The 72,089-nt window shown below is 36.8% G+C and overlaps 3 protein-coding genes across 4 annotated transcripts in view; all 3 read left to right on the top strand.

The window, feature by feature from the left end:
- LOC108342297 (abscisic acid 8'-hydroxylase 4) overlaps positions 1 to 1,068 on the top strand; it is a 3,105-nt gene extending 2,037 nt beyond the window's left edge. Inside the window, exons 5-9 of the mRNA XM_017580057.2 lie at positions 1 to 9; positions 98 to 176; positions 293 to 399; positions 487 to 605; positions 698 to 1,068. The exon at positions 1 to 9 is cut by the window's left edge and continues 78 nt beyond it. Of these exons, the coding sequence (XP_017435546.1) occupies positions 1 to 9; positions 98 to 176; positions 293 to 399; positions 487 to 605; positions 698 to 803 (420 nt within the window). The 3' untranslated portion in view covers positions 804 to 1,068. The remainder of the gene's footprint in view (positions 10 to 97; positions 177 to 292; positions 400 to 486; positions 606 to 697) is intronic.
- A 21,266-nt stretch (positions 1,069 to 22,334) lies between these two features.
- LOC108343571 (ceramide synthase LOH2) lies at positions 22,335 to 30,221 on the top strand. 2 transcript variants are annotated; one of them, XM_017581930.2, is made up of 7 exons: positions 22,335 to 22,543; positions 22,678 to 22,809; positions 24,055 to 24,263; positions 27,096 to 27,251; positions 28,292 to 28,477; positions 28,566 to 28,744; positions 29,898 to 30,221. In XM_017581930.2, exons 2-7 carry the CDS (start codon positions 22,693 to 22,695, stop codon positions 29,912 to 29,914), a joined length of 864 nt encoding a protein of 287 aa, XP_017437419.1. In that variant the 5' UTR covers positions 22,335 to 22,543; positions 22,678 to 22,692; the 3' UTR covers positions 29,915 to 30,221. The 2 variants fall into 2 exon arrangements, with proteins under 2 accessions (XP_017437419.1, XP_052734194.1); XM_052878234.1 differs by lacking the exon at positions 24,055 to 24,263 and having other exon boundaries at positions 22,341 to 22,543.
- A 20,152-nt stretch (positions 30,222 to 50,373) lies between these two features.
- On the top strand, positions 50,374 to 51,368 carry LOC108342538 (ethylene-responsive transcription factor ERF109). The gene has a single exon (XM_017580326.2). It carries the CDS (start codon positions 50,450 to 50,452, stop codon positions 51,131 to 51,133), a length of 684 nt encoding a protein of 227 aa, XP_017435815.1. The 5' UTR covers positions 50,374 to 50,449; the 3' UTR covers positions 51,134 to 51,368.
- The last annotated feature ends 20,721 nt before the right edge of the window (positions 51,369 to 72,089 follow it).

Raw genomic sequence — 72,089 nt, 5'->3', positions numbered from 1 at the left:
ACTCAGAGGGTATGTATGGTATATAAAACATGATGCAAAATAATTTCTTGTCGTGATTTGATCTGAAAGCAAACTTGGATCTTGTGTAACTTGGCAGGTAATTTTGGAAAGCCTTAGGATGGCAAGTATCATTTCATTTACTTTTAGGGAAGCTGTGGTTGATGTGGTGTACAAAGGTAAGAACTTGAGACAGAATATTCTTTTACCTGTACATTTATGGGGATTTTAATTCTCAAAACCTTTTACTATTTCCTACGTGATTGCTAAAATGTTGTTTCTTGCAATTGTCAAGGATATCTTATACCCAAGGGTTGGAAAGTCATGCCACTGTTCAGGAACATCCATCATAATCCAGAATTCCACCCTTCTCCTCACAATTTTGACCCATCAAGGTTTGAGGTACATGCTGCAAACAAATTTCTCTACAACCACTCAAACAAATATATTCTCTCAAGATATATTAATTTCAATTGTATATGGGTGCAGGTTGCTCCAAAGCCCAATACTTTCATGCCATTTGGCAATGGAGTGCATTCTTGTCCAGGAAATGAGCTTGCCAAATTGAACATGTTCATTTTGATTCATCATCTAGTAACAAAATATAGGTAAAAGGTGTTTACATTGTTACTTAAATCTCTGGACTATGATGATGATGAGAGTGCTTAGTAGTGACAGTGTTGAATTATTTGGATGACAGGTGGGAGGTTGTGGGATATCAGAACGGAATCCAATATAGTCCATTCCCAGTCCCTGTGTATGGTCTACCAACAAGATTTTGGAGAAACCAATGGAATCAAAGATGATCATATCATAAAAGCTTCCTTTGTTCATCATATATATTCAACTTTTTGGAATTCCTTGCCACCCATTGATTCCTCCTCCTTAACCCAAACAACCTCACCTCCTATTTTAAAGCGAGGACCTAAACATTGGTCTCTTTTCTTCCAAGTAACATCATGTTTATCCTATTTGTAAATGGTGGCATAGCTTAGTAAGTACAATTAATTAGTCTGAGTGTGTAAGTTGTTTCAATAATAAATGTTATCAACTAATGGTAATTTTAGTTCATCATCACCTCTATTCAATGGTCCTATAGTATAATATCATATATATAAACTTTTCAAAATAAAAAACAAAGTCTTGGATTCCAGATTATTGATTTCAAGGTGTATGGTCCCCGTTTTCAAGATTACTCATGGATCTATGGTACGAAGTTTAGCTTCATTATGACCTTCCGTCTCACTTCTCAAACAACCATTGACAATTTAAACTCAAAAACATAATACTAAAATGGATTCACAACTTGCATATATAGTGCTCAGAGTGAAGAAACAAATCTACCACCGGTCTCGTGCAAAATTTTACATTACCATAATGAACTCCAAAAGGCAATAACGTGGCTTCCTTAGTTGATCTTTCGTATTGCTTCTCGTAGTAGTCACAAGGTGTGACTGTGGAAAAGCCATGTGTTGGTGGTTTATTAGCCAGTTGAAAAAGGAGATGCCCTTGGCTAGAGGGATTGTAAGGCCACTCTAGGGCATGAAGGTTGTTCATGTTTGATGGTGATCATGCGGGGACCAAAATAGTACATCGACATTATTGGACATTGTGGATTGGTTTGGTTGGAGATTTTCAAGAGATTATACTGTGCCTTTTGAATTTGCACGGTGGACCAAAAATAATTTTCTCAAGGGCACCCTCCATTCCTGTTGTACCAATAGCACTAAAAGTTTCATACACTTCTTTTATATGCTTCATTCTCACATGATATTTTCTCTCCCTTCCCTTCTCAATTGTTCAGTGCTATATATCTAACAAAAAGGTAGTTAATAACAACAACAATAATATTAATAATAATAATAATAATAATAATAATAATGCTAATGTGTTGGATAGGCTTAAATTTTCATAAAGCAAAGCTGGACTATCCTCTCACGCCAACAACACAAACAAGCTAAGAAAAGAACTGCATTAACTACTACCATGTAATGCTGAACATTCTTTTCTGAAAATGAAAACAAAACGAACTCATCGTTAGCCTTCAACATAATAATATTATATGAATTCTCATGGAAATAACAAAGGTTTAGGTACATCCTTTCATTTTTGCACTAAAAGACAAAAATTTAAAGAAGTCTAGAATTTGTTATCAATTTTGGCAATATTGACATAATGCTTAACAATACCCCTGTTATTCCAACATATAGAGCCTTCGCGCAGCTAGCAGAATCAGCTTCCCTTGGTTGGGTTTTCAAATAACATCCTTTAAAACCTAATTATATTTAAGGTTGCTTGATGCACAAGCCCCTCCTAGTGCTAATGAGGTTTAGGAAGGTTAAATATATACAATCTTACGCTTACAAAGGATGAAAGATTTTCAAAGGTTTCATCCTCAACAAATCCAACATATATAAGCTTTCATTCTAAATCTGCACCCGCAAGACAACACACATTGTCAAAACCAAACATGATAAATCGTGGACCACATAAGCACGGAGATATGGGAGTGAGATTATAGTGACTTTGTTCCCAGAAAATCACTTACAAAAATATTTCAACTCATTGAAATATTAGCTAAAATGTACATTACTTGTTAGCATTTTAAAAGCTGTCAGAAAAAAAAAACAAAATTGAACAATTTTTACAACAGAATAATCATCTTGAACAACTCAAAAATAGGAGGACTACCTTCAAAAAAACTAACTAATAAAAGAATCAAAATAGATATTAAACCTATTCTTATTCTAATTAACTATAAGTCTCTAAATAATAGATTTTATTTTTTTATTATTATCTAATTAATTCTAATAATATCTTAAGATATTTTTTAATTTGTAATAATATCCAATATATCTTTTAATTTGTAAATGTATCTATTATATAACAATATCCATTAATATCTTTTAAAATGTATAACAATATCAAATAATGATTTTTCTAATTTAATAACTTTTTCCCAAACTTATTTTTTTAGAAAATAAAATAAACCTTTAAATAAAAGTAACAAACTATTTTATCTTTTATTTAAAATAATTAATCACATTTATATATTTTCTTAATTATTAAAACTTTTAAAATCTCACATTTCTCATATCCAAAACAATTTTCATCCCAGAACATATACTTTTTCTTATGATATGACCTATAAAATACTTAAAATTATAGTTAACAAACACAACAACATATTCATACATAATTATTATAAATACCGCAGTTGCACGTAAAAACTTGCATATAAAACAAAAAAAAAACAAAAATATATTATACATACAGTAAAATTCAAACATATGACTATCAATACATAATTAGAACTCTACCAAGTGTACTATCTTTCATTTTTATAATAATTATTTTTTTTAATTTTAAATTAGAATTTTATAACTATTAAATTTGTTTAGATATCTAATTCTTTTGGTTGTTACTATCAGTGGTGACGTAAAGGAGAAATTAAACCTGCAAAATTTGAAAAACTTATAATTTCATAACGAAAATAGTTGGTTTCAAACCAACAAAACTCAAATATTAACATCATGTTTACAAACGAGGTAAACATAACTACTAATACTGTCAAAATAGATTGTAACTCGCGAGTCAACCCGGTTTATCATGGATTTGAGCCGAATTGAGTTTGAAAAAAATATAATTTTTTTATGTGGGTTAGTTTTCAACATGACTCACTTAGAACCCGACTCACCGGGTTAATTTAATTTAATTATTTATTATTTTGTGTTTCAATATTATTAGTTAGCATTTTTTTTATTATATTGTAGATGATGACAAAGAAGAAGATGTTTCAAAAAAAATATTATAAATTTATCTATTCAAGACTCTAATATTATAAATGAAAAAATAATCAAAAATTATCAATATTAAAAATTTATTTGTTCGCTTTTTGTACATGTTTTTGGATTACGCTGGGATTATATGATACTTTTTTATTTATTTTGAATTGTTTTTGGAGTTTAACATCATTTTAGTATAACATTTATATAGATTTGAATTAAAAAAATTATAATTTTTTTATTTTTAAAAAAAACTTATAATTAAATGAGTCAATGAGCTAACATGTTTAACTCACCAACCGTAGTGGGTTAGGACACATTCAAATTTTTTCACCAGATTGCTAATAAGGGAGTCGAGTTGGGTTAACTCACTAAATGACCGAGCCGAGCCGGAATGGGTTGAGTCGGGTTACCCATTTTTTAACAACCAATGCAAATTTCGAATGACAAATACTACGGGGCTGGGTAGAAATTGTGAGATTCTTTTAGGGACCGCGATATTCCAACAACGTATTTTTAACACTTTTTTTACAACGCCACGTGTCGTTGTTTGATTGGTTTGTTTTAAAAATAATATTTTTTTAAAACCTACGAAACGGAAGTCCGTAACCTTTATTTTTAGTGAAAATCCGAAAATAGCCCTTTCTCTGTTCCATTGGAAACGAAGGTCCGTTCTCTTGAAAGGTCGAAGGTCACGTTTCGTGCCGCTTCACTTTGTTCTCTGTGCGTGGTGTTGTCTCCGTCCAGTTTCGTCTCCTGTTATCGTGCGGAATGGGAAGTTTCGTTGACCATTGTCCGACGACGAAGGTAAGTGGTTTTCCATTCCATGTCGTAGCTTGGTTATTCGGTTTGGGCATGTCGTAGCATGCTTATTTGGTTTGGGTTAAGGTTTGGGGTTGGTATCCTTGTGTTGTGGTTCTTGGGTTATTGAGTTTCGTTGTTTTGATGATTTTATTTTGGTTTATGCAGTTGAGTGTTCGTCACTCTTTTTCGACAAAGTATATATGTACTTTGAACGAACGCTTGACAGACGAGCATCGGTCATTGATTGCGTGCCTTAGAGGAACAAGAATTTCTAATTGAAGAACTTAAAAGGAGGGTTGGAAGTTTGGAGGCACAATTGGCTGAAGAGAAGGCAAGAAGGTAAAATAAAGATGACGTTCGACAAAGTGTGCCTCGTACAGAACCATCCGTGAACACTGGTTTTGTATCCCCTACTGACATTGACGGAAATGAACAACCTTTGAAGACGTATGTTAGGGTTGGATCACGAAGGCGTTACAAGGGAAGAGCACTTAGGACTCCATACACCGGAACCGTAATGCTTAGAATAAAAAAATGAGTGATCTGTGTATTTAGTTGATGGAAAATGTTATTTGGAAAGTAATGATAATTGTAATCATTGTAAATAGATTAAGAAAACAATGTTTAATGTATCCGATTTAGTTCAATGAAATAAAATTTGAGTTTTCGTTTTGAATTGGTCTCATATTTTATTTATTCAATACCATTGTTATTATGAGTTGTGGGTTTGTGGATTTCAGAATGTGGTCATTTTTTGTGTCTCCTAAGTTGCAGGGTTGTTTGTAACATGTTCGTGTTTGAGTGGTCTTTCTGGGTAACATGGGTGACGAATGTCAAAACCAGTTCATTTGAAGGACAATTTGAGTGGGGGGTGATGTGATGTGAGGCCAAGGAGTGTGGGGTGACCCCTCATCAGTTGGAGGAGCAAGGTGTGCAAGGGATGAGTGAGGGTGTTGAAAAAAGGGTCTGGTAATCGTTTACAGCATCCCTGTAAACGATTACCCGAGAGGAAATTGGATTTTGTACAGAAAGTCCAACACAGATACTCAATCAGGTGAACAGGGGTCACCATTAAAAAAAAAGGTGACTTTTATGCAATTCTGCACCTGTCTGAGGCTAGTCCAGGTGTTTCAGTGGTGGGAGAGGGTGGTTGGTGATGTGATGTGAGGCCAAGGAGTGTGGGGTGACCCCTCATCAGTTGGAGGAGCAAGGTGTGCAAGGGATGAATGAGGGTGTTCAAAAAAGGGTCTGGTAATCGTTTACAGCATCCCTGTAAACGATTACCCGAGAGGAAATTGGATTTTGTACAGAAAGTCCAACACAGGTACTCAGTCAGGTGAACAGGGGTCACCATTGGAAAAAAGGTGACTTTTAGGCACTTCTGCACCTGTCTGAGGCTGGTCCAGGTGTTTGAGTGCTGGGATAGGGTGGTTGGTGATGTGATGTGAGGCCAAGGAGTGTGGGGTGACCCCTCATCAGTTGGAGGAGCAAGGTGTGCAAAGGATGAGTGAGAGTGTTGAAAAAAGGGTCTGGTAATCGTTTACACCAACCCTGTAAACGATTACCCGAGAGAAAATTGGAATTTGTACAGAAAGTCCAACACAGGTACTCAGTCAGGTGAACAGGGGTCACCATTGGAAAAAGAAGTGGCTTTTAGGCACTTTTGCACTTGCCTTAGGCTGTTCCTTGTGTTTCAGTGGTGGGAAGTGATGTTTTGGCACCCCATGATGGAGGAAAAAAACAATGTTTATGAGGTGAGCAACTTGGGTGAGATAACATGCTGTCAACTTTGACCTTTGCTGGCTATTTTACTGATAACTTTTCCCACCGACCTCCAAATGATGTGATTCTTTTTTTATTAGAAACTAGACTCAAAAATCTTTCCAATGACTACTAATTTGTAATTTTTGGACATCTGAGTTGGTACAGTTTATTGTTTCAAGTTAGCGTTTCATATATTTTTGCCAACTCTCACCTTTGCTTGTTCTTTTGTTCATATCTTTCTCCACCGAACTCCAAATGAGTTGATTCTTGTTTTGTTGGAATCTAGACTCAAAGACCTTTCAAATTATGCCTTGGAAATCAAGTTTACACCTTTTTTGACACTGTAATCGATTACAAGGACACTGTAAACGATTACCCGAGAGAAAATTTAAATTTGTACAGAAAGTCCAACACAGGTACTCAGTCAGGTGAACAGGGGTCACCATTGGAAAAAGAAGTGACTTTTAGGCAGTTTCGCACTTGTCTTAGGCTGTTCCTTGTGTTTCAGTGGTGGGAAGTGATGTTTTGGCACCCCATGATGGAGGAAAAAGCAATGTTTATGAGGTGAGCAACTTGGGTGAGATAACATGCTGTCAACTTTGACCTTTGCTGGCTATTTTACTGATAACTTTTCCCACCGACGTCCAAATGATGTGATTCTTTTTTTATTAGAAACTAGACTCAAAAATCATTCCAATGACTACTAATTTCTAATTTTTGGACATCTGAGTTGGTACAGTTTATTGTTTCAAGTTAGCGTTTCATATATTTTTGCCAACTCTCACCTTTGCTTGTTCTTTTGTTCATATCTTTCTCCACCGAATTCCAAATGAGTTGATTCTTGTTTTGTTGGAATCTAGACTCAAAGACCTTTCAAATTATGCCTTGGAAATCAAGTTTACACCTTTTTTGACACTGTAATCGATTACAAGGACACTGTAAACGATTACCCGAGAGAAAATTGGAATTTGTCCAGGAAGTCCAACACAGGTACTCAGTCAGGTGAACATGGGTCACCATTGGAAAAAGAAGTGACTTTTAGGCACTTTTGCACTTGTCTTAGGCTGTTCCTTGTGTTTCAGTGGTGGGAAGTGATGTTTTGGCACCCCATGATGGAGGAAAAAAACAATGTTTATGAGGTGAGCAACTTGGGTGAGATAACATGCTGTCAACTTTGACCTTTGCTGGCTATTTTACTGATAACTTTTGCCACCGACCTCCAAATGATGTGATTCTTTTTTTATTAGAAACTAGACTCAAAAATCATTCCAATGACTACTAATTTCTAATTTTTGGACATCTGAGTTGGTACAGTTTATTGTTTCAAGTTAGCGTTTCATATATTTTTGCCAACTCTCACCTTTGCTTGTTCTTTTGTTCATATCTTTCTCCACCGAATTCCAAATGAGTTGATTCTTGTTTTGTTGGAATCTAGACTCAAAGACCTTTCAAATTATGCCTTGGAAATCAAGTTTACACCTTTTTTGACACTGTAATCGATTACAAGGACACTGTAAACGATTACCCGAGAGAAAATTGGAATTTGTCCAGGAAGTCCAACACAGGTACTCAGTCAGGTGAACATGGGTCACCATTGGAAAAAGAAGTGACTTTTAGGCACTTTTGCACTTGTCTTAGGCTGTTCCTTGTGTTTCAGTGGTGGGAAGTGATGTTTTGGCACCCCATGATGGAGGAAAAAAACAATGTTTATGAGGTGAGCAACTTGGGTGAGATAACATGCTGTCAACTTTGACCTTTGCTGGCTATTTTACTGATAACTTTTGCCACCGACCTCCAAATGATGTGATTCTTTTTTTATTAGAAACTAGACTCAAAAATCATTCCAATGACTACTAATTTCTAATTTTTGGACATCTGAGTTGGTACAGTTTATTGTTTCAAGTTAGCGTTTCATATATTTTTGCCAACTCTTACCTTTGCTTGTTCTTTTGTTCATATCTTTCTCCACCGAACTCCAAATGAGTTGATTCTTGTTTTGTTGGAATCTAGACTCAAAGACCTTTCAAATTATGCCTTGGAAATCAAGTTTACACCTTTTTTGACACTGTAATCGATTACAAGGACACTGTAAACGATTACCCGAGAGAAAATTGGAATTTGTACAGAAAGTCCAACACAGGTACTCAGTCAGGTGAACAGGGGTCACCATTGGAAAAAGAAGTGACTTTTAGGCACTTTTGCACTTGTCTTAGGCTGTTCCTTGTGTTTGAGTGGTGGGAAGTGATGTTTTGGCACCCCATGATGGAGGAAAAAAACAATGTTTATGAGGTAAGCAACTTGAGTGAGATAACATGCTATCAACTTTGACCTTTGCTGGCTATTTTAGTGATAACTTTTCCCACCGACCTCCAAATGATGTGATTCTTTTTTTATTAGAAACTAGACTCAAAAATCTTTCCAATGACTACTAATTTGTAATTTTTGGACATCTGAGTTGGTACAGTTTATTGTTTCAAGTTAGCGTTTCATATATTTTTGCCAACTCTCACCTTTGCTTGTTCTTTTGTTCATATCTTTCTCCACCGAACTCCAAATGAGTTGATTCTTGTTTTGTTGGAATCTAGACTCAAAGACCTTTCAAATTATGCCTTGGAAATCAAGTTTACACCTTTTTTGACACTGTAATCGATTACAAGGACACTGTAAACGATTACCCGAGAGAAAATTTAAATTTGTACAGAAAGTCCAACACAGGTACTCAGTCAGGTGAACAGGGGTCACCATTGGAAAAAGAAGTGACTTTTAGGCACTTTCGCACTTGTCTTAGGCTGTTCCTTGTGTTTCAGTGGTGGGAAGTGATGTTTTGGCACCCCATGATGGAGGAAAAAGCAATGTTTATGAGGTGAGCAACTTGGGTGAGATAACATGCTGTCAACTTTGACCTTTGCTGGCTATTTTACTGATAACTTTTCCCACCGACGTCCAAATGATGTGATTCTTTTTTTATTAGAAACTAGACTCAAAAATCATTCCAATGACTACTAATTTCTAATTTTTGGACATCTGAGTTGGTACAGTTTATTGTTTCAAGTTAGCGTTTCATATATTTTTGCCAACTCTCACCTTTGCTTGTTCTTTTGTTCATATCTTTCTCCACCGAATTCCAAATGAGTTGATTCTTGTTTTGTTGGAATCTAGACTCAAAGACCTTTCAAATTATTCCTTGGAAATCAAGTTTACACCTTTTTTGACACTGTAATCGATTACAAGGACACTGTAAACGATTACCCGAGAGAAAATTGGAATTTGTCCAGGAAGTCCAACACAGGTACTCAGTCAGGTGAACATGGGTCACCATTGGAAAAAGAAGTGACTTTTAGGCACTTTTGCACTTGTCTTAGGCTGTTCCTTGTGTTTCAGTGGTGGGAAGTGATGTTTTGGCACCCCATGATGGAGGAAAAAAACAATGTTTATGAGGTGAGCAACTTGGGTGAGATAACATGCTGTCAACTTTGACCTTTGCTGGCTATTTTACTGATAACTTTTGCCACCGACCTCCAAATGATGTGATTCTTTTTTTATTAGAAACTAGACTCAAAAATCATTCCAATGACTACTAATTTCTAATTTTTGGACATCTGAGTTGGTACAGTTTATTGTTTCAAGTTAGCGTTTCATATATTTTTGCCAACTCTCACCTTTGCTTGTTCTTTTGTTCATATCTTTCTCCACCGAATTCCAAATGAGTTGATTCTTGTTTTGTTGGAATCTAGACTCAAAGACCTTTCAAATTATGCCTTGGAAATCAAGTTTACACCTTTTTTGACACTGTAATCGATTACAAGGACACTGTAAACGATTACCCGAGAGAAAATTGGAATTTGTCCAGGAAGTCCAACACAGGTACTCAGTCAGGTGAACATGGGTCACCATTGGAAAAAGAAGTGACTTTTAGGCACTTTTGCACTTGTCTTAGGCTGTTCCTTGTGTTTCAGTGGTGGGAAGTGATGTTTTGGCACCCCATGATGGAGGAAAAAAACAATGTTTATGAGGTGAGCAACTTGGGTGAGATAACATGCTGTCAACTTTGACCTTTGCTGGCTATTTTAGTGATAACTTTTGCCACCGACCTCCAAATGATGTGATTCTTTTTTTATTAGAAACAAGACTCAAAAATCATTCCAATGACTACTAATTTCTAATTTTTGGACATCTGAGTTGGTACAGTTTATTGTTTCAAGTTAGCGTTTCATATATTTTTGCCAACTCTTACCTTTGCTTGTTCTTTTGTTCATATCTTTCTCCACCGAACTCCAAATGAGTTGATTCTTGTTTTGTTGGAATCTAGACTCAAAGACCTTTCAAATTATGACTTGGAAATCAAGTTTACACCTTTTTTGACACTGTAATCGATTACAAGGACACTGTAAACGATTACCCGAGAGAAAATTGGAATTTGTACAGAAAGTCCAACACAGGTACTCAGTCAGGTGAACAGGGGTCACCATTGGAAAAAGAAGTGACTTTTAGGCACTTTTGCACTTGTCTTAGGCTGTTCCTTGTGTTTCAGTGGTGGGAAGTTATGTTTTGGCACCCCATGATGGAGGAAAAAAACAATGTTTATGAGGTGAGCAACTTGGGTGAGATAACATGCTGTCAACTTTGACCTTTGCTGGCTATTTTACTGATAACTTTTCCCACCGACCTCCAAATGATGTGATTCTTTTTTTATTAGACTCAAAAATCTTTCCAATGACTACTAATTTGTAATTTTCTGACATCTGAGTTGGTACAGTTTATGGTTTCAAGTTAGCGTTTCATATATTTTTGCCAACTCTCACCTTTGCTTGTTCTTTTGTTCATATCTTTCTCCACCGAATTCCAAATGAGTTGATTCTTGTTTTGTTGGAATCTAGACTCAAAGACCTTTCAAATTATGCCTTGGAAATCAAGTTTACATCTTTTTTGACACTTGAATCGATTACAAGGACACTGTAAACGATTACCCGAGAGAAAATTGGAATTTGTACAGAAAGTCCAACACAGGTACTCAGTCAAGTGAACATGGGTCACCATTGGAAAAAGAAGTGACTTTTAGGCACTTTTGCACTTGTCTTAGGCTGTTCCTTGTGTTTGAGTGGTGGGAAGTGATGTTTTGGCACCCCATGATGGAGGAAAAAAACAATGTTTATGAGGTGAGCAACTTGGGTGAGATAACATGCTGTCAACTTTGACCTTTGCTGGCTATTTTACTGATAACTTTTCCCACCGACCTCCAAATGATGTGATTCTTTTTTTATTAGACTCAAAAATCTTTCCAATGACTACTAATTTGTAATTTTTTGACATCTGAGTTGGTACAGTTTATTGTTTCAAGTTAGCGTTTCATATATTTTTGCCAACTCTCACCTTTGCTTGTTCTTTTGTTCATATCTTTCTCCACCGAACTCCAAATGAGTTGATTCTTGTTTTGTTGGAATCTAGACTCAAAGACCTTTCAAATTATGCCTTGGAAATCAAGTTTACACCTTTTTTGACACTGTAATCGATTACAAGGACACTGTAAACGATTACCCGAGAGAAAATTTGAATTTGTACAAAAAGTCCAACACAGGTACTCAGTCAGGTGAACATGGGTCACCATTGGAAAAAGAAGTGACTTTTAGGCACTTTTGCACTTGTCTTAGGCTGTTCCTTGTGTTTGAGTGGTGGGAAGTGATGTTTTGGCACCCCATGATGGAGGAAAAAAACAATGTTTATGAGGTAAGCAACTTGAGTGAGATAACATGCTATCAACTTTGACCTTTGCTGGCTATTTTAGTGATAACTTTTCCCACCGACCTCCAAATGATGTGATTCTTTTTTTATTAGAAACTAGACTCAAAAATCTTTCCAATGACTACTAATTTGTAATTTTCTGACATCTAAGTTAGTACAGTTTATTGTTTCAAGTTAGCGTTTCATATATTTTTGCCAACTCTCACCTTTGCTTGTTCTTTTGTTCATACCTTTCTCCACCGAACTCCAAATGAGTTGATTCTTGTTTTGTTGGAATCTAGACTCAAAGACCTTTCAAATTATGCCTTGGAAATCAAGTTTACACCTTTTTGACACTATAATCGATTACAAGGACACTGTAAATGATTACCCGAGAGAAAATTGGAATTTGTACAGAAAGTCCAACATAGGTACTCAGTCAGGTGAACAGGGGTCACCATTGGAAAAAGAAGTGACTTTTAGGCACTTTTGCACTTGTCTTAGGCTGTTCCTTGTGTTTCAGTGGTGGGAAGTGATGTTTTGGCACCCCATGATGGAGGAAAAAAACAATGTTTATGAGGTGAGCAACTTGGGTGAGATAACATGCTGTCAACTTTGACCTTTGCTGGCTATTTTACTGATAACTTTTCCCACCGACCTCCAAATGATGTGATTCTTTTTTTATTAGAAACTAGACTCAAAAATCTTTCCAATGACTACTAATTTGTAATTTTTGGACATCTGAGTTGGTACAGTTTATTGTTTCAAGTTAGCGTTTCATATATTTTTGCCAACTCTCACCTTTGCTTGTTCTTTTGTTCATATCTTTCTCCACCGAACTCCAAATGAGTTGATTCTTGTTTTGTTGGAATCTAGACTCAAAGACCTTTCAAATTATGCCTTGGAAATCAAGTTTACACCTTTTTTGACACTGTAATCGATTACAAGGACACTGTAAACGATTACCCGAGAGAAAATTTAAATTTGTACAGAAAGTCCAACACAGGTACTCAGTCAGGTGAACAGGGGTCACCATTGGAAAAAGAAGTGACTTTTAGGCAGTTTCGCACTTGTCTTAGGCTGTTCCTTGTGTTTCAGTGGTGGGAAGTGATGTTTTGGCACCCCATGATGGAGGAAAAAGCAATGTTTATGAGGTGAGCAACTTGGGTGAGATAACATGCTGTCAACTTTGACCTTTGCTGGCTATTTTACTGATAACTTTTCCCACCGACGTCCAAATGATGTGATTCTTTTTTTATTAGAAACTAGACTCAAAAATCATTCCAATGACTACTAATTTCTAATTTTTGGACATCTGAGTTGGTACAGTTTATTGTTTCAAGTTAGCGTTTCATATATTTTTGCCAACTCTCACCTTTGCTTGTTCTTTTGTTCATATCTTTCTCCACCGAATTCCAAATGAGTTGATTCTTGTTTTGTTGGAATCTAGACTCAAAGACCTTTCAAATTATGCCTTGGAAATCAAGTTTACACCTTTTTTGACACTGTAATCGATTACAAGGACACTGTAAACGATTACCCGAGAGAAAATTGGAATTTGTCCAGGAAGTCCAACACAGGTACTCAGTCAGGTGAACATGGGTCACCATTGGAAAAAGAAGTGACTTTTAGGCACTTTTGCACTTGTCTTAGGCTGTTCCTTGTGTTTCAGTGGTGGGAAGTGATGTTTTGGCACCCCATGATGGAGGAAAAAAACAATGTTTATGAGGTGAGCAACTTGGGTGAGATAACATGCTGTCAACTTTGACCTTTGCTGGCTATTTTACTGATAACTTTTGCCACCGACCTCCAAATGATGTGATTCTTTTTTTATTAGAAACTAGACTCAAAAATCATTCCAATGACTACTAATTTCTAATTTTTGGACATCTGAGTTGGTACAGTTTATTGTTTCAAGTTAGCGTTTCATATATTTTTGCCAACTCTCACCTTTGCTTGTTCTTTTGTTCATATCTTTCTCCACCGAATTCCAAATGAGTTGATTCTTGTTTTGTTGGAATCTAGACTCAAAGACCTTTCAAATTATGCCTTGGAAATCAAGTTTACACCTTTTTTGACACTGTAATCGATTACAAGGACACTGTAAACGATTACCCGAGAGAAAATTGGAATTTGTCCAGGAAGTCCAACACAGGTACTCAGTCAGGTGAACATGGGTCACCATTGGAAAAAGAAGTGACTTTTAGGCACTTTTGCACTTGTCTTAGGCTGTTCCTTGTGTTTCAGTGGTGGGAAGTGATGTTTTGGCACCCCATGATGGAGGAAAAAAACAATGTTTATGAGGTGAGCAACTTGGGTGAGATAACATGCTGTCAACTTTGACCTTTGCTGGCTATTTTACTGATAACTTTTGCCACCGACCTCCAAATGATGTGATTCTTTTTTTATTAGAAACTAGACTCAAAAATCATTCCAATGACTACTAATTTCTAATTTTTGGACATCTGAGTTGGTACAGTTTATTGTTTCAAGTTAGCGTTTCATATATTTTTGCCAACTCTTACCTTTGCTTGTTCTTTTGTTCATATCTTTCTCCACCGAACTCCAAATGAGTTGATTCTTGTTTTGTTGGAATCTAGACTCAAAGACCTTTCAAATTATGCCTTGGAAATCAAGTTTACACCTTTTTTGACACTGTAATCGATTACAAGGACACTGTAAACGATTACCCGAGAGAAAATTGGAATTTGTACAGAAAGTCCAACACAGGTACTCAGTCAGGTGAACAGGGGTCACCATTGGAAAAAGAAGTGACTTTTAGGCACTTTTGCACTTGTCTTAGGCTGTTCCTTGTGTTTGAGTGGTGGGAAGTGATGTTTTGGCACCCCATGATGGAGGAAAAAAACAATGTTTATGAGGTAAGCAACTTGAGTGAGATAACATGCTATCAACTTTGACCTTTGCTGGCTATTTTAGTGATAACTTTTCCCACCGACCTCCAAATGATGTGATTCTTTTTTTATTAGAAACTAGACTCAAAAATCTTTCCAATGACTACTAATTTGTAATTTTTGGACATCTGAGTTGGTACAGTTTATTGTTTCAAGTTAGCGTTTCATATATTTTTGCCAACTCTCACCTTTGCTTGTTCTTTTGTTCATATCTTTCTCCACCGAACTCCAAATGAGTTGATTCTTGTTTTGTTGGAATCTAGACTCAAAGACCTTTCAAATTATGCCTTGGAAATCAAGTTTACACCTTTTTTGACACTGTAATCGATTACAAGGACACTGTAAACGATTACCCGAGAGAAAATTTAAATTTGTACAGAAAGTCCAACACAGGTACTCAGTCAGGTGAACAGGGGTCACCATTGGAAAAAGAAGTGACTTTTAGGCACTTTCGCACTTGTCTTAGGCTGTTCCTTGTGTTTCAGTGGTGGGAAGTGATGTTTTGGCACCCCATGATGGAGGAAAAAGCAATGTTTATGAGGTGAGCAACTTGGGTGAGATAACATGCTGTCAACTTTGACCTTTGCTGGCTATTTTACTGATAACTTTTCCCACCGACGTCCAAATGATGTGATTCTTTTTTTATTAGAAACTAGACTCAAAAATCATTCCAATGACTACTAATTTCTAATTTTTGGACATCTGAGTTGGTACAGTTTATTGTTTCAAGTTAGCGTTTCATATATTTTTGCCAACTCTCACCTTTGCTTGTTCTTTTGTTCATATCTTTCTCCACCGAATTCCAAATGAGTTGATTCTTGTTTTGTTGGAATCTAGACTCAAAGACCTTTCAAATTATTCCTTGGAAATCAAGTTTACACCTTTTTTGACACTGTAATCGATTACAAGGACACTGTAAACGATTACCCGAGAGAAAATTGGAATTTGTCCAGGAAGTCCAACACAGGTACTCAGTCAGGTGAACATGGGTCACCATTGGAAAAAGAAGTGACTTTTAGGCACTTTTGCACTTGTCTTAGGCTGTTCCTTGTGTTTCAGTGGTGGGAAGTGATGTTTTGGCACCCCATGATGGAGGAAAAAAACAATGTTTATGAGGTGAGCAACTTGGGTGAGATAACATGCTGTCAACTTTGACCTTTGCTGGCTATTTTACTGATAACTTTTGCCACCGACCTCCAAATGATGTGATTCTTTTTTTATTAGAAACTAGACTCAAAAATCATTCCAATGACTACTAATTTCTAATTTTTGGACATCTGAGTTGGTACAGTTTATTGTTTCAAGTTAGCGTTTCATATATTTTTGCCAACTCTCACCTTTGCTTGTTCTTTTGTTCATATCTTTCTCCACCGAATTCCAAATGAGTTGATTCTTGTTTTGTTGGAATCTAGACTCAAAGACCTTTCAAATTATGCCTTGGAAATCAAGTTTACACCTTTTTTGACACTGTAATCGATTACAAGGACACTGTAAACGATTACCCGAGAGAAAATTGGAATTTGTCCAGGAAGTCCAACACAGGTACTCAGTCAGGTGAACATGGGTCACCATTGGAAAAAGAAGTGACTTTTAGGCACTTTTGCACTTGTCTTAGGCTGTTCCTTGTGTTTCAGTGGTGGGAAGTGATGTTTTGGCACCCCATGATGGAGGAAAAAAACAATGTTTATGAGGTGAGCAACTTGGGTGAGATAACATGCTGTCAACTTTGACCTTTGCTGGCTATTTTAGTGATAACTTTTGCCACCGACCTCCAAATGATGTGATTCTTTTTTTATTAGAAACAAGACTCAAAAATCATTCCAATGACTACTAATTTCTAATTTTTGGACATCTGAGTTGGTACAGTTTATTGTTTCAAGTTAGCGTTTCATATATTTTTGCCAACTCTTACCTTTGCTTGTTCTTTTGTTCATATCTTTCTCCACCGAACTCCAAATGAGTTGATTCTTGTTTTGTTGGAATCTAGACTCAAAGACCTTTCAAATTATGACTTGGAAATCAAGTTTACACCTTTTTTGACACTGTAATCGATTACAAGGACACTGTAAACGATTACCCGAGAGAAAATTGGAATTTGTACAGAAAGTCCAACACAGGTACTCAGTCAGGTGAACAGGGGTCACCATTGGAAAAAGAAGTGACTTTTAGGCACTTTTGCACTTGTCTTAGGCTGTTCCTTGTGTTTCAGTGGTGGGAAGTTATGTTTTGGCACCCCATGATGGAGGAAAAAAACAATGTTTATGAGGTGAGCAACTTGGGTGAGATAACATGCTGTCAACTTTGACCTTTGCTGGCTATTTTACTGATAACTTTTCCCACCGACCTCCAAATGATGTGATTCTTTTTTTATTAGACTCAAAAATCTTTCCAATGACTACTAATTTGTAATTTTCTGACATCTGAGTTGGTACAGTTTATGGTTTCAAGTTAGCGTTTCATATATTTTTGCCAACTCTCACCTTTGCTTGTTCTTTTGTTCATATCTTTCTCCACCGAATTCCAAATGAGTTGATTCTTGTTTTGTTGGAATCTAGACTCAAAGACCTTTCAAATTATGCCTTGGAAATCAAGTTTACATCTTTTTTGACACTTGAATCGATTACAAGGACACTGTAAACGATTACCCGAGAGAAAATTGGAATTTGTACAGAAAGTCCAACACAGGTACTCAGTCAAGTGAACATGGGTCACCATTGGAAAAAGAAGTGACTTTTAGGCACTTTTGCACTTGTCTTAGGCTGTTCCTTGTGTTTGAGTGGTGGGAAGTGATGTTTTGGCACCCCATGATGGAGGAAAAAAACAATGTTTATGAGGTGAGCAACTTGGGTGAGATAACATGCTGTCAACTTTGACCTTTGCTGGCTATTTTACTGATAACTTTTCCCACCGACCTCCAAATGATGTGATTCTTTTTTTATTAGACTCAAAAATCTTTCCAATGACTACTAATTTGTAATTTTTTGACATCTGAGTTGGTACAGTTTATTGTTTCAAGTTAGCGTTTCATATATTTTTGCCAACTCTCACCTTTGCTTGTTCTTTTGTTCATATCTTTCTCCACCGAACTCCAAATGAGTTGATTCTTGTTTTGTTGGAATCTAGACTCAAAGACCTTTCAAATTATGCCTTGGAAATCAAGTTTACACCTTTTTTGACACTGTAATCGATTACAAGGACACTGTAAACGATTACCCGAGAGAAAATTTGAATTTGTACAAAAAGTCCAACACAGGTACTCAGTCAGGTGAACATGGGTCACCATTGGAAAAAGAAGTGACTTTTAGGCACTTTTGCACTTGTCTTAGGCTGTTCCTTGTGTTTGAGTGGTGGGAAGTGATGTTTTGGCACCCCATGATGGAGGAAAAAAACAATGTTTATGAGGTAAGCAACTTGAGTGAGATAACATGCTATCAACTTTGACCTTTGCTGGCTATTTTAGTGATAACTTTTCCCACCGACCTCCAAATGATGTGATTCTTTTTTTATTAGAAACTAGACTCAAAAATCTTTCCAATGACTACTAATTTGTAATTTTCTGACATCTAAGTTAGTACAGTTTATTGTTTCAAGTTAGCGTTTCATATATTTTTGCCAACTCTCACCTTTGCTTGTTCTTTTGTTCATACCTTTCTCCACCGAACTCCAAATGAGTTGATTCTTGTTTTGTTGGAATCTAGACTCAAAGACCTTTCAAATTATGCCTTGGAAATCAAGTTTACACCTTTTTGACACTATAATCGATTACAAGGACACTGTAAATGATTACCCGAGAGAAAATTGGAATTTGTACAGAAAGTCCAACATAGGTACTCAGTCAGGTGAACAGGGGTCACCATTGGAAAAAGAAGTGACTTTTAGGCACTTTTGCACTTGTCTTAGGCTGTTCCTTGTGTTTCAGTGGTGGGAAGTGATGTTTTGGCACCCCATGATGGAGGAAAAAAACAATGTTTATGAGGTGAGCAACTTGGGTGAGTTAACATGCTGTCAACTTTGACCTTTGCTGGCTATTTTACTGATAACTTTTCCCACCGACCTCCAAATGATGTGATTCTTTTTTTATTAGAAACTAGACTCAAAAATCATTCCAATGACTACTAATTTGTAATTTTTGGACATCTGAGTTGGTACAGTTTATTGTTTCAAGTTAGCGTTTCATATATTTTTGCCAACTCTGACCTTTGCTTGTTCTTTTGCTCATAATTTTCTCCACCGAACTCCAAATGAGTTGATTCTTGTTTTGTTGGAATCTATACTCAAAGACCTTTCAAATTATGCCTTAGAAATCAAGTTTACACCTTCTTTGACACTGTAATCGATTACAAGGAAACTGTATACTTAGGGGACCAAGTTGGGTCTACACTTGTCCAACTTGGTCCCCTAAGTTAGAATGGCTTCTTCTCCACTTCTTGGGGTCACCTCCCATCACTTTCCACTCTCTACCTCGGCTGAAACACCAACACCAAGTAAATACAAGTGGACTTGTGCCTGAAAGTAACAATTTTTGCCAATGATCACCCGTGACACCACAGCTGACTACTTTAGTTCAACTTTCTGTACAAAATAGTGATTTCTCTCGTGTAATCGTTTACCAGGCCACTGTAAACGATTACAACAGTGTTTTAGTTTTACAGACAACTGCAATGTCATTAAGTGGTATTGGTGTTTTACTCACAACTGTAATGGTATTAAGTGTATCATAAATTGAACATTACATAATAAATGTCGAGAATTGAGGAACCAGTTTTAAAGTAAACAACTTCATTAAATTAAAGACTTGAAATTATCAAAGTAGGAACTGTGGTACATAGTTCTTTATAATACAGAAAATAAAGCCTAAACAACCAATTTTAAGTCTGAGGATTGTTTTTAGAAGCACTTTGGAAGTGTTGCAGTTGTTGTTCAATGTTCCCAACGCGCGATTGCAACGCATCAAACCTTGTAGTGATGACCATGTCCATGTTTCCAAATCTTGTTTCAAGGGCAAGATGGAGGACAGAGCGACACACAAGATGGAAGGGTTTCCTTGTGGACGACAGACCCACACAAAAGATCGAAGGGTTCAACGTCCGTACTACGGTAAAGATTGAACACAGCCACATAGAATATCCAAGGTTTCAACGCACGTACTGAAGAAGGAGGAATGAAAGTTTCGAAGACGAACGAGAGAGCGAGAGAGCGAGAGAGCGAGACACTGGAAGGGTTGAACGAACGTCTTTCCCACCCTAAACCGCCAAACCCAATTCTTAAAATTTTAACCTGGAAATCCCAAAATACCCCTCGCCCCGTAACCCTTTCTCTGTTTTAATTTCAAATTACTGAGCCAATGAAGCGCTGACACGTGGCGTTGTCAAAACAGTGTTAAAAATACGTTGTCCAAATAACATTTTTCTTCTTTTAGTGACTATACGACTATGGTGACAGCAGGCAACAGCTATTGTATCAAACAGGGCTACACAACTGTGGACAACGAAGCCAAAACGGAGGAGGCCACACCAAAACAGAACGATGGAGAAGAAAGCAAAATGAGGAGGGAAGAGAAATCACAAAACCTAACTTAACCCCAATTTCAAACACAACCACCTGTTTTCCCTTCCCTTAACGCCAGCTTGGAATTTTAAATAATAAAAACTAAGACAAAAACTATGCCAAATAGGACGACAAGTAAGGGAGTAAAAATGTGGTAAGGATTTCAGTGTCAACCAATCCATGTTGTTTTTTATTTCTCTCACCGATTTCCATATGTAAATAATTTTCTTTATAGTTCTTCTAAAATCCTTTGTTCTCTTGCATATACTTTATTTTAATATATATTGCATTATATTGTATATATAATCAAAAATTGTTTTTTATCCATAATAGATTTTGATTTTCATCATAATTATTCTTGACTTTCTAAAATTTGCTTTCATCGTACTTTGAAAAATATTATTGAATTGAAATCCGAAATGGTTAAAAATAATATATAATGTTAAGTTGTTATCAAGGATTAGAAATCATGGAGTGTTATGAGTCAATGAAGTTGGCTAAAAATCCATGATAAATTATTTTGCCACACATACTTTTCCAGCACTTTAAACAAAAACAACTTGTATAACTAATAAGAGATCAAATTTTTTTAATTAAATTATTAACTAATATAATTTATTTAAAAAATAGTTAGTATATTTATAATTTTAAATATTTTTATATTACTATTGTTTATATATATATATATATATATATATATATATATATATATATAAGAAATAATCGTTATGTTTTACTATGCATTAGTCAAACTAACAATGTTTTAGTAGTCGTTATTTGGTTTATTAATTATTTTGTATCTTTCATTCCACTCAATTATGCAATTTTTCTTATCCAAATTATTCAATATAATATGAATAGAAAATAAAATAAAAAATGTGAACTTATGAAAAGAACCCACAATCCTAATAGTTGAAAATAGTGGTGACAAGTTGGTCACAAATGTACCAAAACAAAAGATAAAATTACACTTTGACATTCTAAAATAATAATATTTTAAATATATTTATATTATTTTTTAATTTAAAGTTATAATACAAAAGAATGTATTTTTATGGAGAGTGTCAAACAAACTGTTTCCAAACGTTAATAACCGATATCCATTAAGAAGAACAGAGTTTCATTATTGACCAACTATTTATTCGAAATTCTAGTATACATAAAGGCTTATTTCTGATGAAGCTTTTGAGTACAAAGCCATGTGTTTCTTTCAATTAAAGAAATTCTTCGTTGAAAAGGAAGACTTTATTTCGAGAAGTGAATTTAGTTATTTACAGATAATTTGATAATATGTGATTGGATAGATTTAATAAATAAAAAATTTGAATAAAATACATTTTAACTTGACTTTAATATTATATTAAAATAACAAAATTTAATTATAATATGAGAAAAATATATCTATTTTTAATTGATATAACATTCCCAATCATAATGCATGTATCTAAAATCTAGTTTTGTTTCATCGAAATATTAGATTAACGTTTTTAAATCCCAAGTAAAATAAATGAGAAGAAACTGGTTAGAGAAATCAAAGAATGGAATATTGAAAGTTGAAAGAAATACAGAACTGCAATCAGATTCATATTCACGTGGGAGAAAAAAAGTGGTAGTCTCTAAAAATTGCAGGACGAACAATTCATCGCCATGTGGGCTTATTACACGACCAAAGATGGGCCCGTCCAAAAATGAAATCAGATTAAATTAATTAATTAAATGAAAAGATTTCACGAGGCACAGAAGTTGTAATAAATAAATAATATGCTAAATAAATAAATAGTAAGAAATGAATAAGTAAAGTGGGAGAGGAAGATTAAACGAAAGAAAAGAAAACAAAAGAAGAAAAAACAAACCCTCTAAGACATTTCTTTTGATTTGCATTTTTCCGTTTGAAGCTCTCTCTCCCTCCCTCTTTCGCACACACTTTCCCTCCGTCGTTTCGTTGGCTTCTTCCTCTGCGCGCATTTCCGCTTTCACAACTAACGAAGCCGCCAGCGAAGCCATCCTCGAAAGCAGGTGAGAAACCGATCTCATCGTGGCTATCGCTTCAATACATGAAAATTCTTGCGTTTCCTTTTAATGCTCTGAATGATCTCTGTCTGTGCTGTTCTTGTTACTCATTCTCTCTACGCTTTCTTCTGAAACTGCAGCTGTTGTAATCCGCCATGGATTTCCTCTGGTCCGAGAATGCGACGCCGCACTCCTCGCACTTCTCCGCCGCGATCTATTTCGCCTTCGCCAGTTTCGCGGCCAGGTTCTTCCTTGACAGATTCGTTTTTCGTGTAAGTTCCTCTGTTTGCTTAGCGAATTTCTTGTTCCTTGCCGAATTGGATTCCTGTTGATGGCTTGTTTCTGTTTTGTTAGAGATTTAATTGAATAAAATAGAAGAAACGGCTAGTTCTGGTTTGTGCCTGTTTTATTGATTATCCTTTTTAGGGTTCCTTGAAAGAAACCGCTGAAGCCTTCGGTTTTGTTAGTAATTTAGCACAACTTTTCTTTGAGTTGGTGGTTTTTTTTTTTTTTTTGTTCTGTTTTCGGTTGCATTTAATCGGTATTTGTTTCCCGCAATTTGTTCAAATTGGTGAAGGATCTTTCAGTTGAGCTTCCATTGGTTTTAATTGCGCAATTGAAAATTAAGGCATCGGTGTTCCTCTTATGGAAAATGTTCTAATGCAATGCTGCTCATTTGTGTTGAGTTAAATCTGTCTATTGGTATTCTTTTATCCTTCTTAATTATGTTGTTGGCCCTCTTTGGCAATTAAGAGTTATTCTTAGCTCATATATGGCAAAAATATATGATCTATACTTCCTATTGTGTTGGAACACGGATTGTATTGGGAGGTTTTCTACATTTCCAATTGATGAATGCGAGGGTATCATGTGTTATTACACAGTTGATTTTGTGTTACCTTCTGTTCCCTACCATTACCACCACCATGCATTACTGTTGGTAGACATTACTTTTAATCTTACTGGTGAAATTAGGATGCAAAAAAGGAAAAAGCGCTGTTGTTTGTAAAGGGTTATAGAAGAATATCGTCTTCTCAAAACATGTAGGAAATGACTTGGCCATTGTTGTTGTTCTAGTATCACAATTCCCTAAATCACAGAAATTTATCTTGTGTCTGGAAGGGATCTGTTTGCTAAATGTCACTTTGGTTTCTTTCACCTGTTGTGTTGGGAAGAAAGTACGATAGTGTGGTGCAATCTCAGTCCGGCCGAATGGGATGATAGGTTAAATATTTTCGGGCAAAGCACATCAGTAAGGATGATCAAAGACTTGTAATGCCTGAGCTTGAAATTTTTGTAAATTCTTAATTGTTCCACGAAGTTTTGTCAATCAGTTTAGTGATCTGTGGAAAAACATATTTTTTGGAAGCAACTATGACCCTATTACGGTTTAGAATAATTCCAAATCCTCTTATATCATATTCTTACTAAATGAAAATAAATATACAGTATCTTTTGTGTTTTCAAAATTCATTTACCTTTTCCTTCATATTTTTAAATACTGTTGTTGTCTACAGAGGTTGTCCATTAGGATGTTGACAAAGGGTAAAGCGCCATCACGTATTACTAAGGAAATGCAAGTAAAGATTGGAAAATGCTCAGAGTCAATGTGGAAGTTAACATATTATGCTGCTGTTGAAGCATTCATTCTTAAAATTACCTACAAGGAACCCTGGTTCAGTAATACGAAATTATACTTCAATGACTGGCCAAATCATGAGTTGAAGTAAGTATTTTATGTTGCATGATGAAAAAAACCAGTCTAGTCAGTAACAAATGGTTTTCCCACATTGAGTGGTCTGCATTTATCTTGTTGACCTGTTTTATTTGTGTTCATCAGGAAAACATTCTCATTGAACCTTGTACTCATCTTCAATTTTATTTGCTTTACATCTTAAATTTTCTCATATGGTTAAGATCAGAACTCAATTCATAATTTACAAATCTAGGTTCACATTAAGACTGAGTAATAAGTTTTCAGAAATTGACAGTTGGACCTAGGGCATTTATGTTTTGTAAACTACTAAACACCTAAATGTAGTCTTTTTATTTTAGTTAATGGAGAACTAGGTGCATGATAGCAAATTTCAAGAGTTTCAAAGCAATATACACATATGTTTCTCACTTTGTCAAAAGACAATGCACATATGATAGGATTTAATATGATAGGTTATAATGGGTAATAGGTGTGCAGGAGAGAGAAAACAGTTGAAGAATTAATTGTTCAGTTTAGGAATTAATTGTTGTTGGGTAGTTAGAAGTGGGCTGCCTTTATAAGAAGGCAAGGGGGGGGGGGGGGTCTGGTAGAGGGGAGTTTTTGATATCAATTGTATAGACAGGAACCTTGATCCTGTGGAGGGGGATTATGCTCCCAGTTACTGGTTGTACATGACATTGGTTGATGTGAATACATATTTTCATTCTTTTCTTACCATTTGGGTGCTATTGTGTGAGTGTGTGCTGTGAGACAATTAGGTTTCATACCTAGAAACCTAACAATTTGGTCCGACCTGCCGGATCAAAGTGGGGGTGAAGGATCAAGAAGCTGCTCCGCTTAGGAGGGGACTGCCGGATCAAGAAGGGATCAAGAAGTGATCAAGAAAGGGTGGAAGCATGGAAGGAAGAGACAATACCTTGGAGAGAAGGGTCAGTGAACAGAAAATGGGGATGGCAGAATGGAGGAGAGATATCCAAGAAATAAAAGAAATGTTGCAGGAAATCAAGATTCACATAATGGGCTCAGAAAGAAGTGAGAAAGCTATCATGAGAGGAAAGAAAGATGGTTCAGAGGAAGAGCTGGAGGAAGACAGGGGAAAAGGGCAGCAGAATTGGAGGCAGCGGGTAGAATTGCCCAGGTTTGAGGGGTTGGACCCGTTGGGATGGATCTCTCAAGTTGAGAAGTTTTTTGACACCCAAAATATCACAGAGAAGGAGAGGCTCAGGTTGGCTTATAGCTGCATGGAGGGAGGCACAATTTATTGGTTCAGGGCCTGGAAAAATAAAACCAAGAACCTTTCTTGGAAAGGGCTGCAAGAGGCATTGATAATGGGGTTCGGAGAAAGAGATAGAGGTTTTGTTTTTGAAAAGTTAGGCCAAACTGCAAAAATCACAGAAGCTGCTAATGAGAAAGTTGTTGGTGTTGCTACCCAGGGAGTGGCAAAAGCTGCTCTTTCTGGGAAGGAAAGAGAAAGAGATATCAGTGCAGAAGACAAAAACTGTGATGGAGGCATTGTTTGTGTTGCTGCCCAGGAAGTGGCAGAAGCTGCCGTTTCTAGGAGAGATAGTGGGGTAGGTTGTGATGTGTATGATAAAACAGTGAAGAAGGGTGAAAACAGAGGAAAGAAAGCAGAATATGGTGGGAACAGGGTGACTATGATGGCTGGAAATAAAGTAGAAGATGCAGCTGTCTTGAGTGGGGAAAAAATATGGTTGTCACAAACATATAAAACACTAGAAGACCAATGGCAGAGATATTTCTTTGCAGGGCTGCAATTTAACATTCAGAGGAAACAGTTAGCTCAACATGATGATGATGAAGGAATTGGATGGTCAGATCAACAAGTTCTTTCCTTTTTAGCTTCTAGGATGAACAAATTTGGGCAAGGAGAGGGCTTCGCCAGTACTGCTGCTATAAAAATACAAAAAAGGTTTTGGGGGTGGAAGAAGAGAAAAGAATTCTTGATCATTCATCAGAAAAGAGTTAAAATCCAGGCCCATGTAAGTGGTCACCAGGTCAGAAGGCAATATAGAAGAATCATAGGGTCCATGGGAATTCTGGAAAAAAAGCAACTCTTAAAGGAGTCAACAATTCTTTCATATAGACCACCACCCAAGCTTCCAGACCTGAATTGGAGGCAGCAGCCAGTGGGTTCCCTTCCTATGATGAAGATAAGCCATGGGAACAAGCATTACTGTACCAACCTTGAGGACAAGGTTGTTTTGCAGCAGGGTCTAATGATAGGTTATAATGGGTAATAGGTGTGCAGGAGAGAGAAAACAGTTGAAGAATTAATTGTTCAGTTTAGGAATTAATTGTTGTTGGGTAGTTAGAAGTGGGCTGCCTTTATAAGAAGGCAAGGGGGGGTCTGGAAGAGGGGAGTTTTTGATATCAATTGTATAGACAGGAACCTTGATCCTGTGGAGGGGGATTATGCTCCCAGTTACTGGTTGTACATGACATTGGTTGATGTGAATACATATTTTCATTCTTTTCTTACCATTTGGGTGCTATTGTGTGAGTGTGTGCTGTGAGACAGTTAGGTTTCATACCCAGAAACCTAACAACATATCTATTTTATATGGTTTTATAGGCTAAGATTAATTTGTACCTTTCTTCTTTTAACTTGATGTCATCTTTTCTAACTTGCCACTTTTTGGTACAATTTTTTTTTTGGTACAATGCAACTTGCTATCTGGTTCTATAGACATAATTCAAATGGCGGGAATTTTAACTTTTAGGAAGTTGTTTATAAGATTATTGTACTTGTATGAGTTTTGTGGTAAATAGAAGTTGGCATATTAAAATTTATACTGCACCCTATTTTATGTCTTATCCCAGGAGTTCTCTGGTGTTGTACTACATGTGCCAGTGTGGGTTCTACATATATAGTATTGCTGCTATTCTGACATGGGAGACTAGAAGGAAGGATTTTTCGGTGATGTTTACCCACCATGTAATTACTGTTTTACTAATTGGGTGCTCATATCTAACGAGGTAAAATATCTTGATGTTTCCAACAAGCCTTAATTTTATTTGCAGAATATCCAATACCTGTTTTACATAAACCTTAAATTTGGAATTTAGTTATTATTTGTTATTTTTTAAACAAGCATGAAAATTCTCACTCGTTGTCTCATTTCTAGTGTGTTTTTAACGTTTTGCTTCTGTTAAGAGTTTTAGGCATTAATGTGTTTTGTTGCCCAAATAATATTCATAAACGTAGGTGGTGTTTTTAAAGCCAGTAAATTTTAAGTCTCTGTTTCTAAATATGTTTTGGGATTTATCTAATGTTTCTACTTTCTATCTTTAACTAGTATAGTTTCTGGAAATTTCATTTTTTTTAATTTACTGCATGGAGATGGAAATAATTAGGTAATTATCTCACAAGGCCTTCTTAAATTTGTTGCATATGATAAAATTTCCATTATTATAAATAATATTTAAGAGCCTGTATTATTTCTCGAGGCTATGTTTGGATATCCTATGTTGAATGGAATGCAATAGGGTGGAACAAAATGAAGTGGATGGGTGAAAAGGTGGATTTTATCCCACAATCCCAAGTTGAAAGGGGAGAAAAAAAGGGATATTGGGTGGAATGGTGTTCATTCCACTGAGCTCCATTCCACTCTTTTCCATCAATGCAAACATACTTGAAACTTCTAGTCCTATATGTACCTTTTTAGAGCATTAATACTGGCCGATAGTTACATATTATGGTCTGTGGCATGTATTATGTAATTACCTATGTAACTTGTATGCAATAAAACAATATCATGTCCGCACTTAAATAGATGTATGCCTTAGATTTGATTTGAGTCTCTGTAAATGCTTAGAACTGAGAAATGCTGGACAAGTATCTTTTTTCTACGATAGATTAGAATGTTCTTTCATGTCTGCTTTCTTCTTGTGACTTCAGACTTTTTTTAGGTTTTGTTATATTAGGTTGGGTAATTTAGATAATTGGAATTGCAAAACTGACACTAAAATCATAGATAGAAATTGTGAGAGATAACTTACACTTGCTACACTTACAGTTTTTTTAGGATTGGCTCCATAATCCTCGCCCTTCATGATGCAAGTGACGTGTTCATGGAAGCTGCCAAGGTTTTCAAGTATTCTGGAAGGGAGTTTGGTGCAAGTGTGTGTTTTGGATTCTTTGCAGTTTCGTGGCTCATATTGCGGCTAATTTTCTTTCCTTTTTGGGTTATTAAGGCAACTAGGTTTGTCTTTTTTATTTTTATCATATTTATTTGACTTTGTTTTGGTAGATGCTTATTTATTAATCTTATTTCTGTTTCCACTGTCCAGCATTGATCTTCAACAGTGCCTAAACCTGTCAGAAGGTTTTGACATGTTTCTCTACTACGTTTTTAATACAATGCTCATAATGCTACTCATCTTCCATATATACTGGTGGAAGCTCATATGTGCAATGATTTATAGACAGCTGAAAAATAGGGGAAAAGTTGGCGAGGATATAAGATCTGGTAAGCAGGTTTCATCGATACAGGGTATTATGAGTATTGTATTATTGTTTTGTTCTGGAACCAGTCCAGTGTTAGGATATGGGCCAATGAATTTTTTTCATACTATCTTGCACTGAATCGTTTTTTAGTATTATTTTTCCTGGAGTACAATATAAAATGTTACTTTTGAGTAGAATGTTCTGCAATTCCTGTATCTTATGGGATGCCAATAGCCTCTTACCCAAAATTTGGTGGTTCAGATTTCAGGAGAAAGTATACCCAAATATATTGTTCACTTGTTTTAGATATTATAATGTGTGACCATGGATCAATGACACGGGTAGAGTTGAAGTGCTAATTTATGAACATTCCTGTGTTATATCCCCTCCCACCCAACTTAAGGCTTGCACACTTATAAATTATAAATTGGTCTTATTTTTAGTCAATGTGGGACTTTCAACACACTCCTCTCACGTCAAGATATATACATCTCGAGTGCGAGATTAGACATTAATGAGTGTTTTGATAGCGGGTGAAACATATGTCCAACAACACAAATCTCACTAGGATAGGCTCTAACCTGATTCTGATATCATGTTAAAAAGTGGACTTTAAGCCTAATTCAACTTTACAAACTGGCTTGTAAGGTAAGGTTTACACCTACTTATATACTTTAAATTGACCTTAACTCTAGTCCATGTGAGACTTCCAACACACCTTTCTCATGCTGAGGTATATACATCTCGAGCATGGGACTAAACACTAATGGATGGTTCAATAGCGGCCCAATAGCGAGTGGAATGATATGTCCAACAAATTTTGTTATGATAGGTTCTAACCTGACTTTAATACCATGTTAAGAGATAAACTTTAAGTCTAATTCAACTCTATAAAATCGGTTTGTAAGGTGAGATTTGCACTCACTTATATACTATAAATTGGTCTATAAATTGGTCTTATCTTTAGTCAATGTGAAACTTCAAACCTCTCTTAAATCACGTATTTTATTCAGTTAAATCATGATATATGTTAATAGGTACTATTAATATCACTACTGAATCTGGTTGCAACCAATTTTTTGCATCTACACAGATCCTTACTTTAGTCATCATCATGGGTAAATACGTACTTTATTTTTACTGAAGGAATTTTCTTTTTCCATTTTTTTTTGCAGATTCAGACGATGATTGAGTTTGGATAGACGAAGGGTTTTGTTGAGTTTTCTTTGTTCCCGATGATTGGTGATAGCTGCTTTTGACTTGTCTATAGATTTTTAGGAGTTCAGTTGGTTAAAACAACCAATGGAGGAGGGAATCTGAAGTTTCGTTAGTTTCAAAATTTTCACCGATTACCGAGTAAAAAGGGAGTAGGCAACCGTCAAAGCATATTTTGATTCTTATATTTTTGCTGTATAAATATGATAGGCATTCCTGTATAATTGTTTTTCTAAACCAACCCGTTTAGGTAACTAGGAGTTGAATGATAATTAGCTTATAAAGAATATGAAGGAGAAAGAAACTTATAGTCATTCTGCTTTTGAACGCTTTGTAGCCATAGGCCGCACACTGGTGCACTGTACTGTTTTGACTGCGCATCTTTGATTTAATTTGTTTTAGTTTTCTTGTCTTTTTAATAAGTTTTTTGAAAAACAAACATCTTTTTTTCTTTTAAGCCTAACTAAATATGCTATAATTCTGAACCTGCCTCTGTCTTGATATGGTTTTATTGTTAATTTTATTGTTCCCAGATGTTCAGATTAACAGACCCCCACCTCCTCCCTAACACAAAAGTGTTGTTATTATATTTTTAGTGTGGACGTGTTGATAAATTTCAATCATATTTACTACTTTTAATACGGTCTGTTGTTTCTTCAAAAAAAAAGTGAAGGTTAGAATTGAAGTAGTATATTTAAATTTTCCAAGTAAACAAGGAATTCTAAACTGAAGTATGAGTTTATACGCTAAATGAACGCTCTTGCTTTGGTTCCTGATTTTTTTTTTCTTTTCATTTATACTTAGTCGATGTTCCATTTATTATATTTACTTATATCAAAGCAGCGTCACTGTCTCACTAGTGCATGGAAATGATCCCCTGAGGATGCCAGATTTTCCAAATCACTTGTTGCATATTCCGCAAGAGTTTCCTCCCTTGAACGTTTCTGATTCCCACCCTATCAACTAGTTTACTATCTATCTATTTATCTATCTTCATCCAAACTTAGAAACTACATTCAATTCCTTTTTGAGCATACGACTCATGAGGTTTGACTAATAATCAAATTATTATAATAGAGAACACCAATCACTTTTGGTCAACAAGCACGTACATCACCCCTAATATTCAAATTATTATAATAGAGTACACCAATCACTTTTGGTTTACAAGCAAGTACATCATTCACACCTAGTTTACAAGCAAATATATTAACCACTCTTGGTTTAAATTGTATTAATCTTCTATTGATATTAAGAACTCTCAATATATACAAAATACTCTTAGAAAGAGCACTAGATTAACTTCACAGTGTGAAAAATTACAAAGGCTATTACTCACCAAAAAGAACATTATACAATTTGTATGCTTGAAAGTATTGTATATAACACTTCTGTATTCTTCATCTTGCTCTTGAGCTCTTTATATAAATTTGTCAATTAGACTTTTGTAGTTTTATGTTTGTTAACTCTTAACTTTGCTTGATCTTTAATTTGTCTTCAATGCGAATCTCCAATCTTGTTTATCTTGGTATGATATGATTATTCAATGCACTTTTCCATTTGTTCTATTATGGAAATAATTCAATAATATTTACAAATTTGACAATTAATAATCACAGTTAAACACAATCACATGGATTCATTTGTTTTCTTAATAAGAAAATTATAAGATCATTGTGATGGAAAACTCCTAGCCAAGAGTCTCATCACAATAAGCATGACCAAGATTTTGCAAGGTGAAGCCAAACTCTTCTACACTTGGGCCATCGTGGAGAATGAAGAATAATTTAGGCCATGTATTTCGACCAAGTAATGTAGATTTGTTTAAGACTTGTATTAAGGCCTAATTAATGTAGGTTTTTTCCTTAGTTGAACATCCAAACCATGTGAAAAGTATGTGTCATGTGACATGTTTCCATTTAAGAGGTTTTTTCCTTAGTAGTGGTCATATGACACTCTAAGAATGAAGATGATTTTGCTTTATGAGTGGCCACATGTCCTTTCCTCATTGGAGAGGATTTGTAAACACTTGTACACTTCTTAGAGGGCCGTTATTGTCAACCAAGAGATGCTTTGTAGGGTTAGCATGCAAAGTTTTGGTTTATAGGGTTTTAGGATATTAAGACAAGATCGTCTATAAGACTGAACTGTCTAAATGTCCTTATATCTTTTTGAAGTTTAACAAACAACAATAAATGAAATGAGCATATGATAGTGTTATCATTAGAAAACCAATACAACTAAAATGTAAGTGATTTATGAAAAAGCCTTCGGAAATTTAAATAACTTAAGAAAAACTTTAGTAAAAACACCAATGTAAGAACAGACGCACCATTAAACGATTTTCCTATTAAATGCGTCAATGAGAGTATTGTTGAATGCAACTAGTGTTTTACATTGCAAAACAATGATAAAAAAAACTCTCAACATGTCCTGATAGATAAATGTGTCAAAAGTTGTTTTTGGAAAGTAAGCTAATAGTTTTAAACGATGATCCAAAAACTTGTATTGAAAGACATCTTGCTAAACGTGGTTTTGAACAAAATAAAGATAACATAGAGAAGCGTTTACATAGGCTAGACAATATCATGTGTCAAACGATCTCCTTCATCCAATGATGAAGTCTTCATCGACTACTTGGTATCTTAGTGAAAAGCTTAAACGATCAAATCCTTCCTAAACGATAGAAAACATGAAAAACACTTTCTTGTTTTGAGCATGCATTAAATGCAATTAAATGCATACCGTTTAAAAACAACAAAAGTTATAAGAAAAAAGGACATATATGCCTACATGAATATCTATTATACTCTAATCAGATTAGCTATATCAAGTATACATATGCTCCATCCTATATAAATCTAAAGTGGATGATAAAGATAAACTAGACATTCACGAAATGTTATCTCTATCAAAAGTCGTGCTAGAAAGTTCATACAACCTACTATAGATAAAGAACTGAAAAAATATGCATGCTTTAACAAGTTGACTTTAACCAACAGCTGCTACCTATGACAAGGCTAAGAAGATCTAAAGATCAAAGCAACGTATATTTTCTTAAAGCCTATATGTTGAAGAATGTCAAAGAAAAGAGCAAGAGAATAAGCACACGAATATGAAAGGGAATATTTGTGAAGAAAAGAAAAGCTCAAAAGAAAAAGGAAATGCTGTCAAGTATCATAGAATCATAAGCTTATGTTTGTAAGATGAGAGAAAATTTTGAGAGTCTATTAGATTGAAATGTATTATATACACCTCCTCTCTATGAGAGTAACGATCTAAAGGACTTGTATAAAATATGTTTGATTGTAAATTCTGAAGAGAATTAAAACACTTTACATTTAACTAGGTAGGGTTGAATGGTAGCTAGACGGGTTTGTCTAGTGGAAACCAAGAGTGGAAGAAACTCAACAAGACAGTGTATCGAAAAGATACTGGGAGTGTCTAGGGATACCAGGAGTGAGTGAAACTCGGTTCTAGTAAGAGTAACGGGGTTACTTAGAGTGACTAGGTGATACTTAGAGGAGACTGTATGTAGCTTGGTGGAACGAACCAATATAAAAATAACTATGTTTATTGCTTTAATCTTGTTAAATGCTCCTTTTACAAACTCTATAGTTGCACGCTTTCTTAACCACTATAAAAGCTCTTGTCATCAAACATTATTTTCACTAAGAGTTGGTTTTATCAAACGTTGCAGCTAATTCATTTAAATGATTGAAAAATATTTGTTTGAGAACTTATAGTTTGAAAAGCACCTTCAAGTCAAGCATTTAACAACTTATAAAAAAAATCTTTTGATTCTTGGTAAGTCTGTTAAACTATCTCCTTTGCGAAAAGTTTTCTTATAACACTATTCAATCTCCCTTCTAGTGTTTTCCATGTACTTCAGTTTGTATCAGAGCTAACCTCATGGGATTACTTCTTAACAAGACTCGAGGAAACGATCCTGAGACATGGAAAACGAAGGCTACGCCGTCAACCGCCCTTCTCTATTCAAAGAAGAGAAGTTCGATTACTAGAAACAAAGATGTGATTTCATATTACGAATTGCTTTCATATTCATCAAAACTATCTAATACACACAAACTTTTGCAAAAGCAAAGTAAAGAGCTTTTAGAAGATAAAAGTGCACTAAAAGAAGAGGTAACATCATCCAAGGATGATGTGAAATCTCTACAACAAAATATTAACAGTCTTAGAGAAAACTATTTCTGAAAAATAAAAATAGAAAATCCATTTTCAAAATAAGAAACTTGTAAAGCACGTAACTGTAGCTGAAAATGCTAAACACGTCGAGTATCTCAAGAATGAGAATAACACTCTTACTAAAGTGTTAAATAAAACACTTGAAGGGAGTGATCGAATAAGAGTTCTACTAAAAATAGTAAACATTCCTCTAATAAAAGAGGCCTAGGATTCAACAGAAGTAATACAAACTGAATTGACAAAATCAATTATATTAAATTTGTTAGATTGTCTAGTGATACATCAACTCTTGGAAGAAGAAGATGCGTACAACTAACAAACAAGGACCTAATACTATATGCGTAGCTAAGAGCAAAATAACTTCTCTTGCATATCTGCTTAATGATAGAAAAGAAAATCATGTCATGATATTTGGACAGTGGTTGCTCACGACACATGACGGGATGAAGATGTATGTTCCTAAACCTGAGAAGCAAGAAGGTAGGATCAGTCACCTTTAGAAGAAACCAAAAAGGAAAAATCATCGGAATTGGAAAGATAGGTACAAACCTCTCCCCATTTATCGATAATGTTTTATTAGTTAATGGCCTAAAGCATAATCTGTTAAGCATAAGTCAATAATGTATGAAAGATAAGGCAATATCATGACATAACAACTGTGAACGTGTAAATACGATATTAACTCTATTTTAATCGTCTAATTTTAATTTTGATTTTTCCTTACTTAACTATCACTTTTGTTCCAATATTTTTTTCATTGATATTTCTATTTTGGAACTTAAACGGACCAACTAAACCAATTTGACAATGTTTATTCAATATGGCATTGTTTAAGTTAGCTTTACATTTACTTTCTAAAAAAAATAGTCAGAGTGCATATATTTGTGTTTTTATTTGTCTTTCTCTATTTTCTTAAATAAATTTATGTCAAACATCATTCTAGACTTTCATATCTAAACTATATCGATATTCTAGAGTTCATCTATTATGTGTCATTCCATAAGATTTTATTAAAATAAAAAATTAAAGAAAATAATGCAAGACATGATAAACCATACCAAATTCGTGATAGAAAAATAGATCTTATTAAACATAAACAAATTATATTTATTATAAAAAAAATATAAAAAACATATAAATGAAATATTAAACCACTGATATTTATAAACAAAAGTCAAATTAATTAACTTATTAACATTATAATTTTCTTTATCTAAGATATGGTTTCTCTATTTTCCTTTCACCGAAACAATGATAAAAAAGAAAATTGTCTAACACGTGAAAATTAGTATTCAGGGTGAAACAAGAGTCCGAATGATAATTGTCATCATTTTAGATGTGGTCGGATAAGGTAATTTGACTTTTACTTAGTTTTTTGTTACAATTTTTTTTATAGTTTTCCTATTTCTTACAACTTTTAAAATTGGGACTGATTTACTAGAATTTTATAAGGAAACTCATGCAAATTAATATTCGTGTGTATTAGCTTAATTTTTTATTTTATTTTTTTGTAATTGAGCCTGTAAATCTAATCAAAGCCTATGTTTAGCCCATTTTTTTTTTAGTTTTCGGAATTAAATATATTCAAAACATAGAGACATAAATCATTTATCAAATTTCAGAGTTTTAGTTGTCCTCTTTTTCACTCTTTTATCTCATTTTCATTTTTATCTTTTTCAGTTATTTTATGTTGTAGTTTCTGTTGTTGTTAGTGAATGAGAAACTAAATCTTTCAAGATTAATTCAAAAAATTAAAATCAAACAAGACAAATTATACTTTGCATGGATTATTCTTCACTCTCATTGTTTTTCTCTTATTTGATTTCGGGTTTGCTCTTTGATATATTGCATCATTTTATGATAGAATTCAAATTAGGAATCGATTGAATCTTGCGTTGATAACTAAATTCGAATTGGATGAAGATGTTTTAGTTTTAATTCATATAGTCATTTTAGTTGATTATTGAATCGATTGATTGTTGAAAATTGGATTTGAATCTATAGAGTTATAATAAAAGGATGGTTTGATTTTTGAAAATGTGGATTGATATGTTTTCATTCTTTGGATTTTAAGTTTGGATCTATGTTTCATTTTCTTCAATTATTTTATGTTTTTATTAAGATATATGTAAATATATTTTGTTATTGTATTTATTCCAAGTCAATAAATGAGATTAATTAAGGAAAACATTCTTTTATAGTATCAGATTTTTAGAGCAATTACGCTTATTCTTCTTCATTCTCTTTCATCTATCTTTTCTTCTTCTCATTGTCATGACGAGACAACATGAGTTCTTTTCAACCGGCTCTTGCGATTTTCAATATACGGAACCATATCTCCATCACTCTTGAAATGGAGAATGTCCAATACTCTACATGGGCGAAACTTTTTTAAATTATCACACGTTCTCATAACATCCTTCATCACATTATTCCTCCTGCCAATGACAAAGAGTAGGTACCTGTAACTAAGGATAAAAAGGAATTATGGTAGACTCTTGATGCTACGGTTATTTCCTAGCTTTATGCAACCATCTCCAATCACCTATTACATACAATTATTGAACCCGATGTCACAGCCATGGATGCTTGGAATAGGTTGAGAGATATTTTCCAAGACAATAAACATTATCGTGTGTTAACTCTTGAGGCCGAATTCTCTCTAATACTAAGATGGAGAATTTTCCGAATGCTTCGACAACGTCTTAAGTCCCTCGCTGATCAGTTGAAAAATGTTGGAGCACGGTGTCGGAGAGTCGCCTCGTCATTCAACTTGTTTCGGGTCTCACAAGTGCATATCGCGGTGTAGGGACGATAACTTGATAGAGTGATCCCCTACCTCTAGTTTATCAGGCTCGATCGATGCTCATATTTGAGGAAGCCGAATTGACAAAGGAGGTTGCCCCGATTGCAACAAGCTCGAAGTCGGCAATGGAGGCTACATCCCAATCCGTTTATGACTCAAATTCCTCACATTTGGACCAGCTACACCACTAGTAGCATTGTAGGAAGTCGTCTCGATATGCAAGAATTTTGGAAATAAATTCGAAGGCGGTGGTCGTGGGTTTGATGGTGGAAAATTTGGCCGTGCAGGAGGCGATAGTGGTTTGCAACAGTCTGATGGGAGTCTACAACAACAACCATAGTGGGGGTCTTCACCTTGGCTGACTTGCCCACCTTGGGGTTGGATGCCTCGATAGGTTCCTTCATGCCCATATCCAAACCAAGGGTGGGCACGGGGTCCAACACTATAGAGACAACAACAACAGTCCGCGTTCTTAGGTCACGACCACAACAAGCTTACATGGCCTCTCAGAGTGGAGAGTCCACTTCTTATGTTCCTACAAATATTGAAGCGGATGCATATGAAATCTTCCAATGATAATCTCTCACGGTACATCGACACCGGAGCTACCTCCCATATGACATCTTCCAATGTTAATCTCTCGTCTTATTTTAATTTGAGCAACTATCATGGCATTATTATTTGTAGTGGTCATACTATCCCAATTCATGGTTATGGTCATACAAACTTGCCTTCCCTTAATCCTCCACTATCTCACAAATTTTTTTCATGCTCCCAAAATTATCAAAAATCTTATTTCGTTTAGAAAATTCAATATTGATAACTCTGTGACAGTGGAATTTGATCCTCTTGGTTGTTCTGTGAAGGATTTTGAGATGGGGATGCCAATAATGAGATGTGATAGCCAGAGTGATCTTTACCCTCTTACTACTCTTATCAAATATCAAACTTTTCCTTCAACCTTTGTCGCCATTTCTCCTAAGCTTTGGCGTGATCGGTTGGTCACCGGGTGCTCCTATTTTAGATGTTCTTAGGAAGAATAAAAGCATTGCTTGTAATCATCTTTCTAGTTCTAGTCTTTGTCAATCTTGTGTTTTTGGAAAACATATTAAGTTTCCATTTGTTTCCTCTTCTAGAAGTACGTCTATGCCTTTCGATATTTTTCATAGTGATATTTGGACATCTCCTATTTTGAGTTCAATGAGACATCGATATTATGTTTTATTTTTGGATGATTATTCTAATTATTTGTGGACTTTTCAGTTAACTAGAAAGTCTGATGTATTTGAGAAATTATTAGCTTTTCGAGCTCACATTCTCACTCAATTTGAACGTCATATAAAAAATTTCCAATGTGATAATGGGAAGGAGTTTGACATGGACATTTTTGGGACTTGTGTAAAATTAATGTTCTATCTTTCTTGCTCCCACACCTCACCTTAAAATGGGAAAGTCAAACGGAAAATTCAAACTATCATTAATATGTCTCGTACTCTTCTTGTTCATGCCTCTCTTCCTTCTTCCTTTTGGCCTCATGCATTACAAATGACTACCCATCTTAATATTCTTCCAAGTAAGGTTTTGGGAAACACTTCTCCTCTTCAAATTCTATACCAACGAGATCCCTCATATTCTCACATTAGGGTTTTTGGGTGTTTATGTTATCCTCTCTTTCCATCCACCACAATCAATAAATTACAACCTCGATCTACGTCATGTGTGTTTTTGGGTTACCCTTCCCATGATCGTGGCTACAAGTGTTATGATTTATCTTCTAGTAAGATTACAATTTGTTGTTATGTCTTATTTGATGAACATGTTTTCCCATTTCAAAAATTGCATTCCCCTTCTTCTACTTCTTATGATTTCTTATGTGATGATATGAGTGCCTATATAATGCATCACCTTTACAATCCATCTCCAAATGTTTATGCTCCTCCCACGGACTAACCTGAAACACAAACTCACCTTCCTATTGGCCCAAATCCCATGAGCCCAGGCATTGCCAGCCCATACCTCCCTTCAAGCCCACCCGCCTCTTATTCCCTTAGCTCATCCACTTCTTCTATCTCCACACCAACAGACTAAATAGTACATTCCCCTCATATTCCCATCCAACTGCCCCATATGGTTACAAGAAGGCAAATGGACATTTTTAAGCCAAACAAGAAATATGATAATGAACATGGCATAACCACTTCAGTTACTCGGTCTCCATTACCTCGTAACCCAGTTGCAGCTCTTCGTGATCCCAATTAGAAAATGGCCATGGATGATGAATATCATGCTTTAATTAAAAATAAGACATGGGAGTTGGTGCTTCGTCCACCTAATGTTATTCGCTCTATGTGAATTTTTACTCATAAAGAGAAATCTAATGATGTGTTGGAGAGTCATAAAGCTCGTCTTGTGGATAATGGGAAAACTCATTAGGTTGACATTAATTATGGAAAAACTTTTAGCCCAGTAGTAAAACCGGTTATGATTCACATCGTTCTTTCTATATCTCTTTCAAAAGCCTGACCCATTCATCAGTTGGATGTCAAAAATTTTTTTCTACGTAGTGAGCTACAAGAAACCATTTATATGCATCAATCATTAAGGTTAACATACTCACTGAGAAAATATTCTTTTAGTTTTTAATCCTTAAAATCCAAATTTAATTTTGTATATGAAAAATAATAAAGGTTGAATCTGTCAATATTACAAAATTTAAATAATCTTAATATTTTGATTTATGACGGTGAAAATTATTGATAAAAAATGAACATGATTTCGATTTAAAGAAAAGCTAGTATAAAAAGCATAAGTAAATGTCTACAATTTAATACTTTTGAATTAAATATTGTTAAACCGGAAGTAAATAAATATTGTTTTTGTAAAATAAAATTTACAGAAATATGTTGGCAATACGTGAATTCAAAATTGCATCTGATTCAAAATTATCTTCATCAAATCTTGGTCTTACGTAAACTTCTTGATTGTAGTTTTTCAAGTTAAATCTTCATCCACTAGTGCAGAATTGGCCTTTAACGTCACCCCATAGACGTCCGTCCACAACAGCCCCAACGTAAATAATTGACTGGTGGCATATTCGTAAATAAGTAAAACTCTAGACGTCCGTTGTGGGGGGGGGGGGGGGGGACAAACGTCTATAATATTATAGACGTCCAGGCCCCACCCACGGACGTCTAAGAGGCTGGAACAATCACCTCTTCAACTCCCCTGTCAGCCCCTTAAACGTCCGTTGTAGAGGGGGCCGGACGTCTATAATATTATAGACGTCCGTCCCCCCATATCGGACGTTTAGGGTGCTGATAGGGTGGATGAAGAATTAATTGTCTTCAGCCCCTTAAAAGTCCGTTGGGGAGGGGGCCAAACGTCTATAATATTATAGACGTCCGTCCCCCCATATTGGACGTTTAGGGTGCTGACAGGGTGGTTGAAGAATTAATTGTCTTCAGCCCCTTAAACGTTCGTTGTGGAGGGGGTCGGACGTCTATAATATTATAGACGTCCGGCCCCCTCCACAACGGACGTTTAAGGGGCTGACAGGGGGGAGTTGAAGAGGTGATTAATCCAGCCTCTTAGACATCTATGGGAGGGGCCCGGACGTCTATAATATTATAGACGTCCGTCCCCCCCCCCCCCCCCCCACAACGGACGTGTAAGGGGCTGACAGGGAAGTTGAAGCGTTCATTTGTTCAGCCTCTTAGACGTCCGTTGTGGGGGGGTCGGACGTCTATAATATTATAGACGTCCGGGCCCCTCCCACGGACGTCTAAAATCCCCCGCGAATATCAATTTTAAATCCCTAAAGACGTCATATTAGTGATAACCCTGACGTCTATAGGATTATAAACGTCGGGGCTCTATAGTACCGGACGTCTAATAGTATGTATACTAAAACGCGAACCCGCGAGCAGTTACGCTCACTGTTCATCGTCTTCCCCGCGAACTCTCTCTGCGGCATTGCATTTCCAGGTGAGTTTTCTCTCTTTTGGACCGTTTAAATTTACTTTCAATCCAATTACATTGCTCTGTGATGAAATATCTTTGATTTGAACCGATTAAAAATCGTTTTTGGTGCGTTTTGGTGCAGTTTGTTGTGTGGTCTTGGGCGGCTTTTTTGAGTGTTTTTGGCCTACGTTTTAGGCCGTGCCCTCCTCGATTTCCCTCCCTTTCATTTGGAATCTACTTTTCAGGTTAGCTTGTTCGTTGATAAAGGTTTTTTGTATGCATGTTATTGGTTTTTGTGTATGCATGTTTTTGACTCTAAGGTATGCATGTGTTATTGGCTTTTGAATATGCATGTATTAGTTGTGTTATTATAATTGTGATATGTTAGAATGTAAGTATCAAATCATTGAGTGACACTTAGTTCCTGTTTGAAATTTAACACAAACGATTAATTTTTTAATTGTTTGTGTTAAATTTTGAATTGTCCGATTGGACAGTTTGAGAAAATTAATTTTCATAATTTGCAAAACATGTTAATTGGAGTTTATGGATAAGATTGATAAAATTTTGGTTCAATATTTGTGTTGTTCTCCGGATGCATATTTGATTGTGGTCATCGTTGACTACTCTCATTTCGTGTATTTCGGAGACCAATGCGAAATGCTGCCGAAATCTTATCAATTTTATCATGTAGACTTCTTTGCACGTGTCTTAGCAAATTATGAAAATTAATTTTTTTGAATGGGTAGGGCCTAACCTTGTTAGAGTTAAAAAACTTATACTGATGATTTTACGAACACAGTATGGATCGAAGCTGGATGAATGAACGTCGCATCAGTGAAGAATATGATAAGGGTGTTTCGGAGTTCTTGCAATACGTTGAATAAAATGCTAAGTCTGTGAACGGGACATATTTTTGTCCTTGTGTTCGTTGTCTTAATCAAATACGGCAAGACTTAGGCAATGTGCGTGACCATCTATTCATGTACGGCATAATGAGGACTTATACCGTTTGGACTTGGCATGGAGAAGTACTGGACCAGCCTACCACGTCACGCGGAACGGATAATGTGGAAGAATGGATGAGTGACCATTTAAAGGACATGATACGCGATGTCGGTGAAGATAATTTTGGAAGAGCTAATTTGTATGATTCTCTTATTAATGATTCAGAGCAACCGTTGTTCCCAGGATGCTCGAACTTTACACGTCTGTCTGCAACTTTAAAGTTGTTTAGTTTAAAAGCAAGGAATGGATGGACCGATAAAAGTTTCACCGAGTTGTTGGAGTTGTTGAAGGAGATGCTTCCAGAAAATAATATTCTACCTATTCGTAATTACGAGGCCAAATTTTTTTTATGTCCAATGGGTCTTGAATATCAAAAGATACATGTTTGTCCTAATGATTGTGTTTTGTACACAAAGGAGTTTGCTTCGCTAAAGTATTGTCCAACATGTGGTTTATCCCGTTTTAAAAAGAAATCTGACAAAATCACTGCTAATGAAGGTAATGATGATGCACCTGCTAAGGTGATGTGGTATTTGCCTATAATACCTAGGTTCAAACGTATGTTCTCTGTAAAAGAAGATGCCAAGAACCTTAAATGGCACTCTGACGAAAGAAAGTGCGATAATCTTCTTCGACACCCTGCTGATTCACCACAATGGAAAAAGATTGATGACAAATTCCCAGAATTTGGTGCAGATCCAATAAACTTAAGGCTTGCACTTGCAACTGATGGTATGAATCCTTATGGAAACTTAAGTAGCAAACACAGTTCGTGGCCAGTTATGTTGATGATTTACAATCTTTCTCCTTTGTTGTGCATGAAAAGAAAATATGTGATGTTGTCCATGATGATATCGGGTCCTAGACAACCTGGAAATGACATTGATGTTTACTTAAAACCTTTAATTGATGATTTGAAATTGTTGTGGGAAGAAGGGGTCGACGTGTTTGATTCACATGTTCAGGAACAGTTCCGTTTGCATGAAATGTTGTTTTGCACTATAAATGATTTCCCAGCGTATAGAAACTTGAGCGGTTATAGTGTTAAAGGTCATTTTGCATGTCCCATATGTGAAGAAAACATTAGTTACCTTCAGTTGAAGCATGGTCAGAAGACGGTATATACAAGACATCAAAAATTCCTTCCTCGTAATCATCCTTATCGTAGATTGAAAAAAACATTTAATGGAAGTGCTGAGGATGAGGTTGTGTGCAAACCCCGGAATGGTGAAGAGGTGTACAACGAAGTCAAAAACATTGACATTGTGTTTGGAAAACATCGTAAAAGTACCTCTGCAAAAAACATTTGGAAGAAACGGTCAATATTTTTTAAGCTTCCATATTGGTTTGAACTTGATGTTAGACATTGTATTGATGTGATGCACGTTGAAAAAAATGTTTGTGACAGTGTCATCGGAACTTTATTAAATGTCAAAGGGAAGAGCAAAGACGGAATAAAAGCACGACAAAATTTGGCTGACATGGGAATCCGATCTGAGTTACATCCACAGATAATAGAAAGACGCACCTATCTGCCCCCAGCCTGTCACACACTTTCTAAAAAAGAAAAACAAAGTTTTTGTAACTGTTTAAGAAGTGTGAAGGTTCCACAAGGTTATTCTTCAAATATTAGTAACATTGTGTCTATGCAAAACTTAAAGCTAGTTGATTTAAAGTCTCACGATTGTCATGTATTAATGCAACAATTGTTACCTGTTGTTATTCGAGGCATATTACCTCCTTCTGTTAGGGGTATTCTGACACGTCTGAGTTTTTTCTTTAATGCCATTTGCAAGAAAGTTGTTGACCCTCGAGGTTTAGATGAATTGGAAAATGAGGGAATAAGACTACTATGTCAATTGGAGATGTATTTTCCACCTTCCTTTTTTGACATCATGGTACATTTGATTGTTCATCTAGTCAGAGAAATTCGAATATGTGGGCCGGTCTTCTTAAGGTGGATGTACCCAGTTGAAAGATATATGAAGATCTTAAAGGGATATGTCAAGAATCAGTATAGACCAGAAGCTTCAATCATAGAGCAATACGTTGCAGAAGAAGCCATTGAATTTTGTTCAAGTTATATGCCATCTTGTGAACCCGTGGGTCTTCCCAAGAGCAAACATGAAGGAAAATGTGAAGGTAAGGGTGTTCGAGGTGTGAGAATTCAAAGTGTTAGCAGAAAAGAAATTGACCAAGCTCATTTGTACGTCTTAAACAACACTGTTGATGTGATTCCTTACATTTCTGACCACGTTAATGAAATAAAGGCAGCAAACCCAAAAATGAGTGAAAAATGGCATCTTAATGAACATGTGAAAACCTTCTTACAATGGTTTAAGAAAAAGATTTATGCGACTCCACATGTTTCTGAAACTTTATTGAGGTTATCTCGTGGGCCGAACACAGATGTCATAACATATGGTGGGTACTATATAAACAATATTTCTTTTCAAACAAAGGTAGAAGATGACAAAAGCAGAGTTCAAGATAGTGGCGTCACACTACAAGCTGAGGCTGTGCACTTTGCTAGTTCTAAAGACAAAAATCCAATCACAGCATCAATCAGTTATTTTGGAATAGTACAAGAAATATGGGAAGTTGATTACGTCACTTTTAGAGTCCCAGTTATCAAGTGTAAATGGGTTGATATAAATTCTAGTGTCATGATAGATGACCTTGGTTTCACATTGGTAGACTTGAACAAGATGAATTACACTAATGAACCATTTATCATGGCTAGTCAAGCAAGACAAATATTCTACGTAAATGATCTATCGAATAACAAATGGTCAGTAGTTTTAGAAGGAAAAAACATGCATGGACATGATGATGACGATTCTCTTGATATACTTGAGACAACATCTGTTGCATCTAGACCCACTGAAGACCCAGTTGATGATGTTGCCGATGTCATCCAGGCAATTCGTAGTGATCACAATGAAGGGATTTGGGAAAAAAAATATCTTAATAGGTTGATATTTTGTTTTTTATTGACTTTATATGTATGTTCATCATAATTGAATTATTACTAACCTTGTATAATTTTTCAGGTATGTCGGCCTCAAACTCAGGATTGGGAAAGACCAGAGAGTGGTCGAGGCGTCACCCGAGTGACAGATGTGACATCCGGACGTGTGGATGGTCAGAGGAGACATGTTGACATTGACCCTAGATCAGGTCATCCATCAGGGCCAAATGCTAATAGGTTTAGGAGTTATTTGGGTAAGCTAGCAAAAAGTCATGTCTCTATCCTTCATGCATGATGGGATGACGTCCCAAAGGTCGACAAGAACCTCTTATGGCAAGATATTCAGGTATGTTTATACTTCATGCAATTTGTGATATACTTATCTTTCATGTTTTCTTATCAATAACATGTTTTTTGTTTTTGACAACAACATTATGATATTCCAAACACAATACAAATTAGAAAGAAAGTGTTATCGCATATAGCAATAAGATGGAGGGATTTCAAGACAAGGCTGACACGACTCTATGTGTTTGGAGACAAGCAACATGAAAATCCTTGTCAGCAATATACATTCACATAGGAGGATTGGATGCAGTTTCGTGCATCTAGAGAGTTTGAGGAATGGAAGGTATGTTTCTTAACATCTGAAAATGTATTCATTAAGTTTTTATGATTTTACACTTATTTATATACATGGTTTCACAGGATAAAAGGTTAGCCGCCCAAGAAAGACAAAGGCTAAACGATGCACCACACTTGTTATCACGAGGTGGTTATGCAAAATTGGAAAAGAAACTTAGAAAGTCTAGAGCGGATGCCTTGGGACTTGAGTCGCCAGACCTAGCACCTGCACCTGCTAGGTACGAGCTGTGGAAGGCTGCTCGGACTAAATCTGATGGGAACATGACATCTTCCTCAGCTGCCTTGATCTCATAGAGAATTGTAAGTTCAAATTATAAGCAGTTGTTTGATTGTGTATCTATCACAGCATGTCTTCTAAGTAACGATTGTTTTTTTATGTGCAGGATGAGTTGGTTGAGCAGCAGACTCAGGGCACATTTGCTGGCCAAGGTAGGGACGACATTCTAACAACGGCCATTGAAAGGCCCGAGCACCCAAGACGTGTACGTGGAGTTCCTGGGGCGATTGGTCTTCGTGACTACTTTGGCCCTACACAAAAAACCCCCCCATCAATGAGTCAGGAGACACTGAGGCAGATGGATCTTCAATGGGAGGAAAGACTCAACCAAAGCATGAGATCAATGGAGCAACGATTCATGGAGCAGCTACAAGAACAAAAAGAAATACAAAGAGTGCTTGAAGAAAAGCTGCATTCCATGACGCAAGGCAACATGGGGGCCGCTGAAACTCCCACACCACCTCGTGTCAGCACTAGAGGATCATGCTCTGCTGTAGAACCCACTCAATATAGCGGTCAGTATGAGCTGTTGGTTGATGGGGATCCCCCACGCATTTTGGCTGTCGGACGAGTGCTTGAGGGAGGGCAGACTATTCATGGTGTTGCCATATTACCCCAGCACATGCGTGTGACGATTGACGAGGTTCGGGATCCCCAGGCTCAGGTGCCTATACCCACTCCAGAAATTAACTTTGTGGGGGAGGCCATAGGATCATTTATTGTCTGGCCTAGAGCATTGATCATGTCACACATCGCTACTCCACAGGTATAATGTCTTTTTCCTTAGTATTTCTATGTTTATTCTTCAAATATTTGTTGATAACTCTTTGACGTAAATTCTTATCTTCAGTTCACACGTCCTCAGAAGCAGCCAATTCATGATAGAGTCATACATGAAGATGATGACATGGCTGAAGTGGAGGATGATCCTCTATCAAAGCTAATGACAAAATTACCCAGGTTGAAGAAAGCACCATTAGAACTATACTGGGATTTGAGAGTATTTGGTGTTCCCCCACATGTGCCAGTTTATATCACATTCTCTGATGCATTGGAGGTGATTGGGGGAGACAGGATGTTGAATATTTCCATCATTCAGCTGTGGTGCATGTAAGATAGTCAATTTGGTCTTTCCTATTACTTTTATTTAGATTCTTATAGTTTCTAACAACTTAACTTTGTTGTTTTAGGTACATGGACACAATCGTTGTAGACCAAGGTCGGTCTTCCATGTACGGATTTGTTGAACCTCAGACCATTCAACCGTCTGGTAACACACTTCAAAACAGACAACATTATTTGCAAACATGGATGGATGAGTCAAAAAGAGACGTATACCTTGTGCCATACATTGATGGGTAGGTGTTGTTATATGTGGCCAGTTCATTATTATAGTTTCCTTAATTAGTTAAATAACTATTTATCCTTTATGATAGCATGCACTGGCAGCTGATGGTCATCATTCCCAAAGCATGTAAAATGATATGGTTTTGTTTGTTGCATAGGAAGATGAAAAATGACTTGAGAACAATGCTTCAAGGGTAAGTGTTTCTCCAAAAATGACTTTGAATTTGATGTTCACCTTCAACTTTTATGATAAATATAGTCATATTAATTATACTTTGTGTTTTCAATCTGTACAGAGTTATTGGTAAATCACGTGGTCAACTGGTTCAAATTTTGTATCCAAAGGTTTTAAGTCATTTATAGTTCTAATTCATTTTCTATGTTATTGAATGATCTAAATTCTTAACTATTTAGTTTGTTATTTTAGTGTAATCAGCAGCTAGATTCATGGGAATGTGGCTTCTATGTAATGTGTTGGATTAAGACCATCATTTGAGCTGTCATTACAGATGATTGGAATGAGGTAATGATGTATACCTTGAATACATTACAAATCAAATTCATCTTCAAACATATATGAAACCATAATGAATCTTTCTTGAATTTTGCAGCGCTTCAAGAGTACATCGCCTATTCCAGAGGACACAATTAAACAGATAAGGCAAGAGTGGACCGCTTATCTTCTGCAAAGATGGAGTTAGGGATAGTTTTATTTGTTGTTGAACATTGCTTAGTTTTAGTTTAAGTTTTATCTTGATAGTTTTGGTAGTGGATTATATTTTACATTAAGTAGAACTTTGTTTATATGAAACGCATGTATATATTATTGCAAAATTGTTCTGGGACAATTTTCTGCTTTTCAGGTGTGGTTTTATTGCAAAAATAAATTAATTTTTTTAAAAAATATGCCCAGTAGACGTCGGTTAGTGCACTGTCGGACGTCTATAGACGTCTGGCAGTGCACACACCGACGTCCAATCCCCACCCCTAGCACAAAACAATTCAGGCATGTGGTCGTCGGGTGATACACCGCAGACGTCTGTATAGACGTCGGGGGAGGAGGAGACGGACGTCTCTGGGGATGTCAAACGGGCACGTGGGACGTCTATATGAACGTCCCAGGGTGTACACCGGACGTCTGGATAGGCGTCGGGCTTGATACATCGGACGTCTATACACACGTCCGATATGGACCCCCCGACGTCTGAGTAACGTCACCCACAAAGACGTCGGGAGAAGGTCGGACGTCAAAAAGCCAAAAGAACGGACGTCTAAAGTCCTTTCTGCACTAGTGATCTAAGTACTTTTATCAAACACGGATTTAGCAAAAAAAATTAAAAAATATTAAATATATGGTTCATCTCATGTGTTTGGTATACTTTAACATGTCATAATATAGATGATGTTAACCAATGAACTTTATATATTTTGTTAGATAGAATGTAAGTAACTGATATACAAAATTTCATTTAGTAACTGCTATAATTTTTTTGTAATCTATTTGCTCTACATCAAATAGATCCATATGCTAGAAAAAAAAACATATTAGTTAAACTGACACTAATAAATTATTAGCATTAGATTTGTGTCAATCTTTGCATAAGTTAAACCAATACTACATGTTAAAATACAAAGTCAATACTATTTATCTCTTAGTGTTGACTTTCTAAGTTTTTTATGTAAAACTTAATTAAAATAATCATGTGGATTTACTTGTTAGATCGGGTGAAATAACTCATATATATGAACTAAACTTTCTTAGATAAATAAGAATTGTTTTTTCAAGTATTTATTAATTAACATTTTTACACCAAACATCTAAAAAAACCTTAAATGAAATTAACGTGTAAAAAGAATAATTGATAACCGAAGTACCTTTTACTTAATTATATTTGTTTTATCTTTCACTATAATATTTGATTAATTAATAAAGGTGGATTAATGAAACATGATGAATTTTGACATAAATTCGGCTTAACTAAAATATTAATACACTTATAGATTTAGATATTTAAAATTTAATTATTATTATATTATTTTTTGTTTATTATGTATTAAAAATTTTAGATTTTTAATTAAGTTTTTATCATTTAATTTTTTTTAATTAGTTGACGTGGTTATTGTTTTTTTTGTCATCTTCAATAATTGTCTTTTTATATGTAAGATTTTTTAGTTAATATAAACTATACGATAATTAATGTAAAATGATACGTAAATTTTATTATTTTCACTAAAAATAATATAAATCACATGTTATTTTATATTAATTATAATATTATTTTATATTAATTATAGAATCTCACAATTTTCAAAATATTTAAAAAAGGTAAACAAGATATAAAAACAGGATAACAGTTATATTATTCAATTTATGAAAAAATATAAAAATTAAATACTTAATATATCATAAATAATTAATAGAAACTTAATTAAAAATAGTAAAATTTATGAAAATGTTAAATTTAATGGAACCTACAAATGTGGTGGGATGCACAAGAAACTGTGTGTGTGTGTATATATATATATATATATATATATATATATATATATATATATATATATATATATATATATATATATATATATATATATATATATTGTATTGTATTTGCAATCGTTTATAGTTAAATTGATTAATAAAATAGTATGTGTGATATTTAAAATAGAAAAACTATGTAATATTTTGATGAAGTAGTTAAAGAAATATTATAAGGAAATTAGGAATTATTGATGGAGTACAATGATATTTTATTAATTAAAGGATAAGTTAAATGAAAATAAGAAAGAATATGTAAAATAGTGATGGTTTGCGTTGACGGTCAATATTAAATACATGAGAAAGTTTGACATCCGTAGTAGTCCAGTTGCACCCAGCTAATGGTTTGCGAAAGAACAGGTCAAACCAATTTAAAGCAGTGAGTGAAGTGAAATCTCCCATTTCCTTCGTCCCAGACATTTTTTGTTGCTCAATCACTTCACATTACTACTTTTCCCAATCCCACGCGACTCCTTTCACCGTGGCCGTCCATCACCACTCACAACCCTCCCACGTCACCCTCAAAATCTTATCTGTCACGTTTCTGGAATACACACGTGATCAAAAATCAATATCACTAACATGCGTGTGAAAACGGTGTTGACAACTGGCTTTAGCTGCCACGTCACCCCCAAACCGTATATAAGCAAACCCGTCCTCTCACTTCCTGCAGTTCGAAAAATCCTTTGACGCGCCAAACACAGAGACCACCAGCACCCTCCATTTGACTCTCTTCAACTGCTTTCGACTCCCATGTCTTCCTCTTCCTCCTTCTCCCCCGCCACTCTCACCCCTGAGCAAGAACTCTCCGTCATCGTCGCCGCTCTCACCAACGTCGTCGCCGGCTCCACTTCCTCCGACGTCGTCTCCCTCCCGGACTTCCGCCTCCCCAACGCCTCTCAGCCTCTCGCCGGAAACACCTTCTCGCCGCCCACTATGGACACGTGTCGCGAGTGCAACATCGCTGGTTGTTTGGGCTGCAATTTCTTCCCCGAGGAGAAAAAGAAACAGAAGAGGGTCAAGAAGAAATACAGAGGCGTTAGGCAGAGGCCATGGGGTAAGTGGGCGGCCGAGATTCGCGACCCACGCCGTGCGGCACGGGTCTGGCTGGGAACTTTCAACACGGCCGAGGATGCTGCCCGGGCCTACGACAAGGCCGCCATCGAGTTCCGCGGCCCACGGGCCAAGCTCAATTTTCCCTTAGTGGATGAGTCCTTAAGCATGCAGCAGAGCAAGCCAGAGAGGGTTGCAGCTGAAGAACAAATAAAGAACGAGAATCTCAACCAGAGCATGGAAATGGAGACGCTGGCATTCGGAAACAAAGATACTGAATTCTGGGACAGGATTGGCGAAGCTGATTTTCATCAGCTGATGATGATGATGGATTTCACTGGAGATTCTTCCGACTCTGCCACCGGGAACACTCTTAGTTCCTGACGACTTCCATCATTTCAGTTAATTAAGAAAAATTACTAGTTTTGGTAGTGTGTGTTTAAAAATTAGTACAACTCGGATAAGCCAGATTATTTGTTAATTACCATTTAGCTAGCTCCACTGCGTATATTTCTGTATATCTTTCTTCCGCTAGATTTTACGGAGGAAGCTTCAAAGTACAAACAAATCGAGGGGTTCCTTTTCTATATTTTATTTCAGTAACAACTCTTTTTTCACATTCTTTTCTTTCTAGCGTATTACCATCTATTGTAGCTAGTTTCGAGAACACTTAGTATGTTAACTCGTGTCACTTTCAATTTGAAAGTTTTTGTTATGGGTTTCGGATAACAACGTTGAATTCATCAAAGTAAAAAAAGGAGAAGTTTGTCTTCATTATGTGTTGTTTTTTTAGTGTCACAACTGACAGTGTCGTGAATGGGTAAGGATATTCTAACAATAACTGATGTTGGCTGCACTGGAACACATTCAGTTATGTGTTTGGGTAATGAAAAATTTTGGGGGCAAAAGTTTGAGGTGGAGCCCAGCGTGCATACCTAGGATGTTAGATGTTGTCGTGTGATGCGCACTGGGACAGTGCCGGTGATTCTCGTACCACGTACAGAGAACCTTGCAACAACCTGCAATTTCAGCACGTTTTTATTTCATCACGTTTTCAATGTGCTCAATGCTTCACGTGCTGGTTTAGTTCAGGAATGGGACAAAGTGGTGATTTAAAAAGGGTATAACGCCCACAGAAAGATTATTAAAAAACGTTTGATTCGCATTACCAAAAGCTGATGACGTGTGAACAAGAAAAAAGAGGTTGTTTGCTGGGTGGATAGGCACTGGAGCTATTGTGTTAGTGTTATCGGATATTTTTTATTAGTTCTTTGATCTTATCTTCTTCCCAATCTAAGTAACATAATTTTTTTACTTACATTTGGGTCAAACGTTATGCTTAAATACTCGTTTCAAACACATAAGGACGTGACATATTCACTTACGCAAACGTACTTTTGGCCCGATCTCGCCTTGTCGGCTTGATATCACGATCAACAAAAGTTAACGCAGAAATTTTTTCAATACCCCAATTCTTGTCTTTTCTTGGATATAATAAACGTTATTGGAATTTCATGTCTCTTTTTTATTTCTATACAAAAATTTAATGAAGAATATTTAAATATTTACGGACAAATAACAAGTACTTTATTATGTAATAAGATGTAATTGATTATAGTATTTTTTTTTTAAGATGCAAAGAAGCGAATTTATAGAAGATATTATATTATATTTTACGTACAAACCATATAAAGCAGGCTACATATATTTTATCTACAACACCGAAAAAAAAGAGAAAATTAAGGTAGATTTTCAAAAAATTAGGATAGTTTTTCTGTAATTTATAAAAATAGGATAATTTAAGTAATGACAACTTCTTTATAAATTCATTAAACGTTATAAGACTCATGACAACTTTCAATTTAAACTAAAGTCATTAGGATTGGTTTGGAGTGAACTAAAGTTATCATGACTCATTATGACTTTAATTATATGAATTTTTTTACGAACTTTTTTATTTTTTTTAAACATAACTAAGTGTGGAATAATTTTAAAAATTAGGTAGTCTTAAAAAAATAAACATGTGAATTAAAAATAATAATAATAATAACGATAAAAAGTTAATATTACACAATATTTTGAAGATAAATGTTTAAGATAATAAAAACTATAAGACATACATAATATAACATAATGATAAAAAAACCCAATTACGATACGGACAAGTTATCCTGTGATACCTAATTACTAGTCTTAACGATTTTATAGTTCAAATTGAAAGTTTTTATGAGTCCTGACGACTTTCATTTGCAAGTCACCAAAACTCATGATGACTTATCTTAAATTTGTAAAAAAAAAATTAAGGTTTAATAGTCTATTTTGTCCCTAATTTTGCTTAATAATGTCAATTTAGTCTCTCGTTTTAAAAATGCTTAAAATTGGTTTTCACTTAGTAAATTTTGTGTCAACGTCGTTCATTCCGTTAAATAAGAATAAACGGTGTTAACTTTTTTTTTCTCTACTCTGCTCCTCTGTAACAGTAGACTTTTCACTTTCAGTGCATCAAATTAATTGCCAGCTTTTTAATGTCACATCACCAGTCACTCTTCCTACTAAAGGTACTATCTAACCAAACATTTTTCTTCTTCTTCTTATATACAAAGTGGGACCCACACTTTTAATTTCACCCAAATAAGAACCACTTTTCTGTAACAACCCTGTATGAACCTTCCTTCACGCAACCTTCATTCTTCTTTTCTTATTTACTAATCATTCTACTCTTCTTTTATTTTCTTCCCTTTATATTTCTTTTATTCTTCTTAAATTCTCTCTTCCCCTATCTACTAATTACGTAACAAACGAACACTCCCATGCAGTAACAATTTTTCACCCAATTCCAATTTAAAACCCAACCACATCTCACACCACCCTCCACTCCACTAATGTAACCATTTCAGTACTCTCAAACTCTCTCTTTCTCCAACATACTCAACCACTCTCTTCTCTTTCTCACTCATTTTCTTTGCTCCAGCTAAAACCACAAGACGACTTCTTCCATGCAAACCTCACTCTTTCATTGCCACCAATCCTTTCTTTCACCTTTTCCTCTCGTACTCACAGATGCACATCCCAAGCCAAACCGAGGAGAACTTACATCTTTGTGCGTGCAAGGATTCATCACGCCACACCAACAAAAGTCACTACTCCCCCTAACCATTCCCATAGTAAGTTACCAAGCCTTCTTTCTTTCCACTTGAACACCAAACCTCTCCACCTATCCACGTGATCGCGCAGGAAGGACACCCCCAACGTCTACATACTCCCTACATATCACTCACTAAATTTTCAACCCTAACACTCCATATTCCAGCCCAACCCTCATGCATTCATGCATATAAGTTCCCAGAAAAGAGAAAACTCGAGCAAGATACCAAGTACCCATTTTAACGTATAACAACAACCTTCCATACCTTTTACACCAAAAAATGATTTCAAGTTACGTGTCAGAAAATCCACACAAAATAATGGTATTAGTTTTTCAAAAAATTCACTCTAATATGATTATATAATAAAGGGACAATTATTTTCATTCATTTCACATACTTACCACAGTAAGATATTATAAAAGAGTAAATTTTTATATTTGAAGAAAAAGAAAAAAAAATAATGTTGAAAGTAAAAATTTGTTTGTCAGACTATCATTTCCCATCATGATTACTACCCCAACTCTCACATTCTACACTTTCTTCTTTTATCTTCCAACTAAAAACTCAACTATCAATGTTGCTGCTTTGGGCACCATGATTTTATACGAGGAGCGAAACGGAGGGGATCATTACAAGAGCTTCACGTGTGTAGTGGAGTGAGTGGGATTTTGTAAAATAAATAAGGTTAGGGTTGACTAGTTTTATAAGAAAGGAGAAAGTGAAATAGGTGTGGTTTAAATAAAAAGAAAGAACAGAGAATAAAGAGGGTAGGGTGGAACGTGAATTTAAAAGAGAGTGTAGGGGAGAATGGTCATAGAGGGGTGTTGGGTTTCATTGAACATCCACTAGTTTTGAGTTTGCATGCAGGAGACAACCCATCGTCTCAGTTAGGCTTGGAAGGCAAAGACGCGGGTGGCTGCGAGATTTTGGAAGAAAAGAAATAAAGATTTTTCTATTGTATAAAAGCTGACATAATCACGAACAATATTTTCTGAGGCGTGTAAATTCACTGTCCTTAAGGACTTATCCGCGGTATATTGCGCAAGTCCCCCAAGATACAATAGGAACTTCCCAGAATATCTCTGAGGATCTCAGAACTAGCAGGGATCTCTAAAAAGAGTATAAAATAACCCAGAATAATTTTAGAAGAGGAAAAGAAGAAAGAAAAATGAGAGAAGATTTATTTTTGGTGTGTTTTGGAATGGAGGAAGAGCTCTCTATTTATAAAGCTAAGGGAGAATAAAATCAATAAAAAAAAATAAAAACCATTAAATATTTTATTGTTGGGACATTTAAGAAAAAGAATTTGAACGTTGTTAGCAATTAAAGTTTAGACCGTTGCAATCCAACGTTTTCTTTTGCAATAATCTAACATTATTACAACAATCCCCCACTTATTATAATAGAAAGTTGAAATAAGGTCTTTGACTCAAATAGTTCAAATAGTAAAAGAAGGATAAGAAACTTTTATTCTAGGTCTCATAGGATGTAATGCATCAAAGCTGATATAACAAGCTATATGAACCAGTTTTAGATTGAGATACTTAACACACAATGTAGTTGGTATAGCAAGCTATATGAACCAAAGACAATTGACATATGTTAGAGGTTTCTCAATCATAATACACCCCCACAATCCTTGTTGTTATCGCTGTGTTGCACTTACTAGGCCATGCACGTGCTCGGTATTCATGAGTGCTCTAGAGATCATGCCAAGATCTCATGCAAGCGGCCCCACTCGACACTCATATAGGTGATTTCATCAAGTGTATGCTACAAATCATACACCACCCATAAGGGATATGAAAATCATTAAAAACTTTGTTTAAACTAAAATTCTTTCACCACATAGAATTTTGATAACAAAGTTTAGCCTCTAAATAATGCAGTTTCTAGCACTTTCACACACATCATAGGAATGGACATAATTGATTAAAATCAATTTAGTGCTATCAAAACTAACAAGTGACTTGTTTTTACCCATATAACCTTATTCATGGGATCTCCAATCACAAAGGTTGGGTTACCATCACTTCTTTGTTTGCAAGTGGCTTAAGTCTCATTCCCCTCGATGTTTCTAATATCATTTGTCTTCCTAGGGGTTTTGTTAGAGGATCTGCTAGATTTTGTTCTAACTTCACATAGTCAATGGAAATAGTTCTTTAGTTGTTGTTTCACCAAATTGTGTCTCTATTCTGTCCATTGTAATTCTTGTTTTTAGCTATAGCTATTGCCGATTAGCAATCATAATGTACTGATACTGATGGGGTTGGTTTCATTCCTACTGGAATGTTCGCTAAGAAGTTTTTCAACCATTCAGCCTCATTACCAGCCATATCAAGAGCAACAAACTCAGATTCCATTGTTGATCTTGCAATAATTGTTTGTCTAGCTGATCTCCATGTAATCGCACCATCCCCAAGTGTGAATACATAACTACTAGTGAATTTTTTCTCATCTGAATCAGAGATCCAGTTAGCATCATTGTACCCTTCTAGTACAACGAGAAATCCACTATATTCAATGGCATAATCCATTGAACCTCTTAAGTATCTCATAAGCCTTGAAAGTGCATCCCAATGTTCTTGATTTGGACATTGAGTGTACCTACTCAATCTACCTATTGCATAAGTAATATCAGGTCTAAAAAAGCTCATCAAGTGTAGTAAGCTCCCAATTATCTGGGCATACTGAGGCCGAGACAATGATTCTCCTTTATTTTTCATTAATTTAGAATTAGCATCATAAGGGGTACTAACTGGTTTTATGTCATAAAACTCAAACTTCTTAAGAAGTTTCTCAATGTATTGTTCTTGAGATAGTAATATACTATATCCCTTCCTTATGATTCTAATACCTAAAAACACATTGGCTTCACCCATGTCTTTCATGTCAAAGATTGATCGTATAAACAATTTAGTTCTAACGACAATCTCATTGCATGTACCAAAATTTTAACATGTCATCCACATACAAACATATAATGATACAATCACCATTTTCAAATTTAGAATACTATCAATACCATTAGGTGAAAAACCAAAATTTATTTTTCCGAGTAATTAAGTAAAATTACCTACACCCCCACAATTTTAAAATATTTAAGATTGGTAAACGAGAAAATACCTGGTTGTGATTTTCTCTTTGTAGGTAAAGTATACGAAAATTTACTCAAGTACATCATCTTCTTCGTCCTCAACCGCAATCCTTACAAATGCGATCAGAAGCCATCGTTGCTGCGAGCACCTTGGCAGCCTCCGAAAGTTATGGGTTTCGCAAATAACGTCTGAATTCTGAAAACAAAGTTTTGATCTTCCGGGATTGAGTAGTTGATGTCAGCCATAAGTCCTTAAGATTGTTGTATAAAAGCTGACATAATCACGAACAATATTTTCTGAGGCGTGTAAATTCACTGTCCTTAAGGACTTATCTGCAGTGTATTGCACAAATCCCTCAAGATACAACAGGAACTTCCTAGAATATCTCTGAGGATCTCAGAACTAGCAAGGATCTCTAAATAAAGTATAAAATAACCCAGAATAATTTTAGAAGAGGAAAAGAAGAAAGGAAAATGAGAGAAGATTTCTTTTTGGTGTGTTTTGGAATGGAGGAAGAACTCTCTATTTATAAAGCTAAGGGAGAATAAAATCAATAAAAGAAAATAAAAATCATTAAATACTTTACTGTTGGAACATTTAAGAAAAAGAATTTGAACGTTGTTGGCAATTAAAGTTTTGACAGTTGCAATCCAACGTTTTCTTTTGCAATAATCTAACATTATTACAACATATTCACGGTGAAGAACTTCCTGAATGCAACATATACGGGTGAGGAAGGAGTGAAAATTTGCATTGAAACTTTGATTGAGTATGGGACCCATGATGTAATTAAGGAATAATGAGGTTTAATAAAAGTGTTGAGAGTCTTACTTTTTCCTTTAAAGGTTTTATTAAATATTTAGTGGTACAATCAGTAATAAAAAATTCACATGGTCTTTTTTAAGAGAAATTTTTCGGGTGCGTCCCATTGCGATTTAAACCATCTTTGAAGGTTCACTTTTAGGTGAGGGACTCACGTAATTAATAGTACAAACACTGACAAAAGGCTGAATTCCACATAAAAGCAGAAGAGAGAGAAAGAAAAGCTTAACGCCGTTTGTGATATTTAACGGAAGGGACGATATTGACACAAAATACGGAAGGGACGATGTTGACACAAAATTTATTAAGCGATGATTAATTTCAAACACTTTTAAAATAAGGAACTAAATTGACATTATTTAACAAAACTGGAATAAAATAGGCTATTAAACCAAAAAATAATTATTCCATTTTTGTAAATTACAGGTCAAACTACCCTGTTATTGAAAATTTACTAAGAATTAACTTAACATATGTATGCGAAATGACTTAGATTCATTTAATTTATAAATTAAGTAAATCATCTTATTTTAATCTCAATTAGAAAATGAATTGTTTGAATCTAATCCAACTCAATTTCATGTTTAATTAACTTAAATTTTCAATAAATTTTAATATCTCCAAGTAAATATATTTAATTTAAAAAAATAAAGAAGAGAGAATGTAAAAAAATGAGTAGAAATAAATAAAATATAATTCTATGAGTTGCTCCGGAGTTTTTTTTATAAGTTATGTATCTTTTCTTTTCTTACAAAATATCTAATCTTAATTTCATTGTTGTGTGTTTTTTCGTCTTATCAAACTCAATCAAACAAAGTAATTTTAAAAGAAAAAAATGATAAATTTGAAACAATTTAAGTAATATAAATAATAATATTATTGTCATTATTTTGAAATTGGAAGTATTGATTTTAAAATTTAAGAAGTTTCTAAAAGTTGGGTAATAGTGATAGATGTGAAAGTACAAAAGAAAGGTTGGCGATAATGTCAGAAAGGACATTCGCGAAAAGTGCACGAAGATATTATGTCAAAGTCATAGGGATTCAGATTACGGTTTTTACGCTCTTTTGACGCAGAATGAATTCTACATCTTTTGACGCAGAATCAATTCTACGTCATTACGGTTTTTACGCTCTTTTCATTGTTAATAAATTTATAAATTCATGATTAATTAGAAAAATAGTATTTAAAAAGTATATTAAGATTATAAAGAGTATTGGAAAACATTATGACATTATAAATTTATTATGAAAATTAAATATCATTTTCATTTTAAAGTTACATTGTTAATATTAATGAATTGTATTTGTTAGAATTTTCTTTAAAATATGTTGATTAAAATGGTTTGTTTGAAAATGTTTGTTTAGGTATAATTAGTCTCTCTTTTTCTGTAATGCTGTGATATTGGATGTTTATTTGATTGAATTCAACAATATCATTTATGGTCGGTAATATATGTGGAGAAGCTAGTATTGTATTAAAATTGGAAAACAAATATTTTGATTAAGTAGGTTACTTGTTGCAATTATATATTTTTTACCATGGGTGCATAAGATTGAAAAAGTGGGAGAAAACAAGGAAAGAAATAAAACTTTTTTTTTTTGCATAGTTTGTGAAAAAGGAAAATTGTTGGATTTATTTTTCTATCATGCTAACTAAGTAAATTCCTCACAAACTTAATGTTTCTTGTAATTTCTATGTCATGTACTTAAACATCACTACTTAAGGGTCAAGATTAAGTATAATGAATATTAAAACTATAACATAAAATTAGAAAAAAAAAGTCTTTTGATGAGATAATGTTTGAGAACACTTGGAGTCCTGTCCTTCTTGAATATAACGTAAGCAAGTATGTGATAATAATCTTTATTTTTTTTCTTTCACTTCATCAGAAACAATATAATTTTAATATTTATCCATTTTTATAGAAATAAAAAATAAATTCTCATACTTTTTATATTAATAATTAGAAATTACTAGTTTAATAATTTGTATTGACAATTAAATTTATTATTAATAAATCTAATTATGAATTGATCATCAAATTTAATTTCAATTTATGTTTTTGCATATTTAAATTATCAATAGTCTCATATCACTTGGAAGTTGAAGCCTAAGAGAATTTGTACTGTATACGATCGATTATTACAAGTAAACCACCTAGCCATAAGTTGATCTATTTTACCTAGCCACAAGCTAACCTGTTCTACCTGGTCACAAGTTAACCTATTTTACCTAATCATAAGTTGACCAGTTTTTATCTAGTCACAACCTTGTTAAGACAAGATCGTCTAAAGAGAATAAACTGTCTAGCATCTTAGAGTTTTGAAGTTTAACAAACAATATTCAAGGAAATATCGTTTAAAGAAGTATAACATTTGAACATTGTACACATCAGAACATTCTTACTAAATGCTTATAAAACATACCATGACGTGTCAAGTATAAAATATTAAACAACATTTGACAAAAGTGTGTCTAGAGAAAGAAGCTATAAAATATCGTATTAATTGTCACTACGTGAAAAAACTTAGACTTGCACTAAATGCTTATTATACGAAACATGCTTCAACACTATTTCAACCTATAGATTATTAAATGCATGTTTGTATTGTACCTTACTTGCTCTGCTTTTTCCTCTTTATTTGTGTAGATATTAACAACACCAAAATATATTCAAAAGCATTGCACGAGGATCAAAAAAACTTTGTGAGAGAGAAAGACATTCTTGGAATGTTTCATAATGCTTTATGTCCTACCATAGTCGTACAATCTCTAACTAAGAAAGCAATATTACTCTTTCCAATTTTACATTGATTCCATATTTTCATGCATATAGTTAATATCCAATTTGGGGTTTTGTAATTTTTCTATTATTTGCATCGCATAGAGATGAGTAGATTCAATTTACAATGCATATGACATAGTTACATTCATAGCATTTTCACCCATTTTTTCTAATTTACACATGATGCTTGATACCCATTTTGGGGTTTTAGGTTTTATTCATTCACTAGAGCAATTAGAAGCATGTAGGATCATCTAACTATATTCATTCACTCATATTTTTTTCATTCCTCCCCTTGTTTTCAATTTTAGCAAGGATTAAGTATACAATTTATAGCTTAATATGAACAAATTCCTTGAACTGATCCCGTGTCATTTCCCTATACTACATTAGGGAGTTTCTTGTATTTTGTTAGTCTTTTTGTACCTGTTATATCCAGAACAAGTATAAGAAGTCTCTTTTAATACGTGTTATCTTCAAAATAGGTATAAGAAAGTCTCCTTTTTATACCAGATGAAGTCCCAACCGATATAAATGTGAGACTTTTTACACTTGCTCTCATAATAATCAGTATAAAAAGTCTCACTTTTTATACCTGTTCTGATAATAACCCGTATAAAAATTGATATATTTTTTTCTCTCAATGCCAAATTTCCTCTACTATAGCACTCCACTTGAGCATATCAAACATTTTCTCCTCAATTTGGTTTTGAGCAGCGAATGTAACAATCTTCACGGATTGGTTCTCCAATTAAACGAGCTTGATATGTACTGAATGATGTAAAGTGAATGACCTGTCCCTCCCTCTTCAAAATAGATAGAATCCCCTAGCTTTGAAAATGATTCAATTGTTAACAAACAGAAAACATAATTGGAATAGATTATGGTGCAGTATGAATAAATAAAGCAACAATTTTCTATGTTTGTATATGGATTTTAAGTTGACCTAAAACACTTATTAAAGATCCAAAGAATGTAATGTGTCATCATAACCCCATTTCCCATCAAAATATCATTTCATACATGATCTTAAGTTTCTTTAAAATTACAAAAAGATTGTGAAAGACATATTGACAAAAAGAACCAAATTGAACAACCCAGAAAGCATCGAATAACCGCTACTGTCTACAATAATTAAGGAAAATATTGTGGTAAAGTCTACTAGCAAAAGCAAGTTTATGTATTATCAATAATAAGCCAAAATGATCCTTCTTGCTCAAATATAAAATCCTCTTATCAAATAAGAGAAAAAACTCATTCAAAAATTTTATAGTTTTTTTAAAAAATAACATCATGGTGTGATTGGGTAATAAATAAGTTGATATGATGCGTCCTTTGATGTTGAAAAAGGAAAACTATTAGAGCCTTTAAATGACAAAAGGGAAGCAGGAAGCTCTAACATTAACATTATCATAGTGGTTAAAAAGAACAACTTTTTTAGTTATGTTATAAATAAGTGCACTAATTAATTTAAATGGAAAGCATCTTAACCGAATTTTTCACATGAAAGAAACGAAACTAACCCTAGCAATATTTTCATGGCTAGCCTTGCTTATGAGAGAAAAGACAAGTATAAAATCGCCACTCCTCGATAACTCAAGCGTCTTAGTCTATTATCTTCCTTACCTAAATCAAACAATATGTTAAACCACAAAAAAAAAATATATGCAGAGAACAACACTCAATTCTACATAAACTGAATTAGTAGCCATGGTACCAACAATATCCCACAAATCCAAGTTCACGATGCTTCCATCCACATCAACATTAGCACTGAAATTTTCAAACACGGTGGCACGTAGTCTAGTCATCATGATATGAAAAACGTTGAAATCAGAAAGCCATATATAGCATAACTCATTGAAGAAGAAAACTAAAATCAATTGAAAAAGATAAACACTAAACAAAACAAAGACCATCTCATCTTGTAACGAGAGTAACAAACAATATTATATAAATATGAAGCACTCGATTGGTTATTTAAGGATGGTTCAAAATAACAATAACGATGACAGTATAATGAATCTCCACATCAGGAAAGTAGGTGACCAAGTCAAACTCTACTTGGAAACTACAAATCAACGGTGCTTATAAATCCACCGATACAAATCTAGTACCGATAATTTTTAATATAGATGATTCTAACCTTTAGAAGAGCCTCCTCAACCGTACGCCCAAGAATTCTTCTGTCGAAGTTGGGCTAGAAAGTAGATAAATAAATACAGTTTTCAAAGAATTTGTGTTACTACCGAGTAGGGTCAGCCGACCGGGCATACTTGTTCTATCGAGCACGTGGGATCGATTGGCCAATTAGACCGACCGGACACATGAGGGTGATGGAAATTGTCCAGCCGTTGGCTGGAGACAGCTTTTGAATGACCATGAATGCGTAATTAATGGTGTAACGGTTAATGTCGAGCAGTTAAGGTGAGCATTGATCGTCATTAAGAGGTAAATTAATGGATAAGATTCTTTGAAATATAAATAACAACGATGGAGAAGGTAAACTCTCTGATTCTGATTGATTTTCACTAGACTTGTAAGGATAATTTCTGACTTCAGCGTCGGAGTGTTTCCTACAGGTCACCCCCACCTTGATATTGAGCGAGGAGTAAGGAGTGAAGGAGGAAGCGAGAAGGACCGATTGGCGACGGAGGAGCATTCCCGAACGGTAGCTGCAGGAGTTTCCCTCGGTCCCTTTCAGCAGAAACATTTTGGCGCCCACCGTGGGGTCGAGGATTGTGAAGACAACCTACTAGGACCATAAGGATGGAGCAAGAACCGACAGTGTTTATGCAGAAGATTAGAAGAAGGATGGAGGCGATGCAGGCAGAAATCGAGACCCTTAGGGGCGAGCGTGATGCGGCTAGAGGGGCAAACACTAACCGCCAATCTTCCGCACGCGCCCCGACACCCCCTATTGTTGAGATGCCAGAGACGGAGCCGGATTCGGAGGAAGACACAGATCCTACCCATGACAGTCATTATCACGGGGAGGATCAAAGTGAGGCTGGCTCACATCGGACCGCCAATCGTCCGGTCCCAGCCGGCCGAGCGAGAGCCCTACATCCGTTCACCGCGGCGGTCATGGAGGAGCAGATACCGGAGAGAGCGTTTCCGACCGTGGAGAAGTATGACGGGTCAGGTGATCCGGAGGAGCATTTGAGGTCCTTCGTCGACGCCATGACCATCTACTCCCCTAGTGAAAATGTGTGGTGCAGAGTTTTTTCCTTCTCAATAAAGGGAGAAACTTTAGCATGGTTTCATTCGTTGAGACCCCGAACCATTGGTAACTTCGCCACCTTGAGGGACATGTTCGAGCGACAGTTCTCTGTGGGTAGAGCTCGAAACTTGACGTATTTGGAGTTGACCAACATAAAACAGGAGAAGGAGAAAGTCTTCGAGACTTTATGGACCGGTTTAACATAACCGCTCGGCAAGTGAGGGGAGTGGGTAAGAAGTTTACCATCAGCACTCTGGCCACTACGTTGAGGCCCTCCCCTTTCGCCGATAACTTGTTTGCGGAACCCCCTTTAACCTTGGACGAGTTGCAGGAGAGAGCCGCTCGGTTCATCAGAATAGAAGAGATGAGGGCGGTTCAGAGGCGACAACAGGAGCAGAGCTCAACCTCAGGGCAGGAGAAGAAAGAAGGTAAAAAACCGTTCGTACCCGGCGAGCGGCCAAAGGGTCAGAAGTACAGAGATGGCCCAAAGGGGGGTAGATTCGAAAGATACACCCCATTGAATATACCAAGGGCTAGAGCTTTGGAAGAGGCCTTGAGTGCAAACTTGATTCGGGTAAGACCTTCTCGGTCGTCACCCAAGGCGGACGGAACTAAACATTGCACCTATCATTTAAACATAGGGCATAACACCGAAGACTGTACGGTGTTGAAGGATAAGGTGGAAGAACTGATCCGGGCGGGTCACCTAAAAAAGTTCGTGAAAGAGGAGCGGAGAGCAAGAAGCCCACCCTGGAGGGCGAGGGTAGATCGAAATGATAGGAGAGATGACAAGCGCCCTGATCGGAGGAGGAGTAGAAGTCGTAGCCATGACCGATCACTGCGTGGCATGATAAACACTATCTCTGGAGGTTTTGCTGGAGGGTCGTCGGCGTCGGCTAGGAAGAGAAATTTGAGAGAGCTTAAGAGTGTGCACCGGGTGGATGTGAGGAAGCGTTCCATGCCGCCGATCACATACACCGATGAGAATTTTCATGCTCCTGATCCGGATCAAGACGATCTGATGGTGATAACAGTTGTTATTGCTCGGTACAGCGTAGGGAAGGTGTTGGTGGATCAAGGCAGTTCTGTTAACATTCTTTACTGGAAGACGTTTCAACAGATGGACATATCCGAGGACCTGATAGCCCCGTACAACGAACAGATAATAGGATTTTTCGGGGGAGAGGGTGGATACGAGAGGATAAGTAGATCTAAGGACTTGCTTGGGAACCGAGCGAAATAAAGAGTTGAAGACCAGGTTTTTACTGGTAGAAGCAAACACATCGTATAATGTGTTGTTGGACCGACCATGCTTGAATGCATTCAGTGCGATCGTTTTCACGCCTCACCTTACACTCAAATTTCCGTCGGATAATGGAACCATTTGCACCGTCCGGTCCGACCAGAGAATGGCCAGATAATGTTATGTGGTCGGGCTGAAGGTTCAACCATCCTCGTCTGATCCACCCAATCGACAAAGGAGAAAACGATCGGAGGTAGCCATGGCGGATCTAGATCCGAGGACTAATACCGATGATCGGATGGAACCAATGGGAGAAACAAGGCCTTTCAGCCTTGGACGGAAGGAGGAACATGTTACTACCATTGGGAGTGAGCTGGAAGAAGACCAAACCAGGTCGATAGGTACAGAGTTGAAGAAGAACAAAGATTTGTTTGCCTGGACTGCAGCCGATATGTCAGGGATCCACCCGAAGATTATGTCACACAAGCTGGCATTGTTCAAAGAGGCCCGACCGGTGGCACAGAAGAAGAGAAGATTGGGGGAAGATAAGAGATTGGCGGTGGCAGCTGAGGTGATGAAGCTGTTGGAGGCAAATTTCATCCGTGAAATCAAGTACACAACTTGGCTGGCGAACGTTGTGATGGTGAAGAAGTCAAGCGGGCAGTGGAGAATGTGTACGGACTTCACGGATCTCAACAAAGCTTGCCCCAAGGACTCTTATCCGCTACCAAGTATTGATGCGTTAGTGGATGGGGCTTCTGGGTTCCAAGTGCTAAGTTTCCTGGATGCGTATTCAGGATATAATCAGATTCCTATGTTCCCCCCGGACAGTGATAAGACGGCCTTCATCACCGAGCGGGCTAACTATTGCTATGAAGTTATGCCGTTCGGATTGAAGAATGCGGGGGCTACCTACCAACGGTTGATGGACAGGGTCTTTTCTGGTCAGATAGGCAGATGTATGAAGGTCTACGTGGATGACATGGTGGTGAGAAGCCAATCGGTAGAAGACCATGTGAGAGATCTCGCGGAGGTTTTCTATCAAGTTTGCAAGTACAATATGTGCCTTAATTCGGCCAAATGCACTTTCGGGGTACCGGCGGGAAAGTTTCTAGGTTTCCTACTGACAACCAGAGGAATAGAGGCGAACCCCGATAAGTGCAGAGCGATACTGGAAATGAGAAGCCCTCAGAAGTTGAAGGAGGTTCAGAGGTTGGTAGGAAGGTTGACTTCATTGTCGCACTTTATTCCGAAGCTAGCCGAGCGGATAAAGCCGATAGTGCGAATTATGAAGAAAAGTGCGGGTACCGATTGGGACGACTAGTGTGAGCAGGCTTTCAACGAAGTTAAAAACATACTGGTCAGCCCACCGGTCATGGGACGACCTGATTCAGGACATGCGTTACAACTGTTCCTGGCGATCTCGGAGGACACGGTCAGCTCGGCCTTGGTGCAAGAGCAACTCGAGTTTAAACTCGTGTACTTCGTTAGCAGAACATTGTAGCCCGCGGAAACAACGTACAAGCGAGTCGAGAAGATCGCTTTAGCCCTAGTGATGGCAGCGCGGCGCCTAAGGCCGTACTTCCAGAGTCATCAGGTGATAGTATGAACGGATCACCCGATCGCAAAAATCCTGCACAAGCCAGACCTGGCCGGGAGAATAGTAGCATGGTCCGTGGAGTTGTCTGAATTCGGGCTACAATTTGAGCCACGAGGGTCAGTCCGAGGACAGCATCTGGCCGACTTTGCGGTCGAATTACCTGGGGAAGAAGAATGCCCTCGAGAGTGGACCCTTTATGTGGATGGCTCTTCTGAGCGATCCAGGGGAGGGGCAGGAGTTATTTTGGAGGGACTGGACGGTTTTGTTGTCAAACAGGCAATCGTCTTCCGTTTCAAAATAAGTAACAATCAGGCCGAGTACGAAGCAGTGATAGCCGGACTCGAACTGGCTAAGGACCTGGGGGCGGTTTCGGTCAAGTGCCGAACAGATTCCTAATTGGTGGTGGGACAGCTGAATGAGAGCTTCCAGACCAAAGATGACCAGCTGCTTCGTTATTATCATAAGATAAAGGAGTTGGTGAAGCAATTCCGAATGGTGGAATTCACTCATGTGCCGAGAGAGCAAAATGTGAGGGCGGATGTTTTATCCAAACTCGCCAACTGTAAAGGGAAGGATCACTTGTCGTCGGTCATAAGGCAAGTCATGATGAGTCCTTCGGTGGAATGTTTGGCGGTTCATGAGGTTTTCAGTGAACTTGATTGGAGGAAGGACATAAGAGAGATTATTCAGAGGCAGGAGAGTGGCTCACACGTCCGAGCAGTTGAAGCAAAGAAGGCCGCTCGGTTCTTGTTAATAGGAGAGGATCTGTATAAGAGAGGATTCTCCTTACCTTTATTAAAATGTATATCAGCAGAGGAAACTGAGTATGTGATGAAGGAGCTGCACGAAAGGGCATGTGGAATGCACACGGGGCAGCGAGCTTTGCGCGCAAGGGTGATAAGAGCGGGCTATTTTTGGCCGACGGTGGAAAAAGACTGCAAGATGTTTGTACAGAGGTGTTTGAAGTGTCAAGAGCACGGCAAGAACCTCAACCTACCACTGGTAAAGTTACACAGTTTGATGTCTCCTTAGCCGTTCGCGCAATGGGGGATGGATATTGTGGGACCCTTTCCCGTGGGCCGAGCTCAGAAGAAATTCTTGTTGGTAGCAATTGATTATTTCACCAAGTGGATAGAAGCATAACCGCTCGCAACGATCACGGCGGGGAGGGTTCAAAAGTTCGTGTGGACGCTCATATGCCGATTTGGAATCCCCAAAACCATGGTTAGGGACAACGGGCGGCAGTTTGTTGATAAACGTTTAGGGGATTTCTATCAAAAGCTGGGAATTAAGCATGTCACGAGCTCGGTAGAGCACCCACAAACGAACGGACAAGTGGAAGCGGCCAACAAAGTCATTGTTGCAGAGCTAAAGAAAAGGTTGGGAGATGCTAAGGGAGCCTGGGTGGACGAACTGCAGGAAGTCCTTTGGGGATACCGCTGCACACCGCACGGAACAACTGGAGAAACCCTGTTCAACCTTACATATGGAATGGACGCCATGTTGCCAATAGAGGTAGGAGAGCCTACCCTGAGAAGGGGAATTCAAAGTTTGCAAGATAACAATGATGAGCTTCGAGTGGAATTAAACACCTTGGATGAACGAAGAGAGGTGACGATGATCCGAGCGGAGGCTCAGAAAAGGCTTCTTGCAAGGCGTTACAACACCAGGGTCAGACCTCGACAATTTGTTGAGGGAGATCTCGTGTGGAGAAAAACGGCCGAAGCCCAACGAAACCGATCGGCGGGAAAGTTAGCCGCGAATTGGGAAGGCCCCTTCAGGGTGGTGGAAAACTTACAAAATGGAGCATATCGTCTGGAGTATCCGACGGGAAAGGCTATACCCAACACATGGAATGCATCACATTTAAAATTTTATTTCAGCTAAGAGTTTTGTACTTGTTATTCCACATCAATAATATTTTGATGTTTATCACACGAAATCTTCATCATGTCTTAACAGCCGAGCGGGTGAGGCAGATTTCTCTCGTAAACTCTCACCTTGGTCTTAGGGCACGCTTCTAGGAGCTCGTAAGACCTAAACCGAGCGGGTGAGGCAGATTTCTCTCATGAACTCTCACCTTAGTCTTAAGGCACGCTTCTAGAGAGCTTCTAAGACCTAAACCGAGCAGGTGAGGCAGATTTCTTTCGTGAACTCTCACCTTGGTCTTAGGGCACGCTTCTAGAGAGCTCCTAAGACCTAAATCGAGCGTGTGAGGCAGATTTCTCTCGTGAACTCTCACCTTGGTCCTAGGGCATGCTTCTACAGAGCTCCTAAGACCTAAACCGAGCGGCAAGAATGGACTATTCGCAAAGACATGATAAAGCATGAAAGAAGGCAAATGCGTTCAATAGGCGTATATTCATTACAAGAAAAAGTGCATTACAAGATAAAGGTAAAAAAAGCAGTAAAATCCTATGTCTAAGACCTAGGACTGGACATCAGCTCCATCGGTCTCTACAACTACTTCAGCGGCAGCTTCAACGTGGGGGACGACCGGAGATGGAGGTGGAGGAACATGGATAGGAACTAGCTTATTGTCCACCACCATCATGCTTACGTCGAGACGGGAATCGTTGTGGGAACTTGAAAGAAGAGGTTGCACTAGGCGAGCGCTTTGTCAAACCCGAGCAGATGCTCATTCATCACTTCATCGCCCAGAAGTTTGTTGTCCGCCTCCAGTTTCGTCACCCGATCTTGGAGTGAATCTCGCTCGGCCAACAGGTCGTCCCTCTTAGCCGTCAGCTTGGTATTAGAAGTGGCGGCTTTTTGGAGGTCCAACATGGCGTCGTCCAGAGACCGTTGCATGTGGCATTGGGTAGCACGGGCCTCCGCCAACAGAGTGCTGGTCTTCTTCTTGTCTACCTCCGCCATTCGTTCGGTCTCGGCCAGACGAAGAGTCACGTCCTGGTTGGACTTGACGGCGGCATCAAATTTTTCTTGAAGAGCCTGCAAATCCGTGGAGGCCGAGGCCCTCTTTTGAGCGGCGTAGGCCAAACACATTTTTGACCGGGCGGCCAACTCCATGGCCATGTCAGAGGCCTCCTCCTCGGTCATCCCGCTGAACAAGGCCTTTTTCTTCGGTAAGTAGGTCGAAGTGGATGCGCTTCGCCACCCACGTGTTAGCACTCAATGGCCCAGAAAGTGGAGGGCCGTTCGGCAGAATCCTTTTGGCATGTTTAGATTCAACGGAGGATTCCCGAACGACCTTCCGCTTGTTCTTCTTCTTCGGGATGGACTCCACCGGGGAAGCCTTGTCGGTGGGACGACGAGGGGAGCTGGGCGGAGGAGGTGGCGCCTTTTGGTCTGGAAGGGATGTGGCAAGAGTGACAGTAGTGGTCAAGGACACGGGAGGAACTCCCTCCTGTTTTCCTTATGTCATCCCCCCTCTGAGCGAACAGGCGGGCGAAGGTGCTGCTTTTAGATGGATCCATTCGAGACAGATAATCTGCACAGCAAAAATAAATTTAGATAAGTTACAAATGGCTGCTCAACTAAAGACGGTCGAAAATAGCTTATCGAACACGTTAGTGGGAAGGTTTTTGTGGCCCAGGAAACCGATCAGAGCACGGCAAGAGGACTTGGGGGGCAGCTGACATAGTTGATTTATCAAGTCCAGGTCCTCGGGTGTCATCTGGGGCTTGGCCTAGGAAATAACCTTCTTCGGATCTCGGGTCCAATAGAAGGGGAATTTGGCTTCCTGGTTCGGGAAGCAGAAACTTTGGTACCCCGCTTCCAAAGGCACGACTTTAAAGAAATGCCCTTTAAAGTCCTTGTATGAGCTATTGAAGAAGGTCAACAGGTGTCTATCCCCGATCGTGCGGAGGGAAACCCACGATTTGGAGGAGTGAGGCTGTACATGAAAGAAGTACAAGAAAGCTGCAGGGGTGGGGCGAAGTGCTAGGCTAGAGCAAATAGGCGAGAACACTTGCATGAATGCCCAGCCGTTCGGGTGCAGCTGCGTAGGAGCCACGTTGAGCGTCCTCAGTACGCCCATTTGAAAGTCCGAGAACGGTAGAAGAACCTTCAGGTCTTTAAACATTGTAGCGTAAACGTAAAAGAAGTCGTTGGGGTACCTACCCCGACCGTGGCAAACCCGCTCGGTCATCTGGCAGATGGCCAGTTTAAAATGTGTGGCATCTTCAGCCGCCTTGACCAGAGAAATATTGCCCATCAAATCCTTAAAGGGGCGGCGATGATAGAAGGAGGAAGGAATTTGTCTAACCTCGTGAGGAGCCCGGTCGTAGCCAGGGACGACCGGCCAAACTCTGGGTTTCCCATCCCAAGCGTCGGTGGAGTCCACATTAATGGCAACCTCCTCTGGAGCATCGCTATCAACTAGGAGATCGGAGGAGTTCCTTGAAGGAGAAGCCTTAGCACCTTGCCCCGAAACGACACCCAAGGAAGAAGATGGACTTTTAACATCGTCATCGGCATACCCCCTGCCCTCTTCGTCGGAGAAATCAAAAGACATGGTTACCTGAGGATGAAGGTGGGAAGGATAGCAGCAGGCGTAAGGCAGAAGACAGCGGCGATGGCGAGGGGAAAAGCGTAAAAAGCTAGGGTAAAGGTGGTGCTATTTATAGAGGGTAAAAAGCTGTGCACCAATCAAATCTGAAGCGTCAAACGTCAAAAGATCTGACGGTATGGGCGACCTGACGGTTCATTCGCAGAGAGATCCAACAGTTCAGGCGATCTGACGATTCATTTTTCACTTTCCTGCCTAAAAATTTACAGTCATGACTACAAGGTCCCACTCTTGCAAGCATCGCCAACATAAGGGAAGATGCAAACCGTTCGGAGGCCATTTCAAAACCCTACGCAAATATATTGCTAGGGCTTGGGGGACTTGTGTTACTACCGAGTAGGGTCAGCCGACCGGGCATACTCTTTCTACCGAGCACGCGGGATCGACTGGCCAATTAGACCGACCGGACACATGAGGGTGATGGAAATTGTCCAGCCGTTGGCTGAAGACAGCTTTTGAATGACCATGAATGCGTAATTAATGGTGTAACGATTAATGTCGAGCAGTTAAGGTGAGCATTGATCGTCATTAAGAGGTAAATTAATAGATAAGATTCTTTGAAACCATATAAATAACAAACGATGGAGAAGGTAAACTCTCTGATTCTGATTGATTTTCACTAGACTTGCAAGGATAATTTCTGACTTGAGCGTCGGAGTGTTTCCTACAGGTCACCCCCACCTTGATATTGAGCGAGGAGTAAGGAGTGAAGGAGGAAGCGAGAAGGATCGATTGGCGACGGAGGAGCATTCCTGACCGGTAGCTGCAGGAGTTTCCCTCGGTCCCTTTCAGCAGAAACAATTTGTAAAAGAGAAAAAATATTCGCATGTTTAAATATCTTACAACACTTTATTCATAAGTTGAAACACAACTCCATCTATCCTCATTTTCC

The sequence above is a fragment of the Vigna angularis genome, chromosome 1 (genome assembly GCF_016808095.1).
Source record: "Vigna angularis cultivar LongXiaoDou No.4 chromosome 1, ASM1680809v1, whole genome shotgun sequence".
Classification (NCBI taxonomy): Eukaryota; Viridiplantae; Streptophyta; class Magnoliopsida; order Fabales; family Fabaceae; genus Vigna; species Vigna angularis.
Note: the sequence above shows the minus strand (reverse complement) of the source record. Positions and strands in the feature narration are given on the sequence as shown.

Excerpts from the sequence above, each read along its gene's own strand:
- LOC108343571 (XM_017581930.2), top strand. The coding sequence starts at position 22,693 with ATGGATTTCCTCTGGTCCGAGAATGCGACGCCGCACTCCTCGCACTTC. Across the intron at positions 24,264-27,095 it reads TGGCCAAATCATGAGTTGAA|GAGTTCTCTGGTGTTGTACT; the intron begins GTAAGTATTTTA and ends GTCTTATCCCAG. Across the intron at positions 27,252-28,291 it reads GGGTGCTCATATCTAACGAG|TTTTTTTAGGATTGGCTCCA; the intron begins GTAAAATATCTT and ends CTACACTTACAG.
- LOC108342538 (XM_017580326.2), top strand. The coding sequence starts at position 50,450 with ATGTCTTCCTCTTCCTCCTTCTCCCCCGCCACTCTCACCCCTGAGCAA.